This window comes from Momordica charantia (assembly GCF_013281855.1).
Source record: "Momordica charantia cultivar OHB3-1 chromosome 11 unlocalized genomic scaffold, Mcharantia_2.0 BLBB01000011.1, whole genome shotgun sequence".
Classification (NCBI taxonomy): domain Eukaryota; kingdom Viridiplantae; phylum Streptophyta; class Magnoliopsida; order Cucurbitales; family Cucurbitaceae; genus Momordica; species Momordica charantia.
The window spans coordinates 13,930,243-14,002,331 of record NW_028275159.1 but is presented as its reverse complement, the minus strand read 5'-3'; the positions used below and the strand labels follow the sequence as shown (position 1 = coordinate 14,002,331).

The 72,089-nt window shown below is 36.3% G+C and overlaps 1 protein-coding gene and 1 long non-coding RNA gene across 2 annotated transcripts; one reads left to right on the top strand and one right to left on the bottom strand.

Moving 5' to 3' along the window:
* Positions 1 to 44,592: 44,592 nt before the first annotated feature.
* On the bottom strand, positions 44,593 to 47,588 carry LOC148208147 (uncharacterized). Its single transcript, XM_088120124.1, has 4 exons — positions 47,460 to 47,588; positions 47,206 to 47,405; positions 47,014 to 47,099; positions 44,593 to 44,843 (listed from the first exon to the last, which is right to left on the bottom strand). Exons 1-4 carry the CDS (start codon positions 47,586 to 47,588, stop codon positions 44,593 to 44,595), a joined length of 666 nt encoding a protein of 221 aa, XP_087976250.1.
* Positions 47,589 to 50,961: 3,373 nt separating this feature from the next.
* LOC148208146 (uncharacterized) lies at positions 50,962 to 51,998 on the top strand. Its single transcript, XR_015789014.1, has 2 exons — positions 50,962 to 51,550; positions 51,683 to 51,998. It is a non-coding gene; the product is annotated as an uncharacterized LOC148208146 (long non-coding RNA).
* Positions 51,999 to 72,089: the final 20,091 nt, after the last annotated feature.

Sequence of the window (72,089 nt, the reverse complement as noted above, 5' to 3'; positions counted from 1 at the left end):
AGTTGTGGTTGCTGATCTTTGGGGATCCTTTTCTCTATCATCTTCCAATGAGTTCAAATTTTACGTAAGTTTTGTAAATGTCTACTCTAGGTTTACCTAGGTGTATTTGTTGAAATTAATTTAATAATTAATTAATATTTGGGTAACAAATTAAAAAGCAATTATATTTGGGCTATTTAATGAGCATATAAGTGATTTTGATTATAGGCCAATGACTTCCCATTTAGTGGTGTGGCTTACTGAGTAGAAACCAACCCATTAATCTTAGGGGATTATTGGAAACTTTAGGATTAACCTATAAATGTATGGTTATGGTCCCTAATACACTATGCTTCTTGTGCCTCCTGTTCCCCATATTGTCCATATTTGGTCCGGGTTGCATAGTTGAGGAAAACTACAAACCACAACTTTTTGCAGTTCATGGTTAATCTACTTAATGGTTCTAGGTAATTTTAATCTCTTTATAGATTTTGGTTTTCTTCCATGCTTAGATCCTTAGTCTTGATTGTTTTAGAATTTTATGGCTTTTATTCTAGAATAATTATGAATTAGGATTTCTTTAAATTTTCTAACAAGTAGTATCAGAGCAAGTTTTGCATGGATGATTACTGGATCATTTTTAATTACTTTTAAGCATGTTGTTTTTTTTAATAACCTATTTAAAAAGCATGCTATTAGAATTATTTAGATTGATAAAATGTTGAACAATTTTACATGAATTTAAAATTTATAATTACTAAAAGTTGTTCGACTCTTTATGAATTACTAATTTGATCAAATTAAGTACTTTTCTAGTTTATACATTTGTGATTATCAATTTTTGTAATTAAAAACTATTATAAATAGTGGTTTTGCAACACTGATTGCTGCCTACAATATTGTGACACTCCATCCATTATGAGTGCCCTTGATGGTTGAACGTGCTCATGTTGAGTGAATGTTGCAGTGGGCCATAAATAAATTGAGTAATATTATTATAATTATTAAATAATAATATTGTGTTTGTGCCTTTGTGGTCTGTTATATTTTAGTAATAAGTATAAAGTACGGTTTGTTTTTCATGTTGTGCTATCTAAAGTTTGATTATTATGGTGGCACAAATTTTTTATAATTTCTGTGAATGTTTTGATTTTGAAAATAATTGCCAATTGTTGAAAATAATTTAAGTATATTTTATTTTCATTCGGAAACGATTAACATTAATTAAGGAATTAATTGTGAGATTTTAGTATTGTTGTTTATGCGAATTGCGATGGGCCCAAAGGAAGGTCACAATCTGGCCAAATAACAAATACATTTACAATTATATTATTATTAATTTTGAAAATAATTTTGGTAATTTTATTTTCATAAATATAAAATTAATAATAATTAAAGTTACATATGTTGCATAATTGTCTGATTATTTTGGTTGGTGTTAATTTGATGAATCATGTTGCTAAAGTAGCCTCTGATTTCTGATATTGATATATTTCAAAATTATCAGATGTTTGTGGGTCTGTATATTTATGCCCTATATAGTCGGCCCAAAGGAAGACTTCAGTTTGGCCAAATAACAGGTTCACATATAGTTAGATGGTGATAAACATTGATAATATAAAGTTATGCCATGTGAGTGATTGTTGGCCTAAAGGAAGGCTTTCACTTGACAGGATTGGTTATCAATGTTTGATCACCACATTGAGAGTATCACTTGCAAGTTGATATTGTCGGCCCAAAAGAAGGCTATCAATGTTGTGCTAGGTATCTTATTGTCCTCGTTGAGTTTAAATATAATGTATTTTTATAAATACTTAAGGTTAATTTTGAGCATGTTTCATTATTGAATCGGTCATTGTTAAATATTAATTCATTGTTGCCTTATTATGAATTTAAGAAATATTTTATTCGATTTAAAGGAAATATTTCTACTTTTCACTAAGCAGTATTCCTCTAAGTTTACATGGAATCTTGAAAAGTGGGAGAAACCTGGGGATGAGGAGATAATTAAGAAGTTCCTTAAAGGGTAAAAATTGTTTTGAAAAGAACAAAAAGAATAGATTTAAAATTTTGATAAAGAATAAAGGAACACTAGTGAGTACAATGAAGGATCAAATGCACAAAATTTAAAACATTCAAGGATTTACTTGTGTTTTGATACTTATCTGAGACAGTATGTAGTAAGTTATGATAATTATACGTGTAGATATTGAACTCTTAATAACCTAATTTCTGACCACATGTTTTTTTAGGAAAACTAATTATTTCCTTAAAAAAAGAAATTAAAGTTGGCACTAAGGTTTATTTGGAACATATGTTTGCCTAAATGACAAAAGAATCAAGCTTAGGACTTCTCTTGATATTTTTAGGAAATTTGAACATATAAGGAAAAAAAATGTTCCAAATACATTGCGATATAAGATATGAAGAAAATTTGGCTTCTCACTTAGGGTATTTAACAAGCTAGACTTGCATATGAAAACTTATCTTATGTGTTGAATAGACTTTGATATTTCTATTAATTGCTTGTTGGTTCTCAAGATTAAACAGACATTCAAGTCTATATTAGGAATGATCAATGGGACATACTGGAATTGTTAAATTAGATGCTATTGAGAGTTTTAGTATTTTAGAACATTAATTTATAGCATATTCAATATGGCTTCTTTAAATGTTTAACAACATTGCATAAAGTTATAAGAAATTTTCTCTCGTCAATGGCATCGATATTTGATATAGGAGAGGCTTTTATTCATGGATATCTTAAAAGTCATCATATACAATTTGTAGTGGATGAAATCGTTATGAAATACGATGGATTGGGAAGATAAGGTCTATGATATTTCTTAACTCCTTTAAGGATTTATAAAGCTTAAGTAATATATATTTTCAGGCAAACTTGAGATGTGTGTTGCTTATAAAATGATATAAAACTCAAAAGATGTGGTAGGAAGTATGACAAATAATTTTTTCCTTAACCTCAGTCTATTTGGAAAAAGCACTCAAGATTGTTACAAAAGGTTTAAGTGGTGTACGAAATCAAGCAACAATTAAAATCACTTGCAATTCAAAGTTTTACGAGACTTAGACTTAAGGGTTTTAGTTGTCACTCTAGATTGACTAGTCTTTTCAATATATATAATTCCTAAAGTTAGTTCCCACCTAAAGTTGATGTGGATAATATCTTAAAGTTTCTTAAGGATGTTGAATTTGGGGGGGAAATACAGTAAGGAATGTTGTATTTAAAAGAAATTTAGTGATTTTCTCTTTATAACAATATTGGTAAAGAATAAAGATTCTCCTCATTTAGTAAAACAAGCTCAACCTTATTAAAAATGTCATTAAAGTAAGTAGAATAGATAGGAGAAATATGATTATAAATATTTAAGTTTGATAAAAAGAGTATATTCTCTACCGTCAAACAAAGTCTTATCTCTTAAAAGGAAAAATGAATGTCATAAAGAATGTGTTGAAACAACAAACAATGAAAATATTTTACATTTTGTTATATTGCTTTTAGAAGAAAATGTTAACAAATATAAAGCTCATCTTGTTGTTATGGTTTCAATTCTTAATGCTGACATCAATTTTTAGAGATCTTTTCTATGACTTCTCGAAAAGTTCTTTCAAGTAAATGACAATACTTATAACATTTTTGAGTTATATCATATGAATATAAATATTGGTTTCTTAATTGTATAATTTATGAAATCAATAAGCTCAATTTTGGAGACTTTTGATCTAGTAACACAAACTTTCAAAAGGTTTATATTCATCTGTGATCTCAATGAAGAATTTTTATCTGCAATTTCATAATTTTCATTACATATTGATATTATCATATGTAATATCGAAAGGTAATGAGAGTAATAATTATGAATTACAGGTTTACTGGGAGTAAATTTATAGTGTAATATGTCTGCAACATAATAAATGTTTAGTTAGAGGATGAAAACTTGCATGAACGTATCTCTTTTATATTGTGAAATGATATTGTAAGATCAATCTCAAATAAAATTGAGAATTCACAAAAAGAACTATGTTGAAAGGTATTGCAAGTTCTCTAGCATAAATATTTATGCACTAGGGGATATTAAAATCACTAGTGGTAATAAGCTCACTTTTAATAGAGATCCCTTGAATAATAAAGTAAAATAAAAAATTCATGCGTAAAGTTTATATGCTTCCGTTGCAGTATTCATATCAAGAATGAAAGACATTTTTTGATAACTCTTAATTGGATCTAAAGAGTTATAAGGTGTTTAACGAAAAGGTTACATGCTCACTCATCAAAATCATATTAATTAGAGATCATAAGGCTATTCAATTTTGATAATTTGAGTTGCCATCTTGATCCACTTTTGAGACTATATTCACTAATAGGTTAAAGGATACTACTATCTCATGGTAAAGAGTCACTTTAGTCCCTTTCACCATTAAAGTTTGTGTTCATAGAATTTTGTACATGGCAACAAACTTAAGAATATGATTATCAACTTTTGTCATTAGGTTGTTTTGACAAAGATTTGTATTTTTCCTTATTACAGCAACAAAAGCTTTTGTATGAATATTTAAGCTTTAGTTGATAAAGAAAATTTAGAGTATTTTTGTTTAAAAAAATGCAACTCCATCATTGCGGATCCGTTCATTAAGGATTTTCACAAAAGTTTTACGAGCATAATGCTCATATAGATGTGAAAATTATGGTATGCCAGTTGAGTGGGAGTTTGTGTTGTCTTAAATTAGACATGTGGTTTTTCCTTTTCTGCAGAATAAAGAAGATGATTTATTTTGTTACTATGAATGATTTTCTTTCTAAATGTAGTTTAACATAAAGCTAGAAAGCATAAATTTTAATCTTTTTAAAGAATAAAGCTGGACCAGTTGGGAATAGACATGTTTAGATCACATTACATGTAACTCCCATGCTGTTCTTCCACACTTGATCCATGTCATTGAGTATATTTGGTGTGGTGATCATTGAAGGCTAAGTCGCGACTATACATGTGACAAAAGTGGTTTTGGTTCCTCATCGATATGCAAGATGGACCGGGTTATGATTAAAGGGAAGTTTATAATAGCATTGAGTTGTGCACTAAATAATAAATTAATATAATTGCTAGTAAAGAACTTGTTATCCAAGTAGAAGATTGTTGGAATTAATTTAATAATTAATTAATATGTGGATAACAAATTAAAGAGCAATTATATTTGGGCTATTTAATGAGCATATAAGTGATCTTGATTATGAGCCCATGACTTCCCATTTAGTGGTGTGGCTTACCTAGTAGAAACTAACCCATATCTTAGGAGATTATGGAAAACCCTAGGATTAACCTATAAATATATGGTTATGGTCCCCAATACACTATGCTTCTTGTACCTCTTATTCCTCATATTGCCCATATTTGATCCGGGTTGCATAGTTGGGGAAGATTACAAACCACAACTTCTTGCAGTTCATGGTTAATCTACTTAATGGTTCCAGGTAATTCCAATCTCTTTATAGATTTTGATTTTCTTCCATGCTTAGATCCTTGGTCTTGATTGTTCTGTAATTTTATGACTTTTATTCTAGAATAATTATGAATTAGGATTTGTTTAAATTTTCCAACAGTATTTTCTTATTACAAAATATGAAGCTTGCAAAGTATTTACTTTATTCGTCAAAGAACAAGCTAAGAAATCTCCAAATTGCTCTATTCAATGACTTCAAATAGATGGAGTGCAATTTTGTTCCTTTATTAATTTTTTAAAAACTCATGGCATAGAACATCATATAACTTATCCTTATACATCTTCTCAAAATGATATTGTTGAAAGAAAGCATAGGCATATGACATGAGTCTCACTCTACTTTCTTAAGCTTCCATGTCTGTTGAGGTTTGGGATGATGCCTTCTCCGCAGCTGTATACCTCATTAATCATCTTCTCACTCTTGTTTTGAATAATATCTCTCCTCTAGAAAAACTATTCGGTTTCAGACCAAACTACTCCTTTCTTAAAACATTTGGCTGCCTATGTTTTGCATCCTTTCGACCTTATAGCAACCATAAAATTCAACCTTGCGATCTACTGCCTGCCTATTCCTTGGTTATAGTAACAAACGTCATGGCTATAAATGTCTACCTTTCTCAGGCCGACTCTATATCTCCTGTAATGTCCTTTTTGGTGAAATTTCTTTTCTTTTCCTAACCTTAATAAAGAAGGATTCTACTTCACCTTTCAAAAAATCTTCATATGCTCCTTTACTTATTATTCAAAATTCAAAACCCATGCCTGATACATCCTACCATCTAAATTCTAACACTGATCCTTCACAACTATCCTCACCTTATGCTATACCAACTCCTTCTCCATCTGATTTTAAACCAATGCCACAATCTCATCCTTCTCACATGTCTCCATACATTGCTAGCGTGGGGAGAAATCACTCTCAACATTTTTTGGGTCTTTTCCCGACGTTTTAAAATATTGGGAAAATCTCAAATACTTATAATGTTTCTCCTTTTCTTTTAATAGATTTATAGAAAAAGAATAAATATGTCATAATATATATTATGCAAACCCACTTAAGGTAGTCGTACTCGCATGTTTCCATACATTGCTAGCCAATCATTTAAGGTTATATATTTTTTTCCAATAACTGATATCATAGAGAGAATTCCCTCCTCGAAAGTTTTTGTAGTGTGTCGTTTTAGAGCATGGAGGGTTAAAACTCTAGAAATCTACGCATAGTTCAAATAGTTAAGACATATATCATCGATTAAAAGGTCGAAGTTTGAACCAATTGAATTATGCTGAAGTTGACAATGAATATGTTATAACTTGAGAATAAATAATTTGATGGTAGAAAGTCGTCTTAAGATAGTATTATAAAATGATTTTCAACATTATCCTTTAATTTTTAAGTTTATTTCATTTTTTTATTGAACTTTCATATAAAGTGTCTATTTAGTCTTTGAACGTAAGAATATATTTTTTTTTGTTTCTTGTCAACATTATGTCACCAGTTTATTTAGCTTGATAATGTGGTTCTTATACATGTGTCAAACATACCGACATAGAATATGTTTCAGTGATATAGTTAGAGAGTATTTGGTGGGTAGATATTATGTTCTAGAAGCTAATAGTGAGGACTAAAATTATTTTTTTTTAGTTCAACTGTTGAAATAGATATTTTAAAAATTTAAGACTAAAATGATTTTTTTATAAAATTTTAAAACTAAAATAAATAATTAAAAAATTCCAGAACTAAAATATAGTGAAAAGTTCAAAAACCAACCAAAGAAACGTTGAATTTCCTTTCTTTATGCCTTTATAGGCAAATTTAAAATGAGGACGTTATCACCATTTAATAGAAAAAAAAGCATCATTAGCATATTATATATCTTGTTTTAAGATTAAAAAAAAAAGACTAACATGTTAGATTTGGTTCTATAGACTTTATTTATTTATTTATTTATATTTTTTTTGAGGATGGTTCTAGAGGCTTTGACACTATAATAAGTAAATATAGGATTGATGGGTATAAGAGTAATTTACCAAAAATATATATTTAACATTAAACATGTAACGACCTGACTTCTTGAGACTTAAATTGTCGAGGGACGTTACTATAATGCTTTTAATATTTTTAAAATCTTCAGATAAAATATTAATAATAAAGAAAATAAAATACAATCTCATAACATAACTTTATAAAATAAAATTAAAATGCTTTATTTGGATCCATATAAAGTTTTACATAAAAAAATAATATTAAGATAAATAACAGATAAATAACTCTTAATACAATAAAAATAAAATATGAAACTAATGTATAAGTGAAAACCCATGGCACATCTTGCAAATATCTTCGTCACACGCCTTGTACATGTTTGCTATTCCCTAAAAAAAAATAAGGGAAAATGAGTGAGTATTAAAAATACACCCTAAGTAACCCAGCTAACGGGATCAGAAATGCATACACATACATAATGTAACATAAACATGTGAGACCTAAAAATTTATCATTAAAATTCTTTTCCTTTTCCTTTTCCTTTCATTTTGACCAATGTGAACAATTAACCAACCTTGCACAAACGATACTAACTCCATTATGGTACATAGGTGAGTTTCCTGGGAGACTCTACCCTAACTGATGGTGGTTGGTACCCAGTCAGTAGAGCCAAGTCTCACCCAATAACTAGGTCCTCAATTTCAATCTAGTATCTGCATTACAGAATGGCAGTTGCCACAAACTTTTTATATATATATATATAGAAAAAACATTTTCACATTCATGATCATGCATGAGGTTCCATAATTAAACACATTTTTGTAATGCAGCACAATAATTTCACATAACATTCAATTCACAAATAGCATTCATCATATAGCCATTCAAAAAATTATATGAAATTTCCAACCTAGCCCTAAGACATTATGAAAGTATAGTTACTTACCTTAATAGCGATCCAAAATAAATGTTGGCTCAATCTATGAAATTTACTAGCCCGGCCTAAATTAATATCCCAAAAAACAACTAAAATTAAAAACAATAAAATTTAATTGAAGAAATTTAACAGGTGGTATACAGATCACCAAACCAAAAATTTAATCGTGGCCTACCGCTGAGGAGTAATTGATTGACGTCAAATGCGTGTGCACGAGGGTGTAGAAAAGAAAACAGTTTTGCGAGAGGGAAAATTGAGAGGGAGAAAAGGGAAAAACCTATGACAGCTTAATTAACCATATAACCTAGAGTTTGTGATATATATATATATATATATATATATATTTTAACTAATTCTAAAACGTAGCTCATCTTTACTTTGTTTTTTTATTTCTTTGATCTTTCTTTCCTTTTATTTTTTCCTTTTATTTTGTTTTATTTCCAATTATATAATCTACTTTATCTAATCCAAACCTATCTAAAAAAATACTTTTTTTTAGGGAAGAGACGAACAAAGAACAAACAGACTAAATTAGAAAAATCTTTATTCTAAAGAAAAAAATTACCTAGTTTATGGATTTAAACTACTAAAATATCATTTAAAAAAATACGGCGCATTACAATCTATCCACCTTAAAGAACTTTCATCCTTGAAAGTTGCTAATTTACTAGATAGGCCAACATACTTTGTTGCTATATCACATTGATAAAACCTAACCCAACAATTACAACTCTAACCTAAACTTAATTTACCAACAAAGCATAAATAAAATAGTGAATCAAATCTAACTCAAACAAATATCAATACATGGTTTCAAAATAGGAAGTGTACCTATTATTATGAATCTAACTCCTTCACTCCATGTTAGGTAATGACTAAAGTTTGTCCTATTGTCGAATCTATTATCGTAAAGTTGACTAGTTCACATGAGATGGTTCTTTTGCATCAACTGGGGTGTTGTCCTCATGACAATTTATAGCAACGTGTCATTCCTTGTCACATTTAAAATAAACTCTAGTTCCTAACAAACGTTGCCCCCAATGACACTTATCGCAAGTACTGCATATTGGTTTTTCATAGTTTGGGCCTTGCTGCCAATTAGGCGGCTGTCTTTGACCTTGAGCTTGGTTCAGCGTGGCAAAATTATCCTGAAGTTGCTGTGGATTACAAGATGCTTGGTCAAACTTTCTTTTCTGTCCCGAGGAAGAACCTAGTCCCGAAGACACTTGGGGCTCACTTGCTGAACAATTATCAATCAATGTAGCTACTCGAAGTGCTGTAGCATAATCTAGTGGGGAGAGAGCTTCCACGAAGCTTTATGAATCGTTCGGTTTTCTTGGCCTCCGTGTCTACTAGCTTAGGGGCAAAACGAGACAATTTTGTGAATTCCCTTTCAAATTCCTCCACTGATCTGTTTCCTTGCTTTAGGTTTATAAACTCCGCTTGTTTCTTGAACTCGATAATCACTGGGTAATACTGTAGGAAGAAAGCCTCCTTAGACTGTGTAAACACTTGGATTTGAGAGAATCCAATTTAGTTTATTCTCATTATTAAAGTCTATATATATAGACTAATATATGAGGTTGAACTAATCTTATAAGAAGAAGGTAAAAGACAAATTAATACATATCAATACACAAATATAAAATTATACGAATATATATACTCTAACACTCCCCCTCAAGTTGGTGCATACATGTTAATCATGCCCCCAGCTTGATAGAGAGACAATCTATTCATGCTCCATTCAATGCTTTAACAAAGATATCTCCTAACTGCTCTCCAGTCTTCACTTATCCTGTAGCCACCAATCTTTGTTGTATTTTCTCACGTACATAATGACAATCAACTTCAATGTGTTTGGTTCGTTCATGAAATACTAGATTAGATGCAATATGGAGAGCTGCTTGATTATCACACTAAAGTTTCATTGTAGTGGTGATGCCAAATTCCAATTCAGTCTTCTCTGATATATCCAAAGTACTCAATCACCTGACTGAATTTTCCAAACCATGCTCGTGGACTTTGTTTCAACCCATATAAGGATTTACGAAGACGACATACCTTTCCATTCTCCCCTGAGCAACAAAACTTCGTGGTTGCTCCATATACACTTCTTCTTAAAGATCATTATAGAGGAAGACATTTTTAATATCAAGCTAGTGTAAGGTCCAATGGTGAATGGATGCCAAGGAAATGAATAACCTGACAGAAGCTAATTTAGCAACCGGAGAAAAAGTATCAGAATAATCAATTCCATAAGTTTGCACATATCCTTTAGCAACAAGACGAGCTTTCAAACGGGCAATTGATCCATCAGGATGAACTTTAACAGCAAACACCCATTTACAACCGATAAGTTTCTTTCCTGCAGGAAGAGACACTAAATCCTAAATATCATTGTCGTCTAAGGCAGTCATCTCCTCCAAAATAGCAACCTGCCAACCAGGATGAGACAAAGCTTCATGAACAGTTTTAGGAATAGATACAGATCCAAGGGATGCAAGAAACGAACAAGTAGGCGAGGATAAGAACACCTACACTTACCTTTTCGAAGGGCAATAGGAAGGTCATCACTTGTTCCTGGATCCACAGACGAAGAAGCTGCTGGTATAAGGCATGAGTCTCTAGGAAGTTGTCGACGAGAATAAACTTGAGTAATAGTGGGGAGAGAAGGATCAAGCACAGAGGGAGATATATTACTAGGAAGCACTTTAGTAGAAGTAAAGTCAATGAGATAGACAAGAAAGTCATCATCTTCTTGTGAACGCTCCCCCTGACTGGTACTCAAGGATGAGGAAAAAGGAGTATCTTCAAAGAATGTATCGTCAGAAGAGACAAGATATCTATTGAGATCAGGATAATAACATCGATATCCTTTTTGAACACGAGAATAACCAAGGAAAATATATTTCAATTACTTGGGGTCCAATTTGGTGAGCTAAGGGCAAAAATCCTAACAAAACAAGTGCAACAAAATATTTTAGGTTTAATAGAAAATAAAGGTTGTGTATGACATAAAGTACGATAAGGTATCTCACCCTTCAGAATTGATGAAGGCATGCGATTAATCAAGAAGCAAGCCGTCGAAACAACATCAGCCCAAAAGTATTTTGGAACATGCATTTGAAACATTAAGGTTATTGTTGTTTCGAGAAGATGTCTATTTTTCCTTTCTGCAACTCCATTTTGAGATGAAATATCGATACAAGAGGATTGGTGAAGAATACCATATTCACTCAAATAGGAGCCACCAAATTAAATTCGAACTTCAGCATGAAAGTTACAAAAATGAGAAAGCAATGCAGAACGATGCTTCATTAAATATAACCAAGTTACATGGGAAAAATCATCGACAAAGGTAATAAAATACCGAAACCTACATTTGGACTCAATAGGACAAGGACCCCAAACATCAGAATGAACTAATTCAAAAAGAGTAGTAGCTCGTTTATTGACTCTAGGATATGAACTGAGACGATGAAACTAGGGTTTTAAAAATCGCTCGACATGTTTATATGTCGACATTGACACGGGAGGGAAAAATCGTTTTTCCCTCCTTGTCGTCGACATGTCGAGGTGTCGATGATATGTCGACTATTCTTTTTTTTTTCATTTTTTTCATTTCTTGGTTATGATATGAAGAAAAAGTTTATTGAGATAGAGGTGACTGTAGTTATCCACGATCTGATCAGGTGGTTCCATCGTCTTCATAGTTTTTGAACACAAATCCTCCATTTTGGAGGGAGTAGAAAACAGAGGTCCAGTCAGACGAGAACCGAAGACCTAAAAATGCAAGAAGACAAGTATAACGATAAGAGGAAGCATAGATATTGGCAACTTCATCTCTGTTCTCTGTAAAAAAAAAAAATTGAATTGGAGAGAAAATTGGTCCCAGACTTTGACTTGCATATTAGGAAAGAAGAGAAAGCAGAGATAAATTTTGGTTTTATTATTATTATTATTATTTTTTATCAGATTGTTGTGAATCTGTGATGTGGCTATAAATAGTTATGCCAAGTGTCAACCTATTTTCACTTCTTAGTTCCCTCCATGCAAATTTTGCTTCTTCCCATTCTACCCCCATATTTCCATGTAATTACATCTCTCTTTATTCATTTTTCATTCAATTAAATAAGTTATTGTTCTATTTATGTATCATATATAATAAATTTTATTTATAAAACTTGATAATTCAAATAATTTCTATCAATTTCCATCGATGTCGACAGTTTCATAAGTAAAATGGCCATTTTCTTGCATTTAATGGTTAAAGGTGATCAATTGTAGGCTATTTAAGTTACAATTCATGTTTTATTTGCTAATTTTAAAAATTTCCATCAATTTCCATTATTTTTCCTGAAATATCCGGTGACATCGACATGTCCGTAAAATCGAGACCTTGATATTTCCATCAACATTGACATTTCGAACACTGGATGAAACTTAGCAAATTGACATGACTCACAATCTAAAGAATGCAAACTATGAAATTGAGGACGAAGACTCTTTAACACAAGAGAGATGGATGACCTAAATGACAATGTTCTTCGAGAGGAGATGATACTCAAGTGCAAATAGTATTTATAGGTATTTGTGTATCAAACGTGTAGAGGCCATTGGATTCACGCCCTTTACCAATAGTCTTTTTCGTCGTAAGATCCTGAAATAAGCAATAACCAGGGAAGAATAAGACACAACAATTGACATCACGAGTGAGTTTACTAACGGAGATCAAATTAAAAGAAAATTGTGGAAAATTTAAGACAAAGGTCAATGAAAGAGATTTGGACAGATGAACTGTGCTAGAGCCAAGAATAAGAGACGGTGCCATCTACTATGGGTAACATCAGGCAAAGATGCAGATGGGGAGAATTTAACAAATAAGTTAGGATTATCTGACATATGATTTATCACACCAGAGTCAATGACCCATTTTGACGCAGAGGAAATAAGACATTTACTGGTGTTACCTGACTCAGCGATGGTGGTAATCGGATTAAAGGATGATGTCGTCAATGACTGTTAATACTGTTGGAACTTAGCAAACTCTTCCACATGAATTGTAACTAACTTGCCAGCATCATCAAGATTGTGTTTTCTGACCTTTATTCAGCAGCTTCCTACATTCTCACTTTGTATGACTAGACTTATGACAATATCTCCTGAATTTGATTTTGGAGCACTAGAATTCCAATGTTGAGCGTTCGAAGTCGTAGAATTCCCTTGGTAGGTATTACCTCGGTATGCATTTGAACTACATCAAACCAAAGCACTGTTAGGTTGATATGACAAGATGGGTTGTGACTTCTCAACGCGAAGATTCGAGTGTATGCCTCCTCTAAAGCTGGAATTTCCGGACCAGAGAGTAATTGGTCTTTGGCCACACCAAATCTAGGTGGAAGACCAAAAAGAAAACTTATAACTGCTAGTTGTTCATGAGGAAGCCGAACTTTTGCATCATTACTATCTGGGAGTAATGCATTAAACTCTGCATAAATTCTTTTGTGTTCCATAAAGTAACTTGTAAGCGATTGGTCGCCAAACTCAGGTTGGTAGAAGCGCTTGCAGATATCAAATATTCGACTAACATTTCCTTTTTTAGAATAAAGGAATTCTAAGTATTTAAGCAACTATTTAACAGAATCACACTACTTGACCATGCTAATAATGTCACCCTCGATCGAATTCTTGATTTGTAGAATCAGTCGAGTATCATCCTACAACCAAGCTTTCTGACTCTCATCCTTAGGAGGATTTTCAGTTATGTGATCGTCCATATCAATACTTTGCAAAAAAAAGACGAATATTGATTTTCTATGAAGAATAGTTTGATCCATTCAACTTATGTTCTGTGATTTTCGATATCATTAAGATCATCCAAATGTTATGATTGATTTCTTCTCAGCCATAACAAACAAACTTATTTGAACAAAACAACAAAAACCAGACCAAACCAATCGAACAGAATCGAACTACTTGAACTGGACCGATTGAATCAGACCACTGAACTGTTGAAACCAGAAACCCTTAACAGCTGCTACCCACGATAACCAAGTTAAGCAGTAAAACGAAAGGCGACGGCCGGCGACCTGATGAACGGTGACGGTCAGAAACTGGATGAAAAGCGATGGGTGACAACCGACGGCGACTGATAGTGATGGAAGTGCGAATGACGCCGAGACAAAAAACCTGATTTACAAACCACGAACCAACACGCGAACAGAAATCCATGAACAGGGCAGTGATGGCGGCAACAAGCGGCGGCGATGGCGATAGCGATGGCAGCGAGCAGCTACGACGACGGTAGTGGTATTGTAGCGGGTTGGGTATAATGAACACTTTGTATTCCAAACTTCAAACACTAATGGACACAAAACCCTAATGTGCACACAACCCTAATGGGCATAAAATCCTAAAATTCAAAAAAGAAGAGAACATAGAGCTCTGATACCATGTAAACATTAGGGTTTGAGAGAATCCAATGTAGTCTATTCTCATTATTAAAGTATATATATATATATATATAGACTAATATACAAGGTTGACCTAATCCTATAAGAAGATGGTAAATGACAAATTAATACATATCAATACACGAATATAAAAATATACGAATATATATACTCTAGCAAACTGCAACCATGTGATCGAGTCTCCACTAACATCGATAGACCTCTCTACAGACTCCCACCATAAAAGAGCATCATTTTTTAGCATGAAGATAGTACACTACACTTTTTGTTCCACCGAACACATCATATAATGAAAGATAGTCTCTATCGAAGATAATCAAGCTTTTGTCAACATCGGATCTACAGATAGCCTGTTAAAAGAGCAAGGGTCGTACTTTTTAAAAATCTCTTAGACATTTAGCTTCTATTGACATGCTCCCTCGATCTTGAGTCAGTTGAGCCATTTGATTAGAGACAACAGTTTGAACAAGTGTCTGTAAGGTCTCCATCATTCAGAACGATATAGTAGGCTCTGACTATCCAAAAGTTTGACCCACTAGTGGATTCTTCGTCTGACCAGGGGTTTGAATCATTGAAGGATTCTTTGTTTATCTAGGAGTTTGTACCACTAAAGGATTCTTTGTCTGTCCAAGAGTTTGAACCACTAGATGATTCTCTGTTTGACCATTGGGTTGATTAATCACCATTGGCTCTATTGTCTCAGGGTTTGCTCCTCTACCTAGTCCATCCCGTCTCACTAAAATCATTTTATGTGGAGCCATAATCTAATCACCACAACGTAGTTCAGCTTAGTCTATCGTCACAACCATCAAATGTAAAACATATCGTTAATCACAATACAACATAATCTTGCCTATTATTTATGCATACTACAGTTTTTATTATTATTATTATTATTATTATTATTATTATTATTATTATTATTATATATATATATATATATATTTTTTTTTTTTATTTTTTTTTATTTTTTATTTTTTTTTAATTTATTGTTAAAACAAAAGGCATACCTGGTGGTGACAAGATATCTGTATGGCTGGTCATGGTGACATACTGCTTACAAGTCTACAAGACCATTAACTTGCTCTGATACCAATTGTAATGGTCAGACTTTTTGGGACTTAAATTGTATTAGGATGTTACTACATGCATCATTTCAATATTTTAAAAACCTTCAGAAAAAATACTAATAATAAACAAAACAAAATACAATCTCATAATATAACTTTAGAAAATAAAACTAAAAAGCTTTATTTGGATCCTCATATAAAGTTTCACATCAGAAAGGCAATATTCAGATAAATAACTGTTAATACAATAAAAATAAAACATGAAACTAATGCATAAGTAAAACCCATGGCACAGCTTGCAGATTTCTTCGTCATACACCTTGTACATATTTGTTATTCCCTAAAAAAGATAAGGGGAAAGGGATGAGTATTGAAAATACTCAAATAAGTAACCCAACTAACGAGATCAGACATGTATACACATAACATATGTTCCTTTTGATTTTCTTTTCCTTTTGGCCAATGTGAAAATTAACTGTTAGCTTTATGAGCTTCAATCACACTAAATATTTTGATAATAACAAACTCTATTAACTAATGATTTTAGTGTTTCAAAGTGTCTATTTCATAGAACTCAGAAAGACGAATCCAATGTCTTTTGATTCACTCGAGTCGGAGTTTAAATGAAGAAATTATGGTCAAAACAAGTCAAATGGACCAATTCTACGTGGTAGGGGACGTGACATTTGATAGTCAAATTATGACACCAGGGAAATGATGTGGCAGTAACGTGGTATCAACAATTTTGGTAACGTGACGGATGACGTGGACAGTTCATATGATGACATGTGACACTTTCAGTCTCAACAAATCAAATTTCCACAATTCTCTCAATTCCACAATCTTTTATCAATTTCACATAATTTCTCAATATCCACCAGTTTCTCCAAATCTCCATAATTCTCATTATTCTTTTCCTTATCTCTACTTCTAATCTCCATCATTCATCATTTGTTGCCCTAAATCCAACGACCAAATTTCATTTTCGAAACTCTATTTAAACCACCAAATTTCACCATTCTCTACACTAATTATCAAAGCAAACATCGTTCTCCCTTCAAGTTATTGTGCTCTCAAATTTTCGTTATCTCCACATAAAAAATTGTCCACATTTTTTTTTTGTGAAAGATACATTAGAGTGTAGCTTTTTAGCTATTGATTTAGTGCGGAATTTGTATATCTACCTTAGTGAGGTACTTTCTGTGTATTACTTATTTGGGTACACCTTGGGTTGTGAGAAAACACAATTGGTTAGATCCTGAACCAGTTAAAAGGATCGTGTGTTTTTCTTTAGTCTAGGACAAAAAGAGGGTCGATCGGTTTGGTTCTCACCCGCAATAGAACCGTTGCAGTAAAATACCCAAGAAGGAGTCTTGGAGAGTGGAGTAGGGATTTCAAAACCACTATAAAATTCCTGGTGTCATCTTTCTCTCTACTCTTTAATTAATTTATTTAAATTTCATTTGATTTTTTGTTATTCTTAAAATTATTTTTTTAAAATCTACAAGTTCGTAGACAACCTTATTCACCCCCCTCTAGTGTTGCCATATCGATCCTACATTAACCCAACTCTACATAGACGATACCAACTCCATTATGGTACATATGTGAGTTTCCTAGGAGACTCTATCCTAATTGATAGAAGTTGGAACCCACTAAGCAAAGCTATGTTCACCCAACTAGGTCCTCAATTTCAATCTAGTTTGTGCATTGTAGAAGGGAAGCTGCCACAAACTTTTTATAAAAAAATATATATATATTTACACATTCATGATCATGCATGAGGTCCCATAATTAAACATTTTGTAATGCAGCACAACAATTTCACAAACATTCAATTCACATATAGCATCCATCATATAGCCATTCAAAACAACATATGAAATTTCCAACCTAGCCCTAAAGCATTCCGAAAACAGAGTCACTTACCTTAATAGCGATCCAAAATAAATGTTGGCTCAATCTACGAAATTTACTAGCCTGACCTAAATTAATTTCCCAGAAAAAGTAACTAAAATTAAAAACAATAAAATTTAATTGAAGAAATTTAACAGTTGATATACGGATCACCAAACAAAAAATTTAATCGTGGCTTATTGCGGAGGACTAATTGATTGACGTTGAATGCGTGTGCACGACGGAAGAGAAAAGAAAACAATTTTGCAAGAGGGAAAATTTAAAGAAAAAAGGGAAAAACCTAATGAAGCTTAAATTAAGCATATAACCTAGAGTTTGTGATATATATATATATATATAACTAATTCTAAAGCACAACCCATTATATATATATATATAACTAATTCTAAAGCACAACCCATCTTTACTTTGTTTTTTTATATTTCTTTTATATATTTAACTAATTCTAAAGCCCAATCCATCTTTACTTTGTTTTCTTTTTTTATATTTCTTTTATCTTTCTTTCCATCCAAACCTACTTAATAATTTTTTTTTTTGGAAAGATGAGAACAAAGAACAAAAAGACTAAATTAGAAAAATCTCTATTGTAAAGAAAATTAAAAATAATTCTCTAGTTTATGGATTTAAACTGTAAAAAAATTCGGGGCCTTACAAAACATCCATGTATGCTGATCGATGAGAATTTTCTTTTCATATAATTAAATAAATATTTTAACAAGGAGAACATAACCAATATCCTAAATAGTACAATCACTTCATTTATTAAAATAAAAAGACTAAGATTATAGTTTAAAAAAGAAAAGAAAAGAAAAAAGACCGAACAAACTTTACCAAAGTCAACGATAAGTGGTGTGTGAACCACTCGGTAGGGTTCGAAGTTTCTATTGTACTTCTTTTTCATGAGAAAGATTAGTTTTTTTTTTTCCTTTCATGATATGAATATTTGAATCAAATATCAAAAAATATTGTCAAAGAGGGTTTTTCTTTTAAAAAATACATTATATATACAATATTATAAATTAGACATCGTTTCAATTAAAATTTTTTTAATTCTTGAAAAAAAAAGGGTCCATTTACTTGGATAAATAGATGTGTACATTAACTAGTATTTTAATTTATATGTAGTAAGTTAAGGGTTAAATTTCAAGCCAAATTCAAATTTGTGTTAAAAATAATTAATTAGTGTTTGGCCCTTAGGTTTTTGGGCACGTAACCACTCAATTTAATCAAAAGAAGGGACATGCAGAGAAGCCTACTTAAAAATAGTACCAGTTCGGATTAAGACCGAACTGGACGTCCGTTGAGTAGTTTCAGAAGTTTATCCACTGGCGTCAACCGTCTCCCCCACTAATAGCGTGGTTTCCTATGTATACGGAAAATGGGCCGCGTAATTCAAACAACAGGCCACCACTCTCTCCAACGGTTACTTTTCACCTACTATAAATACCCATTTAAACCAAGGTGGCTGGTATGTAAAAACTGACGGATTTTTGTTTGTTAAATTATAATTTTAACATTAAGACTAACCAGATCGTCGGAGTGCTAACTTGTTTTTCAAGTTACTTATCTTGGAGTGTTCTTGAAGATCTATTGGAACTATCAATAATTTTTTGGTACGAACAATTAGAAAAAGAAACGATACTAAAACAATTTTTTTTTCCAGTTTAAGAATTAGATAGAATAGTTTAAAGTTTAAAACAAATCTGAAAATTCGTATGCCAAAATTGAATTTAAACTTAAAACTAATAATATATATAAGACTTTCTCAAAAAAAATAAAATTAAATATATATATATAAACAACTTTTAGAAAGTAATTGCATTTTGCTGATGTCTGTTTACTTTTCAAAAAATTTCATTAATAACCAACTGATTTTAATAACGATAAAATGATTATCCCATCAATTCTTTTTCTTTTATTTATTCATTTTTTTAGGGTAGATTATCCCATCAAATTGAAACTCATGATTAATTACATCAAATAATGATCAGGGATGATTTATTTATATTTTTTAAGAAATGCCCATCTAATTTCTCTAAAATTTGAGACTTTGGAATTCTCATAGAATATTAGCATTTATTAAAACTTTGGTCAATAATAATATTTTTATACAAGGTATTCTACCAAAAGATGGAAGGTTCAAATCGCTAGTCCACTAATTAAAATTTCAATAAAATTTATTTTTTTAAAAAAGTGAAATTAATATATTTTCAAAATAAAATTAAAATTTACACCTGAATAAAACCAATAAATGAATCAAAATCCGCTATCAATAAATCAATCAAAATCAAGTAGTTAAAGAACTGCCTACACTTACCAAGAAAATTGTAACCCTTGCTAACATCCTACATCACCTGAAAAACTAAATGTGTACAAAAAGAAAAAAAAAAGGTTTGGCTCAAATATAAGAATGTTCATGAGTCACAAATATTAAAAAATAATTGAAACATAACTGAATGAGAGTATTAATTTCACCAATTATTTTAAGTTTAGAGTTGGAGTTTGACAAAATCGAAGTTAAAAAGTTAGAATTTATAAATATAATGATATTTTATCCCGAAAAATTGAGAAGATATTAATGTTGACAATATTTCTAAAAAAGTCATTAAAATAAAAAAAATTCATTAAGAGTATATAAATGAATAAATATGTATATTAATTTCAAACTTTCTTTTTCAAATAAACCAACAATTCTTATAATTAGTATTTATGGTGACATAAGTGATATTTCGTTAATATTTTATTTTTATATTTTGTCCATATTTTTACAATATAATAAAAGTAAAAAAGATATTTAATTTTTTTAGCAAGGTTTTAAATGTCGATGTCGATACAAATGTCGAGTTTCAACTTTATGAAAATATCGATGGAAATATCGATAAAATGTTGATGTCAATAAATATTTCTAGAAAGGTTATAAAAAATAAAAATTCGAAAAAGTTATGTAAACTAATAAATAAGCCTTTCATAATTCTTAAATAAGTTTAAAAATAATTAATATTAATATGAAGTTAATATTAGTAATATTTTGTTGATACTTTTCATATTTTGTTGATTTTTTTGCAATATTATGAAAATATCAATTTCGAATCTAGGGACGCAAAGAAATGTCAATTGGAATATCCACATGTTGATGAAAAATTTAACACATATTTTTTTTAGTATATGTATTTTTAACTCGTTGAGTTATGTTCAAGTTGGTAAATAAAAAAATATGGCAAAATATCTCATCAACATGAATATTAATGATGCGATAAGCATAGTTCAATATTAAGGTACAAATAATTTTCATAAAAAAGAATATATATTAAGATATTAATATTCTGTTTTTTTTAAGTTCAAGGTTCAAATCTCCATCCTCATATATTGAAAGTAGCATGTTTGATAGGATAAAAATGTTTACAAAGTTGAACCTTTTGAAACTTGACTGAAATAAAAATATTGACATGTCGCGAGATATTTGATTTCTTTTTCCTTCTACGTGTGTCTTCTCTCATGAAAACTAAATTTTATAGTTGTTAATTTTGTTTTTAGTTTCCTATATGTTATTCTTTGCACATATAATTAATGAGTTTCCAAAATAATATACCAAAACCATTTAAAATTTTAAGAAAAATGGAAAAGAGAGGACCCAAAAAATAGTCAAAAAGGGATTTGGTTTGGCTGTCGTTGATCTTTTGTTAATATTCAAAATAATTTATTTATTTTTCTTTGCTTTTCTTTTAAAAATTAAAATTCAAACTTTGAAAGTTTCTTCCCGGGAAAGGCAAGCTACTGACTGCCAAATTTGAAAATCTTTCCCATGTGGGAATCCGTTATGCAACTTTTTCAAACGTATTGAAAAAACAATGTGTAAGAGATTTATTTATTATTATTTTTTTGTTGTCTATATATAATTTAAATGGTAGTAATTCTAAGATTTGGATTTAATGCTAAGCTCACAATAGACTCTGATGCTTAAGTCAAATAATAGGTTAAATTGAACATAGAATATAATAGGGTTATGAAAATATATAGTACTTTGTGTACTAGGGTTCTCACCTTATTTATAGATGGAATCTTCTTTATTTTCAACGTTGAATATTGAAGATGTATCACATGTTGATTGCCGAGTCATAGGTGGTTTGCCACATTTGCTAATTAGCTCAGGTGGACCAGATTGACTGGGTCGGGTTGACTCGACCTAGTTGGTTCAATTCGAGTCTGGTCTACTCAGGGTGGTCAGACTTGATCAGCTTGACCCGAGCAATTTGGCTCACATCACTTCTTTCGCCTCACATTGGTAAACCCATACAATAAGTTGACTCATAACCAATTGTATTTTAGTATTTGGACCAAGATTTTGAATACATATTCGACACCTAATTGCCCCAACATTCCATTGATCCCACACCAAATTGACTTTGCACATGATTGCATGTGCTTTTATTCGACACCAACTCTTATATATAATAAATAAGAGTTGAGCTTTTAACCTGAACAATATGGAACAATCGCTCTTGTTGACCGTATGTTAATACACCCATCAAAATTCATTAATTAATCACGTTAGCAAATGTGGGATCCACCAAATAATGTCCCGTTAAATGTCCTCAAAATCATATTTTTCTAACACGATTATGGTATTTGAATTCAAAATTAAGACTAAATCAAATGAGTTTGATTCAATTTAGTTGTAATGAGAAGAATGATGGCTGAACTTTAAATTATACAAATCATCCATTCAACTATGTTTCATTCCAAACCATATTCTAATAATTTTTTCCTCTTTATTTTTTCCCACTCGTCACTCTTAATTATTATATTTTGTTTCATCTTTTCTTTAAGGATAAGGAATAGAACACGAGAGAGCAAACTTATCCACCAATTTTATGCACGTCTCTTTTAATTTCAGTCTTGAATTTTATATATCGATAGACTGCAGTACTTTTGTATTGTATTATGCTCAATCCTTTTAGTAAAAGATAGGACCGAGTTTAATTAAAAGTAAATAAAGGTTAGATGTACGGAATTAGCTAAACATGTTATGCGGACTCGAAAATTTTTGTAAAAGAAAAGAGGAATGAGTGCTAGAAAGCAAGATATTATTATGTGGATCTCAGGATCTTCAAAAAGTTCCGGAAAAATCTTTTCTAAGGATGAGTTATAGGTTGAGAAAGAGAATTGAATTCGATGAGATTTAATTTTCAAGTAGTGGTTCTGCAAAGAATCCGGAGTTTATGGACTATTGAAGAATGGACTTGATACAAATAATCGACTCAATCATGACACATAATTTATATATATATATATATAATATATATATATATATATATATATTTTGATATTCATTTCCTATAGAGCATTTACTCTACCTCCAAAGGAAAGGTAGAACTACAAGAAGCAAGAGAAGCAAGAGTGATATACGAATACTATCTTAGGGAAAATATTTGTATATTCTAAATATAACTCAACTAGTTAAAGACATTACATATCTATATCTATATTAAAAAAATCTTGGAAAAACATTTTTGGACTATTATACCCTTCCTTTAATTTATAAATTTATAAAACGTGTCATATAAAATTAATTGTAAATAAATAAATAAATTAATTATCAATAATAAATATTTATTTAATTATTAACCATAACAATAAAGTGGAATTCAAAAAATTGGAATATGGAAAAGGTTGTTATTAAATTTAGGAAAGCTTAATTACTTTCACTAATAATAATAAATAATAGAATTTCAAAAGTCGTAGAATTCCAAAAGATTGGTAACTTTTTCATCTTATACCTATATAAATAGACATTTTCTTCCACCATTTTTCACAAATACTCAAGCTACATTGTTTCATTTTTTTTTATTCTCCCTCATTTTCTTGCTTTCAAAATCTCTATAATCTTGAAAGCAATTGAAAACATACATTAAATTCTAACGAAATTTATATATTGATATATCTTGATTTGTGTTGATGCAGAAATTTGGTCTCTTGAGATCTCGCCAAATTTGCACCAATGTTCTAAGTATGAAAGGGATCGACGGGACCTGCAAAACAGAAAAGTACTAGGATCGGTATGGCTTTGGCCACACAGGCTTCAATGTTTAAGTTATTTATAGATGAGGAAAGTAGGGGGAGAGTAGGAGGTTTTATCATACCTCTAGGTTTTGGCTTACTTCCCTATTTATAGATGTTGAATCCTAATCTCCCTAGGGTTTACAGAAGTTGGATCCTAGTATCATTAGGAGATATGGACTTCTGGGCCCATGTGCTTCATCGTGGATCTAATGTCAAATCAAGGGTCGAGATCAAGCGGGGTTTTGGATTGGACTGCACGAGGATCGAGGGGAGTCGAGTTAGGGCTCTCGGCCTTTTGGCTGAGAACTCCTCGACGCTGACCACGGGTCGGTCAGGGTTGGCCCAGGTGATTCCCCTTTTGTCGCTTCATCCGTTCTGTATTTCTCTTCCCATAACAGTAGCCCCCACTCTCAAAATAGAAGCCAATAAGCATAAATAAAATGTTAAGACTTCTATATTAAGAGTACTTGTCGCTCGATTGTTCCATGGGTGGCCATTTTTGTAGAATAGCCCCCATACCCTTTCGTCGTGGTTGGCTGTAGTCAAATCTCTTGGTCTCTACCATACAATTAATTTTAACGTTTAGGTTTTTGTCTTGGGATCTAACTTTTAGTTGCGCTACCTGTATCACCCTTGAGTTTCTAACTTGTTTGGGTTTTGCCCATAGTTTTATACTTAAAGGTTTACTCTTGGGTTTCCAACCTATTTGGCTTTTGCCAATGATTTTATACCTTGAGTCCAGTCGATATCCTTTTGTTGTTATCGGTTGTCGTTTCATAGGTTGGCCTTCTTAGCCTCTATACCTTTTTGTCATAGTCGGCTGTGGTTAAGTCTCTTGGGCTCTGCCATACAGTTAATTTTAACTGTTTAGGTGATTTTTGTTGGCCTTGGGATACAACTTTTTAGCTGAGCCAGCGGTACCACCCTTGGGTTTCTAACTTATCTGCCTTTTGCCTATGGTTTTATACCTCAGGGTTTACTCTTGGGTTTCTAACCTATTTGGCTTTTTCCAATGGTTTTATACCATGAGTTTAGTTGGTACCCTTGGGTTTCTAACTTATTTGACTTCTGCCGGTTTTTTACCCTAAGTTTAATCAATACCCTTGGGTTTTTAACCTATTTTAATTTGGCTTTTGCCAAATGGTTTTATACCCCAGGTTTTGCTGATCGGTTTGGCATGCCTGCTTTTTATTTTAAACTTGTTGAGCCTGTATGCATGCCTTTCAGCACCTTCCGGATTCTCTTCCCCGGTTTCACTGATTGGCTTTTTAGCTTATTGACCTACTTCTAGGTCTATCCTAATTCGAGTTCCTTGACCGGCTGTTGATTAGCTTATCCATGCCCCCACTTAAGGAGTTTTTTGTTTAGAACAAAAATAAATGCTCAAGTAGTAAAAGCTAATTAAATCTCAGATGCGAGAACTAATTAGAAGTAAGTAATTGTTTTTGGAAACATAAAATCATATGTAATCTCAATCAAACAACATATATTACCTGATATGTAAGCAATAAAAACCTATTTAATCATTAAAAAGGGCATTATCTTGTGGTTTCTCAAGATGACGTAGTAGTATCCCCACAATACTCGTTGCTCTCCCCTGACTCTTGTTCGAGTGGGACTGTCATTGGGCTATACCTTTTTTTAGGGTCTCGTTGATATGATAGGTCTTGAGTTTTGTCGAGATCCCATTTTGAATAGAGTAGTTCTTTTGCGCCCATATACTTTTGGGTTTGAGTCAACATTTCTGAGAAAGTTGCTGGGACCCTTTTCCTAAAAGAGAACAATAACTCTTTTTCTCTTACCCCAGATATGAAAGCAAGTAGTGAAATTCCGTCGGTAAGATCTCTGACTAGTAATCTTTCCTCGTTGAAGCGAGCCACATATTCTCCAAGGCTCTCTGTCGACCTTTGTTTTATGGTAAGGAGGTAGGTCATAGGTCGACTCCTATCCTGCCCTCCAATGAATTACGTGATAAATGTCCTAGCCAGCTCTTTGAAGGAGAAGATCGATTTTCTTCTCAATTGTCAGAATCATATGTGAGCTGTGTCGGTTAACGTGAAAGAGAATACTCTGCACCTGATTGCCTCTGCTATTCCGTAGAGGTCCATCCATTCCCTATATGTGCATAGATGGTCGACAGGATCTGTTGAGCCGTCGTATTGCTTTATATTAGGGAGTCTGAATTTTGGAGGGATCTTTCCTCTCATTATCTCCTCCTCGAATGGCAAATCTGTATGATCTATAATCTCTTCGAGACCACATTACCTATTATTCCGTTTTCCATTATGCTTTTGTGATTCTCCTGCATGTTGGTTAAGTGATTATTCTCTGACGACCATGGTGTTCCCGATGCCTGGTCGGATTTTCTATGTCGTTAACTTCGGCGGTCGTGTAGTTTCTAGATCCTGTAGGTGAAGAGCTTTGCCTTTCTATGGATCTCGAACAAGTGTAGGTGACCTACTTCCTGGTTGCTGAAGCCTTTTGAGGATGAGGGATATGCTCTGGTCCATCCCTGCGACCTTCTGTACTAAAGCGGCAAATCTGTTCTGTTTTAGAATTTCCGTCAGTCGCTCTTCTTGTCCTGCAATATGTCGTCCTGTATCGCCTAGGACCTGCTCAGGAAGTTGTGTATATGCCTTACCCTCGGCCATCTTGGGCAAAGATAGCCTCCGAGCCGTATGGTATTCGTCGTCGGAATGTTGTGGTTTATCTTCAGATTCATGTTGACTTGTTTCTCCTCTGGATTATGTCTCATGCCCTGTTGATTTGCTTTTCCCTTAGACCTCCTCGGATCCGAGCAGTGCTCGGCCAATTTGATTGTCTTGGCTTGATCTTAGTCGTTCCCATAGACGGTATCAATTGTTGATGTAGAAATTTGATCTCCTAAGATCTCGCTAAATTTGCATCGATGTTCTAAGTATGAAAGGGATCGATGAGACCTGCAAAATAGAAAAGCACTAGGACCGGTGTGGTCCGATGCTTAAGTTAGTATCAAAGAAGTCGAGTGAAGAAAGTAGGGGGAGAGTACGGAGTTTTAGCATACCTCTAAGTTTGGCTTACTTCCCTATTTATAGAAGTTGAATCTTAATGTCCCTAGAGTTTACAGAAGTTGAACCCTAGTATCTTTAGGAAATCTGGACTTCTAGGTCCATGTGCTTCGTGGATCTAATGTCAAATCAAGGGTTGAGATCAAGCGGGGTTTCAAATTGGACTGCACAAGGATCGAAGGGAGTCGTGTTAGGGTTCTCGGCCAACACCTCGGAGTCGAGGCCTGACTATCGGTGTCGACCACGGGTCGGTCCGAGTTGGCCTGGGCCGACGGTCTTCAGGCGATTTCTCTTTTATCGCTTCGTCCATTCTGTATTTGTCTTCCCATAACAATTTGTAAGTTTTTATAGTTATAATTTTATTTTTATGAAGTTAAATAACGATGTTTGTCTAAAAGACCAATATATCTCCAACGATGTGTGTATTGATTTAGTATTTAACTTTTGTTGTTTTGTTACTTGTTTTGTTTTTTGTTTTGTTTTTTTGTTTTTGTGACCATTGTTTTTGTTATTTTATAATTGCTATATTATTATTATTTTTATATTTGTTAATATTTTTTTATAACTAGCATTATTATGTTATTTTATTTTAAATTCTTGTGCAAATTTTATTTTTAATTTGGTAACTCAAATGTCTTCTAGCTTCCAATTTTATAAGAAATTTAGAATGTTTATTAATATTAAAAAATATGTTTAAATTATTATAATATTTTTAATTTATAAATTTACAAAACATGCCATAGAGAAGTAATGGTAAATAGTAAATTAATTAATAAATTATAAATAATAAATATCTACCATAACAATTGGAATTCTAAAAAGTTTATATTTTTAGGATAGCATGTAATCTAAAAAATTAGGATAAGTAAAAGATTGTTTAATTCATGAAGAACTTAATTATTTCATTAATAATAACTAATAATAAAATTTCAAAAGTTTAGTAAATTTTCATCTTTTATTAATACAAATAGGTATTTTCTTCTAAATTGATGTTAAACGGTAAATTGATTAATAAATTATAAATAGTATATATCTACTCCTAACAATGGCATGATGTCTAAAAAAATTTATTTTTTTAGGACAACCTGAAATCTAAAAAGTTAGAATATGTAAAAGATTGTGTTTATGCAGGAATTTGCACAAAGGTTCTTCAGGAATCGAGCTCGAACCCGGTCTTCGGTCCCAACCTGAACACTAGAGTGGACCTGCACAAGAGGGTAAGCACTCCGACGCTCAAGTCAGTATAGATCGGGCTCCGTATTTAGTTCGAGGTGAGATTCGATACCTGAGCGTGAAATGAAGCCCTCTATTTATAGGTGACAGATCCAACAGCACACACGACCGGCGGTTACATGTCTTTTCTCATGTCGGACCTGTCAGGTTCCGAGCAGGTCGGTCCCCAGTCAAGTCGAACCTTGGTGCCCATACTTCATCTTTTATAACGGGCAAACCCGGTCTCCTCGGCGGGGCCAAGGTAGACCTAAGCAATCATTTTTATTTAATTTCTTCAAACACTAATAAGGGTCCTCCACGTGTCTTGGGTATGTTTACCCCCAAACATTGGCCCCCTCTCTGTCAGGTTCGATCTCGACCTGCCAGAGAAGTTTATTCGAATCTATTTTGGACACGTGGCGACTTTTCATTTGTAGAGGGAATATGACCGTTGCGGAAGATGTTTCGACCTGCTAGGTTGTCGGAGCACTTCAAGTGTTTCGCCGTTGCGTATCTCGAGAAGATCCCAGCCGCTCGTTGATTACACGTGTACGGCGTAGAGGTTTTTCCGATCAGCTATAAATAGTCCCGAAACTTCAGGTCAAACCTTACGTTTCCTGAATTTCTAGAGTTCGATCTGAAACCAGCTCGAACCCTTTCTCTAGGTCAGTCACTTTTCCTTGCTCTTACTCTTCTTTCAAACATGGTAGTTTTCTTATCTTCCCCCTCCAGTAGTGATAGCCTGGGTAGTGTAGGTCGGACAATAAGTAGTTCGCCCCCCAAACCAAGTGACTCTGGGGAGGTCTTAGCTCGTAGGTTAGAGTCCGAGCTGGAAGAAATAGAGAACTTTAGGTTCTCAGATGACGAAGAGGATAGCGATACCTCCACCTCGAGCCAGGGTCTAGAGTACCCTTCTAGGATGCCCGAGCACTATCTTGGACCCCTTCGTAGAGGGTTTAAAATTTTGAATGACATCCTCCTTAGGATTCCGGAGGAAGGGGAAAGAGCTGACAATCCTCCAGAGGGATGGGTCACTCTTTATTTGAAGATGTTTGAGTACGGCCTCAGACTTCCCCTTCATCCCTTTGCTCAGGAGTTCTTAAACCGAACTGGACTGGCTCCTACTCAAGTGGCCCCCAATGGGTGGGGTGTCATTTTTGCTTTAGCCATTCTTTTTTGGTTGCGAGCTCGGGATGAGGATGAGGCCGAACTGCTAAGTGTTGACCAGCTTCTTGAGTGTTTTGAGGCCAAGAGGATAGCCAAAAAACCAGGTCGGTACTATATGTGCGCAAGGAAGGGCGCGGGTGATTTAGTCAAGGGGCCGACTTCCATCAAAGGATGGGTAGGCAAGTGGTTCTTTGTCTTTGGAGAGTGGTTGGCAAAGGACGAATCAGGTCGTGCCTTTTTTATGTTCCCACTAGGTTCGGGAACTTAGGTATGAAGTCTTTCTCGTTTTCTTTTCTTTTAATTTCTTGATATTCACTTTTAACTTTGAACTTTTGTTTGTTTTGTGCTGTATCAATCAAGCCGATTCCCGAGCTCGCTCAAGCCACCTTTGACACCCTCAAATACTACAAGGACAACTTCCCCAAGGGCAGGAAGATCGGAACCTTGGTCACCGACAAGTTACTCTTGGAGTCGGGGCTACTTGACTACAACCCTCTGGTTCGACCAATTGAAGCTTTGAGGCCAAACTCTGAGCTCGGTAAGCCGTGTTCGATCTTGTCTTCAATTTAATCTTTCCTTTGATTTCTAACTTTATGCTTGTTTATTTTGCAGCAATGATGTGTGGATTCACGAGCAGCGTGAAACGCAAGTCCAAGGGCCGTGCTCACGCCCTCAAAACCGTGGTGGGTACTGAACTGGTGACGCCTACGGTGCCACGGACTGAGGCTCAGGGTAACTCTGGGCCATCTTCTGCAGTCCCCACCCCCGTGATCGAACTAGACTTGTCTGGGGTCGATCTGAAGAGAAGCGTCCGAGGGAAGAGTTCGAGGCGCTTGACGTATCTCCCCTGAACGAGGTGAGGGAAGAGTCGCCTTTGAGGAGGAGAAGAAAGAAGAAGAAGACCTCCTCCTCCTCGGAAGCTGGGGCTCGTGGGACTCTGCCTACGAGCCATGCTGATTTGGTAGATGACCCCGAAGCTCGGATGGGGGGGACATCCGATGTGCGAATGCAGTTCAGGATGGAACCGTCAAGTTCCGGGTGAAAGACTAGGTGTCCCGCATCTCGGCCACGTGCTTGGACCGCTGCCTAAGGAGAGCATCCAAGTTCGTGAGTGATCCTCGGTCCGTACTGCAGAGGACCATTGACAACGCTGCCGAGGTAAGATCTACTTTGCACCTACCTTTTATTGTTTATTTATATATATATATTTTTTTCAGTTCGATCTAACCATCGTGTCTTTTGACTTTCGCAGGCGTTTGTCGCTTCCATTCATTCAGCGATTATGATCAAAGCTGAATTGGATGGAAGGGAGGCTTTGGCGGCAAAAGAGAAGGCGAACTCCTCCGCTGCCTTGGAGGCTGCCACCATGCTGAAGGGCGAACTGCTAAAGGCCCAAGGCGAGGTGGATGTTTTAAGGGCCGAGGTGGATGCCAAGGCCGAACTTTTGAAGAAGGAGGGTGAGAAGCACAAGGCCCACCTCCGAGCAACCCATGCGATCACCAAGGAGCTGGAGAAGGAGAAATTCCACTTCTTGAAGGAGAAGGACGATCTCGCCCAAGTCCTTCAGAAGAAGGATGCCTTTATCGGGCGCCTCACAGCCGAGCTTAAAGACTTGAAGGAGCGCCTTACCACTGGATCGCTGTTGGAGGAGTCGTTCAGGCAACACCCAACTTTGATGGGTTTGCCAAGGATTTCAGCAACGCCGGCTTCAAGTTCCTGATGAAGGGCATTGCTGCCGACATGCCTCACCTTCAGATTGATCTCAGCGATCTCAAGAAGAAATACTCTGAGAAGTGGGCTTCTGGGCCTAATGGGACTTCTGGCCCCCAATCTCTGGTGGACAAGTACGTCAGGGAGCTGGACTCTGACTACTCCGACGTGGAGGATGAGGATGCTCCTAGCCAGGAGCCTAATGAGATCGGCACGACGCAAGAGGAGGTTCCTTCACAGCATGATGGATCTCAGGAGGTTAACCTTCTGGGGTCCCAGGGCGAGCTGTCCTCCCACCTCGGAAGTAGCTGAGGCTATTTCCTTTTCTCTTTTGTTATTAATTTTTGTAAGTTTCAGGGCAGAGCTGCAAGGTACATAAGCCTTGGCTCTGTCTTTTTAATCAATGAAATTTTCATTCCTTCACTTTTGCGCATCTAGCTCTGACATTTGCTCTCATTACTTTTCCCTTAAACTTTTAAACTTATAACTTCCATCTCACGCCTCTTAACTTGTAAATTTAAAGGTTTGAGCGTAAGATAACTCTTTCCACATCGCACCTTTTTACTTAAGGTTTGAATTTGAGAGTTTCTTTAAGTGGTTTTTAATATTTCTCCTCGAACTCGGAAGTCCGAAGATAATATCAACAAACTTTCGGAAGCCATAATTAAAATTCACATCGCACCTCGAACCCGTAGGTTTAGAGGATTGAATTTCTTGAACCTTCAACATCGCACCTTTAATTTAAGCGTTCAAAGGATTGAATTTTGGCTCGTAACTGATTCTGACATCGCACCTCGAACCCATGGGTTTTGAGGTTGCCGATTTTAAGTCTTATGGGAGTCCGTGGCCCCCATTTAATTTCTAATCGATCTCGAAGTTATGAAATTAAATAACCCCATTTATTGAAAGTTCCGCCCCTTGAAAATTTTTACAAGCCCATTTTGGGACTATTTTGACATTTCAAGGGTAATATCGCTTCAAGTGCTCCGCGTTCCATGGATGCGCAAGCACTTTTCCCTCCAGATCGGCCAGCATATAAGTTCCAGGTCGGACTATGCCTTTGACTTCGAATGGTCCATCCCAACTTGGTTCGAGGGTGCCAACATGACTCTGAATTCTTCTTAAGACCAAATGTCCAACCTGGAAGCTTCGAGGTCGAACCCGGGCATTGTAATGTCTGGCCATTCTGTTCTGATACTCTGCCAAGCGCAGCTGGGCCATTTCCCTTTTCCCTTCCAATAAGTCCAGGTTAAGGAGTAGCTCCTCCTCGTTCCTTGTAGGCTCGTACTGCTCTACCCTGTCTGTTGGTATGCCGATCTCGACTGGTACAACAGCTTCGGAGCCAAAGGCTAGCGAGAACGGAGTTTCGCAAGTTGACTCTCTTGGGGTGGTTCGATATGACCACAAAACTTCAGGTAGCTCCTCGGCCCATCTTCCCTTTCTGGAGTCCAACCTTAGCTTGAGTCCTCGCTTTATGATCTTGTTTACTGCTTCAACCTGCCCATTTGCTTTTGGATGCGTAGGGGACGAACTGAGGTGGCTTATATCCAGTTTTTTGCAAAAGTCCTTGAACTTTGCATTGTCAAACTGTTTTCCGTTGTCCGTCACAATAGCATTGGGTATGACAAAGCGGCACACGATGTTTGTCCATATGAACGACGTGACCCTGGACTCTGTGATGTGGGATAGTACCACGGCTTCGGCCCACTTAGTGAAGTAGTCCACAGCGACAACGGCGAACTTTGTTTGTCCTTTGCCTAGAGGAAAAGGACCTATGATGTCTACCCCCCATTGCGCAAATGGCCATGGGGCCGAGATGGGGGTGAGCAGTTCGGGAGGTTGATGGATAATGTTTGCGAAACGCTGACAGTTGTCAGAAGCTTTCAGATGTCGTACTCGCTCAACTCTAATGCCCACTTCATCAGACGCCCTGATGTTTCAGGCTTAAGAAAGATATTCTTCAGGGGCAGGTTTGTGAGTACTACGACCGTGTGCGCTTGGAAGTACGGCCTAAGTCTTCGAGCCGAGGTGACTAAAGCGAGGGCCAGCTTCTCCATTTGGGGGTATCTGGTCTCGGCTTCAGTCATGGCCTTACTGGTGTAATAAACGGGGCTTTGGCTTACACCCTCCTGCTTGATCAGTGCCGAGCTGACGGCACTATCAGATACTGCCAGGTATAAGTGGAGCTTTTCTCCTGGCAATGGCTTTGCGAATAGAGGTGCCGAGCAGAGATAGTTTTTTAACTGCTCAAGTGCTTGCTCACACTCTACCGTCCATTCGAATGGTCCTTTCTTCCTAAGAACCTTGAAGAAAAGAAGGCATTTGTCCATTGATCTTGACACGAACCTATTCAGGGCTGCAATCCTGCCATTTAGGCACTGAAGCTGCTTTAGAGTCTTGGGTGCCTCCATCTCGAGCACGGCCTTTATCTTTTCTAGGTTAGCCTCGATCCCACAGTTGTTTACTATAAAACCAAGGAATTTCCCCGAAGAGACTCCAAAGGCACACTTGGTCGGATTGAGCTTCATTTGGTACCTGCGCAGTACTCCAAAGGCTTCGGTCAGATCGGAAAGATGCGACTTTGACTGCTTGCTCTTGACAAGCATGTCGTCCACATACACTTCCATATTTCGACCGATTTGCTTGGCGAACATTTTGTTCACCATCCTTTGGTAGGTCGTGCCCGCATTCTTTAGGCCAAAAGGCATCACCTTGTAGCAGTACAGACCTTGGTCTGTAATAAACGCGGTATGATCTTGGTCTGGCAAATGCCTTTTAATTTGGTTGTATCTAGAGTAGGCATCCATGAAGGTGAGCAGCTCGTGCCCGGCCGTTGCATCCACGAGCTGGTCGATCCTCGGAAGGGGGAAGCAATCTTTTGGGCATGCCTTATTTAAATTAGTGAAGTCCACGCACATCCTCCACTTCCCGTTGGACTTTTTAACTAATACGACATTAGAGAGCCACTCGGGATACAGAATTTCTCGTATATATTCAGCTTTTAAAAGTTTGTTTACTTCCTCAAAAATTACATCACTCCTCTCCTTATTTACATGTCTTCTTTTTTGCTTTACAGGTCGGAATGATGGGTCTATGTTGAGGCGATGCACCATGATCTTTGGGTCAATGCCAGGCATGTCCTCGTGAGACCATGCGAAGACGTCCGAGTTAGACCTGAGGAAGTTGATCAGTTCTTCCCTGTCAGTGGCCCCCAGCTTGGTTCCTATGCTTACTTGTTTTCCAGGGCTAAGTAAAGGAACAAGCTCGAGCTCTTCTGTTGGCGGGGAGAACTGCCTTTTGCCTTCCTTGGGTAGGTCTGCCTCGGACCCTTGCAGCTTGCCACGATTGGTCTGCTCTTCCAGGGCGCATACGGCCGACCCTTTAAGCGCGGATGCATAGCATTCTCGTGAGGTCTTTTGCTCACCTCGGACCGTGCCCACTCCATTAGGGGTTGAGTACTTCAGGACTTGATGCAGTGTGGAGGGGACGACCCGGAATGGGTCTCCCGAAGATGGCGTTGTAGGTCGACTTGCCGTCGATTACCACGAACTCAGCCATCTGCGTTACTTGGGTAGCATCTTGTCCAATCGTGACTGGTAGATCGATACACCCTTCAGGGGAGACCGATTCTCTAGAGAATCCAACCAAAGGTGTTGAACTTTTCTTCAACTGAGACCTGGTCCACCCCAAGGCAAGATATGTTGGGAGGGACAAGATGTTGGCAGACGCGCCTCCATCTATCAACACTCTTCTGACCAGGACATGATCGATCAGAGGGGCAATCACCAGTGCATCGTTGTGGGGCAAGTGGACCCCCTCCAGGTCGGCATCGCCAAAAGTGATGGAGCAAGTGGGCTTCTGCTCCCTGATGATGCATACCTCGCGCCTGGCCTCGCGAGCTAGCTCCTTCCTCTTGTTTCCGGACTGACCCTCGCTCGGACCTCCGAAAATAGTGTTGATGACCACAGGTCGGTCATCCCGGCGAGGCGGCGTTCTTGAACGCTTCCTCTCTTCTTTCTTTTCGACCGAGTTAGACCTTGGTTTGCCCACAAATTTTTTGAAGTAGCCGTCTTGAATGAGGTCTTCAATCTGGCGCTTCAATTCCCAGCAACTAGTCGTATTGTGGCCGTGATCGCGATGAAAACGGCAATACTTGTCTTTGTTCCGTTTTTCTGGGTCTCCTCGGAGCTTCTCAGGTCGCTTGAGGAGCTTTTCCATCCCGCTCTCCTCGATGTTCGTGAGTATCTCGGAGATGGGGATGGTGGTTGGAGTATACCGTTCATAAGGTCGGCTCCGGCTGGGGCCGCTCTCCGACTTACGATACTCTGTTCTGCTGGCGGAAGAGGACGATCCCTTATCTCTAGACTTGGAATCAGCCTTCCTCTTTTCTTGGCTCAACTTCTTCTGGTCGTTCTGCTTCTCAAGTCCGCCAGTTTTGGTTCGGAGGAGCTCTTGCCCATCAATGACCTTTTTCGCCTTTTGCAGGACTTCGACGAAGATGGCTAGAGCCTCCTCTCCAAGTTTTACTGTTAAGGTCTCATCGGCCAGGCCGGTAAGGAAGTAGCACATGGCCGAATCATCGGAGCAGTGCGCGACCTTCAACTGCTCCTCCTGGAACCTCGTGACATACTCTCTCAGCGCCTCTCCTTCCTTCTGCCTGATAGTGGCGAGATGAGTCGCTGTCTTTCTGTCATAATGCCGAGAAGAGAACTGACTGATGAACTCCTTTCTCAGCTGAGAGTAGGTCGAGATCGACCTAGCCGGCAGTCTTCGATACCACAGGCGCGCGCTACCGGTGAGCCCGATCTGGAAGGCGCGGCACTTGATTGCATCTCTGTTGCCGCTTGAAAGTCCATGAGGCCTTCGAAGACCACAACATAGTCTTTAGGGTCCTTAGACCCATCATAAGGCTTCATCGTGGGAGTTTTGAACTTCGGAGGGATTGGAGCCTCCAGGATGTCCGGGGTGAATGGCGATTCTCCCAAGTCGCCATCGTCGAACGAACATTCTTTCTTCTCGCACCTGGCCTTAAGCGCCTCGACCTGCTCATCGAACTTATGCTTCATCAGGTCAAACTCTTCTCTAGTTATCACAGCTTCTGGCGTCAGAGGCTTGTATTTTGACTGAGCCTTTAGGTTCGAGTTCGAGAACTCTCGAGAGTAGGAAGGAGAGTCTTCCGGCTCCCGAGATGCTATCTTCTTCTTTTCAGTGAGATGCTTTCTCAGATCGTTGTCCCGCAAACTGTAATCCACTCCTTCAACGTTGGGAATGGGCTCGCGGTCGCCAGGTTGGATGGATGGGGCTCCCTTTTCACCAGGTGCGCCCGGGACCCTAGAGGGAGACGCAGTTCGGTTAGCACGCGTTGCCTCGGCGTACATTTCTTCCATTGTGCGCAACCGATGGCGCATATCATCCAACTCGCGCTGGAGAGTGGACAAAGCTTCAGGGTCTGCTGCCTGGTTGGCCCTTTGGGAGGTTTTTCTCGAGGTCCCTCCTCGGCCTCTGTTGGCTTTTGAGGGTTTCGGGTGAGCAGGTGGTAGCTCTTGGTTCGCATGGCGGGCAGATCTGCGCGGCAGATCTCCCTCTTGTCCTGCTCGGACCTGGTCCTCGACTATTCTTGCGTCGAGGTCTCGCTAAGTGCCATTATCAGCGTTCACACCCCTCCGTTCTGTCGTATTGGCAGAGTTTGCTGGATGCACCATCCTTGCGTATATTTTCTAGATCGGGATGACTTAAGATGTCCTTTCCCCACAGACGGCGCCAAATGTTTATGCAGGAATTTGCACAATGGTTCTTCAGGAATCGAGCTCGAACCCGGTCTCCGGTCCCGACCTGAACACTAGAGTGGACCTGCACAAGAGGGTAAGCACTCCGACGCTCAAGTCAGTATAGATCAGACTCCGTATTTAGTTCGAGGTGAGATTCGATACCTGAGCGTGAAATGAAGCCCTCTATTTATAGGTGACGGATCCGACAGCTCACACGACCGGCGGTTACATGTCTTTTCTCATGTCGGACCTGTCGGGTTCCGAGCAGGTCGGTCCCCAGTCAGGTCGAACCTTGGTGCCCATACTTCATCTTTTATAACGGGCAAACCCGGTCTCTTAGGCGGGGCCGAGGTGGACCTAAGCAATCCTTTTTATTTAATTTCTTCAAACACTAATAAGGGTCCTCCACGTGTTTGGGTATGTTTACCCCCAAACAGATTGTTATATTTAATTTATGAAGAGCTTTCTTATTTTCACTAATAATAACTGATAATAGATTTTAAAAGTTTTAGAATTCTAAGAGATTTGTAACTTTTCATCATCTACTAATATAAATAGACATTTTCTTCTATAATTTTTATCAATACTTTGAACTACACTTTTTCTTTATTTTTAGTTCTCTATCATTTTTTGCTTTAAAGAAACTCAAGATTCAAGATATATATGTTAAGTTCAAGTCGGTACAAAATTTATATATTAAAGCTATATTCTAATTTCTAAGTATATGTAGTTATAATTTTACTTTGATAAAATTAAATAATTATTTCTGTCTAGCAAGATAAATCTATCTTCAAGAATGTGTGTATTGATAGTTTCTTTTCTTTTTCTTCTTCTTTATGTTTGTTACTATTGTTTTTATTTTTGTTATAATTATTACATAATTGATATATTGTTGTGTTTTTTTTTATCTATTGATAATTTTTTATAATTTGGTTGATAATGTTTTTTATTTAAAATTTGTGCATGTTTTAATTTTAATTTGGTAACTCAAATGTTTAAATTTTATAAAAATAATTTAGTATCTTTGTTTAAGTATTTTCTCATATTTTTTAAAGTATTTCTCATAAAATAATTTTCAATATAATAATTTTCCTTTTCCTAAAAAAGTTAAGAATATATATATATATAACCCTAAAATATAAGTGTGATTTTTTAAATAAGATGTATGCTAATATAAAAAATTTACAATTTTATGAATGAAAATAAGAATGAATTAACTTTAATTATTAATAAAATTATAAATTGTATCGACACATAAATGCATAAACTAGTATATTCTATTGTCTAAAAAAAAACTAGTATATTCTAAATTTCAATTGTTCGAATCTTAACCCTATCTCGTCCAACTAAAAAGATTCTCTCAAATTTATAAAATTACTGCAGGGATTTTTTTAATATTACTAAAAGTAAAGTTATTTTTTTTAAAATATTCTAAACTCCAAATTAGTTTTAAAATAATGTTGTTTCAAAATTCGGAACATTTGTGGGCTTCAAGAGACCTGGACCACTTCAACAGAACGTCGTTGCTCTAGATTACAAAATAAAAGCCACACATGGATGTGTTTAAACTTTCTTATAATATCATACGGTAAACTTTCTTCCCCATACACGACGTGTTTAATTATTAATTTTTCATAAATTCGTCCCCTTTTCTTTTTAATAAAATAAAAAAACACAGCTTACTTTTAGTCTTCAAATTAGGCAAAAAAATGCGATAAAAAACCATATTGAAAAATGGTGCTTCATCTATCAAAATTTTCTTCTTCAACTACCAAAAGAAAAACCGTAAAATAGTTGGAATTTCTTAAAATAAAAAGCTAAAATCTCTTCAAAATGCATATGCAAGGAATCGATTAGCCATATTTAGGTAAGAAATTTGCTCGAAAATCAAATCCACTATGAATTTCTTCAATTAAAATTTCTGAAAATGTATTCATGAAGAACAAATTGAACAAAAGAAAAACAATGCATCTTGGAGAGATGCCACAGATTTAGGAAAAATAACATGCCACTTGTTAGCTCCGGAAGAAACATGTACTAGGTCCATGTAAGGAGCTATATTTCGTGAACAATTGTTTTCTTTGTTAGCTTTTTATTATTTATGACAAATTTAAATACATAAGACATATTTTACGGAAATGATTTATCGGAGGAAATGAACAAAATTAGGTCAAATTGAGAGAAAAAATTGGAGTCAAAGTGCAAAACAAGGAATTAAGCCGAGGACCGAAGAAGATAGTGTTGAGATGTTGTTTATAGAGTCTCAACTCCGTGCAGCGTCGCAACCTTGTTTATAGTGTCTCAATGCTATCGCGATTTTATTATAAAAAGAAGGATTTGTTTGCGCCGCCGAGAGAGGTTTTTTGATAGTTTGCATTTTTGGCCAATTTGGAGAGTTAGATTATCCTATTATTTTATTGGTAAATTTTTTTTTGCCAATGTGATTGAGAGTAGGGAGGGTATTAGTATCCTACAACATTCATTCGAAAACAGTTACCAAATTTTATCCTAAATTATTCTATTATTTTATTGGTAAATTTTTTTTTGTTTTGTTTTAAATGTCCTTATTCTGTTAATTCACACTTTGTTATAAAAACGAAGGTCGTTAGTAAATTTTATCATTCCAATATGTAGTTTTCGAAATAATTATTAAGTTTGAAAATGTTTATTTTAAAACAGCAAGATAGATTTAAAAAACTTTGTTTTATTTTAAAAATAAATTCTTTTCTTTTTTAAAAAACTTTATTTTAAGACTTTATTTAAACAAATTTTTCTTTTTTAAAACTCAACTTCTACTTAATTTGCAATTTAAAGAAACTCATTTCACTTTAGAACAAAATTTATTTACAAAATCGTTCTCTCTCTCTTTTTTTTAAACACTTATTAAAAGAAACCTTGCTTTAAACAAACCTTCAAAACTCATCCCCTTTACTTCTTTATTTTTATTTTTACATTTTTAAAGAAATACAATTTAAATCTAACACAAAACTTGTTTACCAGTGATTTCACTCATTTTAATTAAAAACAAAAACAAAAAAGGCTCCCAATTTCTTCTAATTAATTTTTAGTAACTAGTAGAATGAACATAAAATAGTCCCAACCAACTTTTAATTTCAACACAAGAAAATTACGTAAAAAGAACCTCAAAAGAAACCTCCAAAACTCAGGAAAATGAACCCAAGAGAACGCCACAAAAGAACAATTTTCAGCCAAAAAAAAAAAAGTAAAAATAGCCCCAAAAGATGTGTAAAACGCCCCGAAACAGAAAATAATGACGTAAAACATCCTAAAAATTTTGTAAAAAAACAGTCCTGAAAAGCTTAAATTTTCAGCAGCAACAACGTAAAACGTACCAGAAAAACGGTGTAACAACAGCCCCGAAAAGCTTTAAACATATCATAAACAAATATAGGAAACTCAAATGTCAGTAAAAACAACCTAAAAACTCCTTAAATTTCAGCCAAAAACAGCCACAAAATTTAGCGTAAAAAGGTCCCAAAGTTTCTGCACATAAACGAATCCTAAAGTCTAAAATATCAGCACAATAAAACTTAAATCCCAAAAAAAACTTGTGTAAAATAAGCCCAAAATAGTCCCGAAAAGCTTTGAATTTAAGCACCATAAACAGACTCAAAACTTAACAAAATGCAGTAAATAAAAACCATCCGAACGGTCCCAAAAAGTCATCAAAACATTCCCCAAAGCATAAAAAATCAAAACCAAAGAGAACACGAAAACAATCCCAAGAGGGGTGAAAACCAGCACAAGATAAACACGAAAAAAAATTACCCACCCTACCCACCTATATAGGAAATAATTGTGGGTTTACTCGTCGGAGGAGGGATTCGTTGGTTCTATTGTTGGAGGAAGAAAACAGAGAATAGCTTAGTACTGGTTTGGGTGTTGTTCGAGCCAAGTAATAACCCGTTGTCGTCAATATGTCACCGATATGGGTGTCATCGGAGAAGAACCTGCTGTGTCGGTATTTTCTGCATATTTGAATGTGGGTGATTTTCCTTGTTTACAGGGTAAAAAGAAACTAATCTGGTGCTGTTTTCTATCGTTTTACACTAAGAAATCGTATTTTAAATTTATTTTAGTGTCCAAAAGCTTTCATTGAGAGTTGTCTTAGGTTATACATGCATATAAGACATTTTTACATCATTTAGAGTTGATTTCTAACGGAAATTACGATTTTGTGCAGAAAAAATTCGAGCTAGGCACCTGGCGCCTTGCCTAGTTCCGAAAATACCCTTAATGTGAAACGCGAGTTTTGGTGTGTTTAGAAGTCTCTCCCAGCCCCTCCACGTGTCTTCCATGCACTGGCTAATTCAATGACGAACCAAACTAAAGAAGTTTTAAAAGAATGGCTCCCATGAAAGGTTCAACTTCCTAACCGATTTGAAGTTCCATTATAAATACACCATCTCCCTCACTTCATTCATCATCATCCTCAAGTGATCATTTTCAGCTTTAGATACTTTACTCTCAGCTTAAGACGTTTTCCCTTTAGTTCTTAGTTGTTGTTTACTTTAAAACTAGTTTATTTCAAGTTCATTCTTTATTTTTCAGCTTGTTACTCTTCAATTGTAAGCTTTTAATCTTATTAAATTAAAATTCCAGCAAGTTTATTGATATTCATCTCTTTCTCTCCCTCCCTATACGTAGTTGTAATCACACAATCTTGTGGGATTGACCGAGAAATCTTGAAAGAGAACGAGTAAGGATCATTCGGGTTACAACTCCATCATTTTTAGCTTGTTTCAATTATATTCATCTTTTAATCATGTCGTCTATTTACATCAATGTTCAATTATGTTTTTCTTTTAACGTTATCAGTTAAAATTTATTTCCCCAAGTCCGGTTATGGATGATTAGCTAAAGTTTTTAAAATCCAATAAGACAAATGTGTTTTTCTCTTCTTTTTGTTGGGACAGACAATAGAACTATGCAAAAGATAAATACATAGGAAAACTAATATGAAGAGAATACCAAAAAGGCATTAGTTTCATTGATTGAAAATGGATGATGTTGTGCCTTTATATAGGCTTACAATGATAACATAAATAACACGTACATGACCACAAACTAGACCCCCAAATCATGGATGAAATGAAAATGAATATCAATGTGCTGCGTTATGCTATAAAACATTGGATTCTTCGTCATTGAGATTGTTGCCTTGTTGTTGCAGAATATCTCTGTTGCTCCCTCTTGCTCCTGTTGAAGCTCGACTAATATTCTTCTTAGCCAAATTGCTTGACACGCGGCTGAAGTTACTACGACGTAGTCTACTTCCGAAGATGACAATGTTGCTGTGGCTTGTTTCTTCGAACTCCAAGTGATTACTCCCGACCCTAAAGTAAACACATTTGCTAAGATGCTTCACCTCTCATCCAACGAACTCGCCCACTCGCTGTCCATGAATCCGCATAGCTTGAAATTTGATACTTTAGAGTACCAAATTTCATACTCCATTGTTACAGCAATGTATTGAAGAACCAGCTTCACTTCTCCAAAGTGAACCTTTGATGGGTGTTGCATAAACCTAGAAATAATACCAACAAAAAATGCAATATCGGGTCAATTATGGGTAAGATAACTTAAGCCTCCAATGGGACTCCTGAATTTTGTAGCATCTGTCATCTCAGGTCCATTTTCCTATTGCAATTTCTCATTCATATTCATCGGTGTAGTTGCAGGCTTGCAATTAAGCATCTTGGCATACTTTCTGTGCGAGATGAAAAATTCTCCTTCAACTTGATGAACTTCAAGACCAAGAACAAAAATGCAATAAACCCATATTTGACATCTCGAACTCATTCTTCATATGTGACTTAAACTTAACGATAAGGGGTTAAGAGGAACTAGTATAAATTATATCATCAACGTAAAGACAAACAATGATGAAATCATTTTTACCTCCATTTTTCACACACAACGTGGGCTTGTTTGCACTTCTTTGAATCAATTTTGCTGAAAATAGCCAATCAATCTTGTTATACCACGCCCAAGGAGCTTGCTTCAACCCGTACAATGCCTTCTTCAACTTGTACACCTTCTCTTCTTTGCCTTCTTCTATGAAACCTTTCGATTGCGCTAGGTAGACCTCTTATTGTGAATCTCCATTGAGGAATGCTGACTTCACATCAAATTGATAAACTAGCCACTGCAATTGTGCCGCTAATGCTAAAACTATTCTCACAGTTTCAAAACGAGCTACCGTAGAAAAAGTTTTTCGAAATAAATACTGTGTTTCTGTGCATATCCTTTCGCCACAAGTCGTGCTTTGTGCTTCTGGATGCTACCATATGCGATGAACTTTGTCTTGAACACCCACTTCAAGCCAATTGCACTTTTGCCTTCGGGTAAGTCCACCATCTCCCAAGTTGCATTCTTCTCGATCGATGCCAATTCTTCCTCTATCGCTCTCTGCCATTCTTTCTTTTCTGCCACTTCTTCATAACACATTGGATATGAAATCATTAAGGAAACTGACAAGGATGTAAACTTTCTTGACGATGATTCGTTCGATGATCCTGCAGAGTTCAAACTTTGAGGCGACGATGGGCGCCTTGTTGAAGATATCGAAGTTGATGAACTGGTAGAGGATCCATCAGAGCTCGATGAGATTGGTCGTGGACCTTCATTTGTCGATTCTTCATTCACCAAAGGAATTTATTGCTGCAACCTTTCTTCACTATTCTACCAATCCCAGCTTGCATTCTCATCAAATACTACATCCCTTCTTATTAGAATTTTGTCATTAAGAAGGTTATCAAATCTATATACTTTGGACTGAGTACAATAACCAATAAAAATGCACTTTTCAAACTTTTCATCAAGTTTTCAACGGATTTGAGAATGTACTAAAGCATAAGAAATACAACAAAAAACTCTTAAATGATTACAAATGGTTTCCTTCCATGCCAAGCATCATATGAGGTTTGATTCACGACCGCCCTTGTTGGAGATGTGTTCAATAAATAGACAGATGTCGCTACCGGCTCTGCCCAAAATTGATTTGGAAGCCCCTTTGCGTGCAACATGCTGCTCGCCATCTCTACAACGATCCGATTCTTCCTCTCGACAACACGTTTTGCTCTGGAGTGTAAAGAGTTGTCAACTCCCGATGAATGCCACTTTAGTCACAAAAAAAACTTGAAGTCCTTGGACAAGAATTCTCTACCTCTGTCGTTACGAAGAGATTTGATGAATCTTCCACTTTGCTTTTCTACCTTAGCATTTTAGTGCCTGAACTTCTCAAAAGTCTCTGACTTGTTTTCCAAAAAATACACCCAACTCACACGACTATAATCTTCAGTAAAAAGCAAGAAATAACGACTCCCACCAAGAGACTTAGTTTGCAGAGGCTCACATAAATCAGCATGAACCAATTTAAGACACTTAGAGGCTCCCCAAGCCTTCCTACTAGGAAAAGATTTCTAGGTTTGTTTTCCATCACCATTCGCATAAATCAATAGAGACAATTTTCGGTAGCCCAAGAACCATACCTTATGATTTAGCAATAACAAACCCTTGATGTTGAGATGCCCATATCACAAGTGCCACAACTTTGAGTCAACTTTTCCTTCCGTAGCAATTCCGACCTAGAGACAATTTTCGCAAGTGCCACAACTTTGAGTCATCTTTTCCTTCAACAGCAAGAACAAAACTTCCCACATTTGAGACTTCAACGGGAACATTTTGCTTTGGGCCATCTGAACCCAGACCATCTCTTGACCTCTCTACTTATCTTTGATCACACAGGCATCATCATCAAATATCATGGAATATCCACTAGCCACTAATTGTCCAACACTCAATAAATTGTATCCTAAATCGAGTATAAATTGAACATTATGAAGGAGCTTGAGTGTACCATGACTAGTTTCAATACCCACCGTACCTTTGCCTTCAACTTGTAGATCCTTGTCGTTTCCGAGTTGCATCTTCATCCTTTCTGCCTCATCAAGTTCTCTGAAGATAGATTTTGTGCCTGTCATGTGATTTGAGCAACCACTATCTACAAACTAGACATTACTTGGCTTAGGTTAGTTTCTACATGAGCCATAAAATGTTGGGTGTGTTACTCTAAACTCGTAGTTTGTATTTATGTAAAAACAAATTTATATTCAATCAATTTGTTCTTGAATTCATAACATTGCAATTATCTAATCCAATAAACTAAACATCCAAGATTATTGTCATGTAACTGGGATAGTATATATACTGGGTATATATTTGATATACTCTCGATATACAGGTGGATAATGTCTCGGGAATAACCTAAAGGGTCTATAGTATATGGATAAGCCTGGATACCTTATCTGGCAACACTATGGATACGACCCACTTTGTAAATGTTACAGACGACTCAATCCAAGTCGTTTGTGTGGAGACATGCGAGTGGGGGTATCCTATACAATGAGTTTGTATAAAACCGGACTGCAAAATAACCAATCTTTAGATGTAATACCGTTGGCTAACAGATTGCTATTTCCTAAAATGACCAGGCTACTCATTCTGAATCATGAGTGAGTTATGGACTCCTGCCCGTGGGTCCTTTGATCTATATGAGTGAGAATGGCCCGAGTTGCCGACTCAACATTCCTACCATTTTGGGGACGAGGTCGAGTGGGGAGCTGAGAACATAACTACACAAAATGGAAATCACTCCTCCCTGACTTTAGGGGAGTAGCTGAATGTTCTCTTAAATGCTGACTCTAGGATTTGAACAAGGGGTCCCACCTCTTATTGGCCCGAGAGGGACTTCCGGTTATTGGTCGGACTATAACTGGGTTGTTCATTAGAGAAGCAGTAGTATTTAAGGAGTAAGATGTAACTCAGGGATAAAACGGTAATTTGACCTAGCTTGAGTTACGAGCACTCGTGAAGGATTGACTTGCCATTAATGGTTGTATATCCGTGGACACGAAAATATTCTGCAGTAAGAAAGTGTAGCTGCAGGTCTTTAGTGGAGTGACTCGTACTTAACGAATGTTGATTGACTCGGTTAATGAGTTTGATCAATCGATCTCGTATCGTTGGAGCTTCTAATCTGTAGCTCCATTAGGTCTCCTTGCTAGCTCACAACGAGTAAACGAGGATTAAGTTTTTTGGAAGAATTTGAAATGTTCAAATTGCTCAAAGGATTATATGTATGTATATTGATACATTATAATATATAGTTACTTCTAATTAAAACTATATATTATGAGAGAAATTATTTGAATAAAATTTAAATAAAATTACTATGAATATGATTCATATTAAAACTATAGGTTAAAAATAATGTGCATAAGATGTACATTACAACTATATGTTATAGGAAAGAAATACTTTAGAATATAATTCTATTTTCGCAATAAATAATTAAGTGTTAATTATTTATTTATTTAATATATATATATAATTAATTAATTAATTAGTTAATAAGATTAATTAATTATATATATATGTATATCATTTATTATTATTATTATTAATATAATTAATATTAATATTAATATAACACACCCCCCTGCTTAATTGCAGGGGAATGGGAGGAGTGGGAGGTTAGTGATGACGTGTGGTAACTCCTAACGTCATCGTTGTTGCAGTTTATAAAATGGTTTTGTAAAATAGAACACATCTCTCCCTGCATTTCTGCTGGTTAAAAAAAAAAGAAATCTCTCTCTAATCCCCTTTTAGCTTCCAATCTTTGCTCCCACAAGCAAGATCTTCGTTCCTAAAGGATAGTGGGAAGACCGGTGTTGCTGAAACAGATTGGTGTTCGTTGGTGACTCCTTGAAGAACAGTTCTTCAAAAGTGAGTTTTTATGTTCCCCTGTATTTCTCTTTTTCTCTTGTGGTTTTATTCCTAAAACAATTCAAAAACAAGATCGACGTTTCCACTGCGGGATTAATGTCTCATCATAAAAAGCTTACTATCTCCAGCATTCGTCGATACTTCATTCCCTATAGTTAAATTGGCTCTCTCATCATTATATCAATAGTCTGCCTTTATGTGACCATATCTTTTGCAGTGGTAACATTGAACTCCATTATTGTTGCTTGTTTGCTCGTAGGACTGCCTTTGTCCTTCAAATCTTCCTCTGCCTCTTCCGAAACTACAACCCCGACCACGAAATCCTCCTCTTCTGTGGCCTCGATTCGCCGAACAATCACCTTCTCCAGATTTGGGGGCTGCCTCTTTCACCTGAAATGTTTTTTCTTCGGTCTTCTCGAGCGATCGTTTAGTTCTCGACTCATGGCTTGAAGAGATCCCATTAGTTTATCAAATGAAAAAACAGACAAATCCTTTGATTATTCTATGGCAGCTACTACATGATTAAATTTTAGAGTCAAGTTTATAAGTACCTTTCAACAATGGTCTGGTTGGTAATCTTCTCGCCGTAGGACCACATTTGATTTACTAGTGCCGTTGCTCTTGACAAAAAATCAGTTACCCATTCTCCATTCTTCATCATCAAGGTCTCAAAGTCACGCTCGAGTGATTGCAATCTCACCACGAGGACCTTCGAATTACCTTGAAACTCCTTGTGCAAAATAGACCACACCTACTTCAATGTTGTTGCCGTTGCGATATGAGAGAAGATGCTGTCGTGGACTACCTGTTGAATGATCACCAACGCCCTTGCATCCTTCTTCCCGTTCTCCCGCAACCTGCCTTCGTTGTCAGGATCTGCATAGCCTTGTTCCACCAACTCCCATAAGTCTTGAGATTTGAGTAAAGTCCTCATACGAATGCTCTAGAATTCGTAGCCTTCTTCTTTGAAGACGAGGATAAGTGGTTGTGCCGCACTCATCGCATTGTTGTTGCTACCCATCGATCTCTCTTTGTGTTTACACTCTAAGTCACGTATTTCACTTAACGCACTCTCAAACTTGGCTTTGACACCAAATTTGTTAGGAACATACAATGGAACTATGAAAAAGATAAATACAGAGGCAAACTAATACGAAGAGAATACCAAAATGCATTAGTTTGATTGATCGAAAATAGATGATGTTATGCCTTTATATAGGCCTACAATGATAACATATATAACGCCTCCAAATTTCTAACAACTCAAGATGGGCACGTTACTAAAACCACCTAAAAAGTCCCACTCGTACTAGCGAATTACACCACTAGTAATACAAACTATAACCAAATCTCACCATGCTTCTACTGCACTACTTTGATTAATAACACTTACAAAAGTTTAAACAAACTAGCCAAAACATGAAATTCATGAAAGTTACAATCTTTTATAAGCAACAAATTAAGGGACAAATCTAGCCTAAAACAAGTTCACAAATTAAACAAACTACCTAACTTTAACAAGCTAATCTAGTGAGTAAAAGAACTAAAATATCTGAACTCCGCATAAACGTTATCTAAACAAGGTACATTAATTGGAACAGGATAAACTCCTAACAACCTATCCTAAACTTAATAAAAACTAAACAGAAGCTTGTCATGATCTTTCTTCTCGAGTCTCCCCTTTGCCATCACTATTCCAAGAGTTAACTCGTTACCCTGGAAAACTAGAGGGGGAAAAATAGGGATGAGTACAACCACGGTACTCAGTAAGCAGCCCTTATCTGAAGGGTCACGCACAAACAGCATGCTTATCACATAGACAACACATCATGTTTATCATTAACGTCATGCTTTACATAAAAGGAAATAGTTTATGCATATGCTTGACTAAACATGCACCCTACGTGCAAAACCCATGTCTCCCTTCACAACTCACTAGTTCTCGTTCCTGTTCCTTCATGACTTACTCCTCCGAGTCGTACCCTTGACCACGCATAGCCAAGGCATCGACACTTCTCTATGGTGCTCCGAATTCGACCCTTGACCACGCATAGCCAAGGCCATGAACTATGCATCGATCCTTGGCATTTATCCTCAATGCCTCGACGACTACTCAACGTATTGGTCCTTGACCGCCACTACATTCAGGCCCAGTCTCATCGTGCCGACCCCCGACCTTTGTACCCAAAGCCTCGACACTCATCTCTACCAAGTTGGGGAATCGATCCCCGACCTTTGCACCTGGAGCCTCGATACCAAACTGGTGACGTGCCAACCCTCTGGCCATGTTACTCATCCACACAGTTCATTACATCCCGGAACTCTCACTAGAGTCCTACATGCTTTTAAGCCACGACCCATGCAGAAATTATCTCACAACAATGCAACATGCATTATACACGAAACATATGCAACTATCATCCAAACATGATCATCCAACATCACAAAAACACCTTTCTCTCAGCATTCAGTATGCTTTACAAACCATAGTGTATATAATTCACAAAAGAGACCTAGCCAACATATAGAAACGCATCCAACACTCTATAAAATTTTCATAGTAATCAGAACACAACCAATATGTATAAAGTAGTACCAACCGCAAGCAATCATGCAAGAACACTCATAGGCACATAAACAAACATTCCGTTCATAACAACACACAACAAACAATCCCCTCAGTAAGAAACTACTTACAACCAAGGTCCTAACGCGCTACTAAGCTCGCCGAAGGGTTCCTAAATCCAAAAAAAGTAAAAATCAAATTTCCCAAAAACCTTGGATTTAAGATTTAATTAAAAATCTCCTACAAAACTCGAAAACTTAATTTATCTTAATCCAACAAAATTAAACTTGAATTCTTATTTAAATTCTTACTTAATCAAAATTAGAGCTCTAAATTCATAAATCCAAGAACTTAAATTATCAGCTTAGGGAAAAAATCCAAAGGTACTCTTTATCTCTTAAAATAAACGAGCCAGAGAATGTGGGGCGTTACAACATAAATAGCACGTACATGACCACTAACTAGACCCACTACTCCGTTAAGGTAGAGCTCCCATAAATTTAGAAGTCATTATCCCACTTCCTTAGTGCCACTAAGTTACCATGAACTTCTTTTTAATTTGAATCATTCCTTCAATACTTATATCACTTATGGTTGGTTTTATAAGTTAAAACCTGATTTGGCCAATTAATTTTTTAACCAAACATCAATATTGAAAGTGTTGATATATTTTACAACTTAAAGGATTTAACTTTGGAGAGCAATACTTTAGACAAAAAGATTTTGCTCGAGTAACCTCGACATAGGACCTCGACCTAAGGTTACAATTGGTTTTATTAAATTAAGTTCGATTTTCTGATAGACATATTAGGTATGAACTTATACCTTCAATCACTAGACATAAGAAGATGACGAAGCAAAACCGATGAAAAATATTGAGAGGCACCTAGCACCTAATTGGAAAAATTTGTTGTGTTTTTAGCTAATTTGAAGTAACTGGGCGGGATTTATTGCATTGAGTCTTAAAATACCAAAACCGACATTATCCTTGATATTTGTTACCCCAAAATCATTTACAAAGTCACCGATCAGCATCATTTCATTAAAATAAGGCTTCATTTGTCCCTGATGATCGATACTCGGAATACTCATTCCGTTTTACTACTTGTGACGAGTGTACACTTGCGCTCTATCATTAATTTCATTCCAAAATCTCAAACAAGTTTTTGGTGTCGTTGCTAGGGACCAATTTGATTTAGCCTTTTATTAATTTTTGTGATCGATTTTTGTAATTGTCGTTTCTTTCTCAAACATTTTGATTTATATCCAACCACGAAGGTCATTATTTAGTGCATGAGCACAGATTTATTTATGTTGCTATTTGATCCTAAAATTGAAAGAACCTATCGTAGGTTGAGAAAAGAATAGAGACTTCGAAAACTGAGAGAAAAGCAAATAAAGAAAGAGAAAGAAAGAGATTTCGAAAACGAGAGTGAAAGTACCATCACCATTATGGACAGACCCACCAGTTTTTAACGAAAATATGGCAGGTCGACAATAAAACAATGAGTTTAAGCATATCCAAATGGCAGATAATGAAGACGTGGCCATGCGAGAATATGCTACGCAACATTTCAAAATTTAGATTCTGTCATCCTAAATCCCATTCCAGAAGCACCAACTTCGAACTCAAGCCGCTTATGTTTTAAATGCTTCAGACATTAGGACAGTTCGGGAGGCGTGAACATGAAGATCCTCATGACCATCTCAAAACTTGTCTTCAAATAGCGAGTGCATTTAGATTGCCAGATATAACTGATTATGTATTGAGATTACTTATTTTCTCATTTTCTCTCAAGGATAAGGCAGAAACATGGCTCAACTCGTTCCTGCCATGATCAATTACAACATGGGGGTCACTAGTAGAGAAGTTCCTTACAAAGTATTTCCCTCCTACTAGCCACGCTGACATAAGGGAGGAGATTGTCACCTTTAGCCAATACAGATCATGAACTAGTGTGTGAGGCACGATAGAGATTCAAGAAGTTGCTGCAAAAGTGTCCAAACCATGGACTACCAACATGTATCCAGATAGAACACTTCTTTCGAGGTTGGACTATCTCACTAAGATGATACTCAAGAACAATACAAATACGACCTTCATGAAAAAGACCTTCAATGAAATAGTTGATATCTTGGAAGACCTAGCTTCCCATAATGAGTTATGGTACTCCCAAAGGTCAAAACTTGCGCCTAAGAAGCAGGACGCAGCGGGAATGTTGGCATTGGACATCGCAACTTCAATGCAGAAGGAAATGGTGACAATGAACCAAATGCTCAAGGAGATGGCTTTGGAAAGGAAGAATACACCGGCCGCACCAATGCAACATGTGCAACCTATGCAACCTGAATATACTGCCCTTTTCTTGTTTGCTAAATTAATAAAATTGTTTGTTCTTATTGTAATGATAATCGTCTTTATGAAAGTTGTCCACATAATCCAGTTTCTGTTTATTATGTAGGTCACGAGAACAATTGGAACTCGCACAGGTCAGTCTTTGGAGGTTGTGAAGAAGCACCAGAACCTGCTGCTATTGCCACCGTCACTGTTGCTGCTACTGTTGGGTTCAGCTACCGTCGCCACCAGCTGTTTTTTCGTCGGAGTGGTGCTAGAGATCGTGAAGGAAAGTAAAAAGAGGCAAGGGATGGAGGAAGATGGTGGCTGAAATATAGGGAGAGAAAGAAAAGGAAAAAATAAAAAATAAGCTAGGTTTGTATTGGATGTTTTAATAAGAGAAGTGAGCTTTCCATAATAAGAGAAACGTAGGGTTTTTTTTTTCAATCTACCGCTTTCACCATTTTGTTTTTGTTTGTTTTTTTTTTCCGAAATACAGAAACCTTCCTCTATTATATAAGGTAGAAGGGCAACAATAATATTGTGAAAGTCTAATGACTAAGATAAAAGAGCAAGAATAGCAGAAAAAACCAAGACCAAGGAGATAACCTTTTCAAAACTACTTTTTTTATTTATTATTTTTTTTGTGCAATTAATTTCTTTTCATTTAAAGGCTTTACTTCAAATAAACAATTAATTACAATTTTGTTTTAAATAAAACTCAAATTAATTAACCTTTCAAATTAAACCCTTGTCTAATTTCAAATTAATGTCTGCATTACATTGTATATTGTAGAAGATTCGTAATAGATAACTGATTGATTGATGTTATTCTCTTTAATACCTTGTCATATATTTATATTAAAAAAAATCTTATCATACATTTTGTTTGTTTACACTAATCCCTTGATTATTTTGGTCTATATACAATATATTTTTTCCTATTCACTTACGTATATTGGTTTGGATACAATGTATTTATTTATAACTAGTACAAAAATTGGCATTTACGTGACATTAAAAAAAAGTCTCGAAACCCTTCCGTGACGCTTAAGAAACATCATGAAACCCTTTCGTGATGTTTAAAAAACACAACGAAACCCTTTCAAGACGTTTTTTATGACATCACCTACTCCCCCATCATGAAAGGTATTCATGACATTTATTTTAAACGTCATGAAAGGTAAAATTCGTGATGATTAAAAAACATCACGAAAAAGGAGGCTTTTCTGAATGTTAAAAAATGTCATGAAAAACGATTTCATGTCAGTTCAAAAATGTATCAAAAAAGGATTCCGCGACGCTTAAAAAATGTCACAAAAAATGAGATTTCATGATGGTTAAAAAACGTTATGAAAAATAATTTCGTGGTTAAAAACGTCACAAAAGACTGGTTTTATGACGCTTAAAACACGACATAAAAAAGGATTTTGTGACATGTAAAAATGTTATGTAAAACGAATTTCATGACAATGAAAAATGTCACGAAAAATGGATATAATGATGTTGATAAAATGTCACTGAAGATGGATATATTTAATGATATTTTAAAAACGTCACGAAAGAACAAGAAGAAGCAATATATTTTACTATTCATCAACATCATGAAAATACGAAATTATAGAACAAAGTTGTATATAATAAAATCAAAGCATTTATATATATACAAAGAAAGCATGATACAATTTGCTAAGACAATATTTTTTACACAATAGAATTACATTTAAGAATGAACAAAGTAACCTATAAAGCAATTAGTTGCATTCATAGTTCTCGACTTTCTTAAGTTTGTGCAAGACCTAACGAAGAAAACAATATCTAATTAGGTAAATTAATAAGCAAGAAATACATTAAAAAAAACTCACTTCTAAATGCATCCCATAAAGTATTGTAGGTCGAGAGGATACCTAATGTGCATGAGATAAAGAAGAGTGTTTAAGTATTATCAAAACAATGACAGACACAAGTGAAATCATATCCCCACCCATAAAAGTGCCTACTTAACTTGGTTTCTTCGACCTACAATTATTTAGTAACTAAGGGGGCACTATCACAAATATGGGCTTCAATGACAGTTTAAAATTGTCATTAATTAAATTCGTGACAGTTATATAACTATCATGGATTAAGGCATGAAGGAAAGAGAGATCATGACAGTTTTAAAAAATTGTCATTAATGCATTAACTATGACAAGGTGAGCCCAGTACAATGCGCACCAAAGAAAGGCAGGATGACAGTGGTGGTAAACGAGGAGGATGAATTTATATCAACCCGGACTGTGAGAGGGTGGAGAGTTTGCATCGACTATCGCAAACTAAACAAGGTAAGAAAAAAAATATAATTTTCCACTCCCGTTTGTTAACCAAATGTTGGATCGTCTTGCAGGTAAGGAGTTTTACTGCTTCTTAGACGGATATTCGGGATACAACCAGATTACCATCGCTCCGGAGGATCAGGCGAAGACAACGTTCACGTGTCAGTATGGAATGTTTGCTTTAGGCGCATGCCCTTCGGTCTATGCAATGCACCAGCGACATTTTAAAAAGGTATATGACGGCCATCTTTTCAAACATGGTAGAAAACATTCTTTAGGTTTTTATGGATGACTTTTCGATTTTTGGAAATTCTTTTGATGCCTGCTTATTGATTTAGAAAAGGTTTTACAAAGATGCAAGCAAACCAATCTTGTTTTAAACTGGGAGAAGTGTCATTTTATGGTACGAGAAGGGATAGTCCTAGGCCATAAGATTTCGAAATGATTGAGGTGAATCGTGCTAAAATTGATGTTTTTTCAAAATTACCACCTCCCACGAATGTGAAAGGAATTAGAAGTTTTTTTGGCCATAAGGGTTTTTATAAACATTTTATAAAAGATTTTGCAAAGATTTCAAAACCTCTCAACCAACTTTTGGAAAATGATAGACCGTTTGTGCTTGATGATGCTTGCATGACAGCATTTGAAACTTTGAAAGCTGCTTTGAGCTTAGGTCCAATAATTATAGAACCTAACTGGGAGTTACCCTTTAAACTCATACGCGAAGCTAATGATTATGCTTTAGGGTAATGTTAGGACAAAGAAGGAATAAGATTTTACATCCAGTATATTATGGAAGTAAGACTTTAACTGGAACACAACTAAATTACACCACTACTGAAAAAGAATTGTTAGTAGTTATGTTTGCTTTCGATAAGTTTAGGTCTTATTTGATAGGAAGTAATTGTTTATACTGAGCACTCTGCTTTGAAGTATTTTTTTGCAAAGAAGGATGCAAAACCACGTTTGATACGCTGGATCTTGCTACTTCAAGAATTTGATATAGAAGTAAGGGACTGAAAGGGAACGGAGAACTAGGTGGTCAACCACTTGTTTAGGCTCGAGTCCCCACTTCAGGAAGGTCAAGTAGAGATTTAGAAACAATTCATAGATGAGCAGTTACTTCGTATCGAAGATGTCCCTTGGTATCCCGACATTGCAAATTATTTGGTAAGTCATATTATTCTCCATGAATTCAGCCGGCAACAGGTAAAAAAATTTCTTCACGACATTAGATATTATAGCTGGGATGAGCCTTTTTTGTACAAACTTGGTTCTTATGGAATCATTCGCAGGTGTGTAGCCGAGGAAGAGCAAAAAGCAATCCTGGAGGCTTGTCATACGTTTCCATATGGAGGTCATTTCGCAGGACAAAAGACCGTGGCGAAGGTACTCAAAGTGGGTTCTTCTGGCCCACTCTATTCTTTGATGCACATAACCTTTGAATCCCATTTCGAAAGTAGAAATTTTTTATGTATGAGGTATTGATTTCATAGGCTCATTCCCTCCTTCATATGGTAAGAATTATATTTTATTAGCTATTGATTATGTGTCCATGTGAATTGAAGCTGTTGCTACCCCCACAAATGTTGCTAGGGTAATTGTTTAGTTTTTATAAAAATATATCTTCACTCGTTACGTAACCCCACGATGTTTGATAAGTGACGAGGGGACTCATTTTTTTAATAGAGCACTAAAAAGTTTGTTGTCTAAGTATAATATCCGTCACATGATAGCCACAACTCATCACCCTTAATCCAATGGGTTAGTTGAGGAGTCAAATAGAGAGATCAAGTCGATTTTAGAAAAAACTGTCAATATCGAAACATATTTATGCTTGGTAAGATGATCAAAGATCAAGAATAAAAGAAAACTTGTTCCTATCTTCAAGATTTCGAACTCTCCACAACCTAATTGATCAAACTAAGTTGAAAGTTCTAAACATGCATTCTAAACACAAGAATACAAAGAAAGCTTAAACCTTGAGAGAGATTAAACTCAATCTGAAATTTTCATTCATCAAATGTTGTGTTTGAAAAGCAAATGTACATCCCTATTTATAGTAATTGAAAAGACACAATGAAAAGACACAACTCTTGGATGAAAAGACACAACCCTTGAAAAATACATAATAAATTAAATATGTGGATGAATCTGGATTTTTAGATTCATGAAGTTTCTTGGAGGACAAGATGTCTTTTCAAGCTTGAAAAGATGCAACTTTTCACCAAGTGTGAACACCTTAGCTTGGAAGTGACCATTCAACCCTTCTTGTAGTCTTTAAGCTCTAGCTCTTGTGATTGGACCTTGTGGCATAATGATTGGCTCGTGATTGAGTTGACTTTGAGCATAAGCTTCGTTTGAGCTGATTTGAGCTTGCTCCTCTTGTAGGCTTTCCGAAGTGCACTCCGTGATCACTCATTTCTATATCAAAAGTCCAGGTGGTTTGGACCATTTAATGTAACGCCCCAGGATTTTCAACATCCCAACGGGGACCATTACTAAAAGCCACCTAAAAGTCACACTCGTACTAGAGGATTTAACTCACTAGACATATGAACTATGACAAACTCTCACCACGCTTCCGCTACGCTACTCTAAATAATAACACTTATAAACACTTGCACTAAACAAACAAACAATGTTAAAGTTCTAGCGCAACTCAAATCCTTCACAGTTAATAATTTAATAACAATCTAACCTTATAAAACTTCTCAATGAAACCTTCACTAATCATAAACCATCCACTACGCGAATCCAACTTTCACAAATAGCAGCGAAGTATAAGCTAACTCAAGTTCAACTTGAACAAATGCATTATACTGATAAATATCCTCAACATATTACATCACCACAGTCTAGGTAGCTAAACAAAATTAAGGTTCTCAAGAAAACGAGCTGTCAAACCTAGGACATTCCCTAAATAAGTGACTTAACAAAACAATTTATCCCATTATGTTAGTCTCCAAGTCTAACTCCTCGAATCGTAACGGCCCTTGCCATTTATCCCCAAGGGCCGACACTCATCTACAGAAGCTTGGCGTTCGGTCTTGCCATTTATCCCTAAGGCTTTGAATTGTGCATCGACCTTGACATTTATCCCCAAGGTATCGACGACTAACTCAACGTATTGGTCCTTGCCTCTAAACAACTTCTAACCAATCACATTATGTTAGTTTCCAAGTCTAACTCCTTGAATTGTAATGGCCCTTGCCATTTATCCCCAAGGGCCGACACTCATCTACAGAAGCTTGGCGTTCGGCCTTGCCATTTATCCCCAAGGCTTTGAACTGTGCATCGACCTTGACATTTATCCCCAAGGTATCGACGACTACTCAACGTATTGGTCCTTGACTACCACCACATCAAGACCCAATACTAATTCAACAAAATAGAATCACCGTGCTGACACCCGACCCTTTGTACCCGGAGCCTCGACACTCATTTCTACCAAGTTGGGGTATCGATCCCCGACCTTTGCACCTAGAGCCTCGATACCCAACTAGTGACGTGCCAGAGTTCTACTACATACTTTCTAGGCTATGACCCATGCAGCACTCAACTCACAATAAAACCAGCATGCTTCCAGAACCAAAAACAGTAAGCTAAAAATGAAATGACAGGTCCACATACATGCGCAACACAACAGATTTCTCCCACATTATTTCAGTATGCTTTTATGAACACAACCATTTATAATCCATAATGCTTCCAGAAATACCACTAAGCATCAAATCCAACAACGAAAAGCAAATCAATTATAAACAACCAGAACCAACATGATTTCATTCAAACTACTTATAATCATTAGCCAATATTCACAAAGACACAATCAACTTACATATTAATAAATAATAAACACATCGAAAGAACCAAACAATTTATACATATTCATAACAACAAACATCCCCCAAGTAAGAACTACTTACAAACAAAGTCCCAAAGCGCTACTAAGCTCGTCAAAGGGTTCCTAAATCCAGAAGCAAACCAAACTTGATTAGAGTTCATGTTAGAAACACTTAATTTGAATCGAAACTAAGTTTAGGTGATCCATTACCTATTATCTCACCCTAAAACCCCGTGGATTAGGAGTGGGTCGACGTTGAGGATGTCTGGGCTCCAAACTTCGACATTGAATGGCCTTAGGCTTGCTGATCCGATGTCAAACAGTTATGGGTAATGCTGATCTGAGTCAAATTAGAGGTGGATTAACGCCGAACCAATGCCGAATAGGGTGGGTATCATGAATAGAGCTTCAAATAGGAGTGGGTAAGCGTCGAAACTTGCCGAAATCCTATTGAAGTGCTGCTGGCTATGGGTTTCTGTAAAACTCGCTGAAAAACACACTGAAGCCAGGGTTTGCTACACGCCGCTGCTGCTATCCAACACACCGTCGCCGCCGTTCGTGGCTGCAGTAGCTGCGCGGAGTGCCGGAGATGACGACAAAGCTGTAGATCTCTCCGAAATCGCATGGATAGCCGTCGAAAACGCTACAGTCGCGTGCTTGTCACCTCGAGATCGCCAGAACCGACGCAAGCTGTGTAGAAATGCCACTGGAGGAATGTGCCGCCACTAAAACGCCGTGGGAGTGTCGAGTCTGCTCGAGTCTTGCCACTGTAGCCTGATGCCAAAGAAGGGAAAACCAGGGGAGGCCGACGGCTGGGGTGGGGGTGAAGAGGAAGAAGAAGAAGATAGGGAGACCTAGGGTTTGTTTTGTTTTCATTTCCTTTTCTTTTGTTTGTTCTCACTAAAATCTCAAATCCCTAATTTTTTAAAAGGAAGCCCAACAAAAACCACAATGGCCCAAACAAGAAGCCCCAAAATTACACTTAAGTTCAACAAATAAAACCCACCACAACCCGAAATAAAATAGTTAACTTAAACTCTAAAACCCAAGAATTTAAATCCAAAAAGTGAAAATCGAATTTCCCAAAAACCTTTGATTTAAGATTTAATTAAAAATCTCCTTCAAAACTCAATAATTTAATTTATCTTAATCCAACGAAATTAAACTTAAATTATAGTTTACCCAAAATTAGAATTCTAATATAGAAGTCCAAAAATTTAATTACCAGCTTAGGAAAAAATCCAAAGGCACTATTTTTTCCCAAAAAAAAAAATAAACGAGCCAGAGAACGCGGGGTGTTGCATTTAAAGTTTCAAAAATTTTCCCTCACGGTGCCATTGAACTTGAAGATTCAAAAGGAAATATTTTAAAAGTTAATGACTAGCATGTAAAAAAATATTTTGGAGAAAAATTAGATAGAGAGAAAGCCTCTATCCATCTTTGAGAAAATTAAGACATTGAATTTTTTTTTCCCTTCATTGTTTAATTGAAAATTTCTTTTGAAGGATTTTTGTGTAAATTAGTTAGGATTAGTTTTCTTTTATTTTCATTTTCGAATTTCACTTGTTTTTAATCGTAGTTAGGTTATTTGGGCTAAGATTAAGGTTTTAATAAATTGATTGGGCAAAATTTGGGAAATTTCAATTTTTTTTATTAGAGGCGCCTGTGCCTCGGCCTATTCGAAAAATTCGAGATTTTAATTTTGGAAGTTAGTTTTGACTTCAAATGGGGGGGTGCGATAATTTTTCATTTTTAATCAAATTTGGAGGTTGTTTTTTTTTTTTAAAAAAAAATATATATGTTTTTTGAGCTTTATTAAAAGATAAAGGAAGTGGGATTTTAATTGTTTGAATATTTTCAATTGTTGATTTGCTCCTCTTTGACGCAAAACACAGCCCTTATTTTCCTCTCCTTTTGCGTTTTGTGGCAGTGAGACCTCTATCCCTCTTTATTTGAGGTTTTTTTCTTGGTCAACTATGGCTTCATCCTCTCGAAGCACCTTCTTCCCGTCATCATCCTCCATAATGCCTGTAAGTTCTCATCTCTCAAACACCAAAGATTATAATTTTCAAGCTCCAATACCCATATTTTTCGCCCAACAGAAGTCAATGGGAGTTTCTGGCCGTTTTTTGCTAACACGACATTGCCACAAGCCCCGATAAGCAACCAATATAGTGGGTCATTGGTCCGAGCTCAAAACCCACCTACTTTGGGCACGTTTCAACAGCATTTGAACCCATTTTCGACCAATTTTTAGCAGCAGTTCGGGAATACTCCATCTCGTATGTATCCTCAATTTTTTCCATCCTATCCTGCTTATAGTTCATATCCATCAAATTACCCAACCTTCCTATTAGGATTCCACCATGTTTATCACCAAAATCAGCCTTTTCCCCTCCAAAACAATGTTGTCCACCTGCAACACTCAACTGAATTGGGCCAAAATTTGTTATCATTTTATTATGACCAAATTCCCCCACCTTTAATTAGTACCCCTCCACCTTCATCTCAATTTATGTTTTAGGGGCGATGCCAATGAGTGGGTATGAATTCGGTTCCATGGGTATCAATCGGGTTCCATGTATGCTCAAAGTCGTAGGTTTGGAATGACATTGGGGGCTCATCAATTGCCTACTACTATATCTACTACCTGACCACCTTTACCCATTGAAAAATTCATTCCTAAGCCTCCTCCTTGTAGTGGTCCTAGTAACCCTCATCTTCCCTTAGAGACTTTAGTTCAAAAGAAAGTTGATGTGAGTGCTGAACATAAAGGAGGAGAGCTCTCAAACATAGTTGGCAAATGTATATTTGATTATTTGAGGCATCAACAAGAGAGGCGATAGAGGGAACATAAAGAGGGAAGTTCAGGGATACGTACCATGGAAATTGATGAAAGTTTGAATGCGGATATTGAGAAAAGGCACCTGGCGCCTCCCTCTAGGACAGTGGGAGAAAACTAGAAAACACTGCTCGGTTCAGTAGATTTATCTAGTGAAATAGTAAAGAAAAATAGGGAGGATGATTTTCGGAGGTATACATCTGAAGAATGGGAAATGATGTTTGAAGATGCTAGAAAGTTGGCCAATCAAATCACTTGGAGAGCTTGTTATATGCAGCTCGTAGGAATGGTAAGCTCTTTTTCCCTAGATGAATCACAACACTCTACTTTCGCCAAGGTATAAGGATTCCACAAAGCCAGATTGAAAGGAAGTTCCTGATGATAGAAGAAGGAAACATAAAAAGGCTTTTGGGAGATGTACTTACTAGAGAAGTAGTTCGATCTGGCTCACCGAGTTACGAAATTCGAGCCTTGAGGGAAACAGTTGGGCGGTTGGAGCGAAAATCGGAAGCAACAGACGCGAAGTTGGAGGCAGCAGAACAAAAGTTAGAAGCGATAACAGAGTGATACGCAACAACCCAAGCGTATTGAGCTACTCGAGTCACAAGCCACTTGAATCCAATCGTAGAGATGGTTCAACCCGAAAGGTCAAGGTTAGAGGGATTACCTTTGCAGTCGTTACCTTGAGTAGATAGATTACTCACTATGTTCGAGGCCAGAAACACTCCATGAGTTTGATGACCAATCAAACAAGCATGCTCCGAGGAGTTCAAATACGAAGGCCTAAGTTCAACCACACAAGGGATTCAAAATTTGAGAAGGGGTTTGCACAAGGCAATGAGAGAAGTACTCACTCAATTTGATTCAATTCGAAAATTCTAAGGTTCTAAGCGTGTGTTACAAGGACGGGGGTACATGCCTTTATATTGGCCAAGGTCGTTGGCCTTTTAAGGAAAATAACAAAATTTAAAAAAAAAAATTGGTAAATTCTTAAAATTTCTAAAACATGCCTAAAGATGAAATTTAAATTTGATAAATAAAACAATAAATCAAAAATAAATCCTAAATCAAATCTCCCAAGAATAAACCAAATCATAAGGAAATATATTCCTTATTTGGGAGGAGTGGGCGGCAACGTATGCTGGGCGCGTGCAGGGGTTGGGTGGACACGATGGGCACGCTCGCATGAGCGTTGAGGCAGGGGCACTGGGGCAGGCGCTGGCACGTGGGCGCACGTGTGGACACTGGGCACGTGGACGCCCACTCCTCCTAGCATACCTTCCATGCTGGTGGGCAATAAGGGCGCTGGGGCATGTTGGGTGTGTTGCCCTAAACTCGTAATTTGTATTTATGTAAAAACAAATGTATATTCAATAAAGTTTTATTCAATCAATTTGTTGTTGAATTCATAGCATTGCATTGTCCAAAATCCAATAAACTAAACATCCAAGATTATTATCATGTAATCGGGACAATATATCTATTGGATGTATATTTGATATACTGGGTATTTATTTGATATACTAGGTATATATTTGATATACCTCTTATATACAAGTGGATAATGTTCCGGGAATAACCTAAACGGTCTATAGTATATGGATAAGGATGGGTACCTTACCTGACAACACTATGGATACGACCCACTTTGTAAATGTTACACATGACTCGATCCAGATCATTCGTGTTGAGACATGTGAGTGGGGGTATCTATACAATGAGTTTGTATAAGACCGGACCACGAAATAGTCAATCTTTAGATGTAACACCGTTAACAATCGGATTGCTATTTCTTAGGATGACCAGACAATTCATTACCCGTGAGGCTCGTCATTTGATCTGTATGGGTGAGAGGAGCCTGAGTCGTCGACTCAATATTCCTACCATTTTGGGGACGAGACCGAGTGTGGAGTTGAGAACATAACTTCATAAGATGGAATTCACTCCTCCCTGACCTTAGGGGAGTAGATGAGTGTTCTCTTAAATGCTGACTCTAGGACTTAACAAAGGACCCCACCCTCTCATTGGCCCGAGAGGGACTTCCGATTATTGGTCAGACCATAACCGGGTTGTTCATTAGAGGAGCAGTGGTATTTAAGGAGCAAGATGTAGGATTGACTTGTCATTAATGGTTGTATATCCGTGGACACGAAAATATTCTGCAGTGAGAAGAGTGCAACTGCGGGTCTTTAGTGGAGTGACCCGTAGTTAATGTATGTTGATTAACTCGGTCAATGAGTTTGACCAATTAATCTCGTATCGTTGGAGCTTCTGATCTGTAGGTCTATTAGGTCCCCTTCCTAGCTCATAACGGGTAAAACGATGATCAAGTTTTTGGAAGAATTTGAACTGTTCAAATTGCTCAAGGGAATATATATATATATTGATAGATTACAATATATAGTTAATTCTAAATTAAAACTATATATTATGAGAGAAATTATTTGAATAAGATTCAAATAAAATTAATAGGAATAAGATTCATATTATAACTATAGGTTAAAAATAATGTGCATAAGATGTACATTACAACTATAGGTTATAGAATATGATTCTATTTTTGTAATAAATAATTAAGTGTTAATTATTTATTTGATATATATATATATATTAATTGTTAACTTGATTAATAATTATTTATTATTTATTAATTAATATGATTAATTAAATATATATTATATATATTAATTATTATTATTTATTAATAATATTAATATAATTATAATTAATAACTCCCCTGCAAAAATGCACGGGAGTGGAGAGTTAAGTGACGTCGGGTAACTCCCCACATTACAAGTTTTTTGTTATGCTTTTACAGAAAGGTTCTGTTAAGCTAAGTATAGAACAAAAGAACTCCCAGTGATTCTCTCATTTTGGCTTTCTCTTAATTCTCCCTAGTGTTCGAAACAACAGCTCCCACAAGCACGATCTCGTAGCCAGATGATAGCACGGAAGATCATTTAGTGGTGTTCGGGAGATTGAATCGTTGGAGAAGAGTTCTTCAAAGGTAAAAGAAATGTTCTTTCCCCTGTATTTTCATTGTTGTATGTTTGATTTTTTTTCTCAAAAATTCATGAACGATAATCCGCTTCCGCTCAGGGATTCACATCCCATCAGGGCAGGCGTTGGCATGAGGCGCTGGGTAGGGGCGTGCTAGTGCTTGGTGGGTGGCATGGCGCGGGCGGTGTGGGCACTGAGTGACAGGATGCTGGCGGACGTGTGCGGACGCTGGGCGAGCGGTATGGGTGACAAGGACGCTGATGAGCATGCGGTGTGCGCGGGTATGGGAGCTGGTGGCGGCATGGCACGCGGGCGCTTGTTCTGCAGGGGGCGTTGGTGCGCGGGCGAAGACGACTGGCACAAATGTGGGGGGACGACAGTGCACGCATGGCATGGGCACTGTGAGGTTAGCGCCACGTTGGCGTGCGCGACAGGGGCGCACACGCGGTGGAGCGTGCGCCTCGTGAGTCTGGTTGTGCTTGCATGGGCACGAATGCGCGCGGTAGAGCGTAGGCGGTGCGCGGAAGGCATATCCATGTGAGGTTGGCATGCACTTGTTGCGTTTGAGCATGCGGTGATGCTATCATCTTGGCTTGACTCGATTCCAAGGGCTTGGGGCCAATTATGATCACATCACAAAGATTACAAGAAGGATGCATGGGGAGTTGAAGGATGCCATTGACCTTGGGGTTTGACGATTTGATCCATGATTCTGATTCTTCTTTTGAAGGAGGTTTCATTCTTTTTCTTATGCTTGGTATACTATTTTTGGAATTTAGTTGCGTGTTAGGTTTTGATGGGATAGTATTCTGAATCTTTTCTAGATGTTTATGAGTATAAAATGTGGAAAGAAGATCATCTAGTTTCTTCATGTTTTGATTATGTTCTCATTCTAGGTCTTAGCAAAGTATCTTTTTTTAAAAAAAGCATGTTACAACTTTAATTTCGTTTAGCATTTTGGCGCGTCTTTTCTTATTTTTCATGTTGATGATGATTCCTATGGATTAGATAGACTTTGTTTTCTTTTAGTCTGAAAAAGTCATGAGCCATTTATGAATAAGTTCTTTTCAATAAAATGTTTTCTTTGCTTTTATTCTTTTAAACTTTAAACTTTTTCAACGTTTTATGAATTTCTTGTCCTCTTTTACCTTGATTTTTGTGTTATCTCTTCAAAAATCTTTTCCCAGTGAGGACACTATCTCTCTTAAGTTTGGGGGGACAGTCTTTTACTTTTTAGAAAGAAAATACTATTTTCCATTCTTCAAAGAACATTTCATTTATTTTTTGCGAAAAAGAGTCATTTGAAATAAAATGCATATAAAAATAGTCTTTTGCAAGAAAAAATAGTACTAGAAAAAAGAGTAGAAAAAAAGTTTGCAAATAAAAGAGTCTTCGTTCCTTGTGAGAGAATAAGAGTGGGGAAAATATTTAAATTGTGAGAGAAAAAGACGAGAGATAAAAAACAAGAGTGGTAAGAAAATGTCTTTATTTTTGCAAATATAGGTACACACTCGTTGGAGCTTAGGTTGAGTGGCATAAGCAGCTTTGAGGGTAGCAACTGGGTCTAGTGTAACATCGTGCAACCTACCATAGATATGTTATGACCTGTCGTTACCTGAAAGGCCTCTACAAAACTGTGGAGGAAATCCCCCAGAGATCCTAGTAGCCATTCCCTTTAATGTTAAAGTATTAGGTGAAAAATGAAGCATGCATATTCTTTAATGTTGTTAAAAAGTTTTCATGCTTTGAAATAAGAAAAAATTTTAAGAAACTTTTTATTGTTTTAAACTTTGTTGGCTTATGGTAATTTGGCTTTTGAAGATAGAAAGACGATAAGGATTTGATGATCTTTCCTGACACACCATATGAAAAACAAGTCTAGTCTACCCTTATGTTTGATGTTACTTATGGTTGTTGCATGTGATTTAAGAAGATATAAATTGTTAAGTTTGCTTGGGGACAAACAAAAAGTCAAGTTTGGGGGTATGATTTCCCTTGTTTACAAGGGTAAAAAGAAACTAATGTGGTGCTGTTTTCTATTGTTTTACACTCAGAAATCGTATTTTAAGCTTACTTTAGTGTCCAAAACCTTTCATTTAGAGTTACCTTAGATTATACATGCATATAGGATATTTTTACATCATTTCGAGTTGATTTCTAATGGAAATTAGGATTTTGTGCAGAAAAAATTCGAGCTCCGCGCCTGGTGCCTTGCCCAATTCCGAAAATACCCTTAATGTGAAACGCGAGTTTTGGTCTGTTTAGAAGTCTCTCCCAGTCCCTCCACGTGTCTTCCATGTACTGATGAAGGCTAATTCAATAACCAACCAAGCTAAAGAAGTTTTAAAAGGATGGCTCCCCACGAAAGGCTCAATTCTCTAACCGACTTGAAGTTCCCTATAAATACACCATCTCCCTACTTCATTCGTCATTCTCAAGTGAACATTTTTAGCTTTAGACACTTTACCCTCAGCTTAAGACGTTTCTCCTTTAGTTCTTAGTTGTTGTTACTTTAAAACTAGTTTATTTGAAGTTCATTCTTTATTTTCAGCTTGTTTTACTCTTCAATTGTAATCTTTTGATCTTATCAAATTAAAATTCCAGCAAGTTCATTGATATTCTTCTCTCTCTCCCTCTCTCTACGAAGTTGTAATTACACAATCTTATGGGATTAACCGAGTATTGCTCCCCAATCTTGAAAGGAATGGGTAAGGGTCATTCCGATTACAACTCCACCATTTTAAGCTTGTTTTAATTATATTCATCTTTTAATCATGTTGTCTATTTACATCAATGTTCAATTTTGTTTTTACTTTAAAGTTATGAGCTAAAGTTTTTCCCCAAGCCTTATTATGGATGAAGCTAAAGTTTTTAAAATCCAACAAGGCAAAAGGTGTTTTTCTGTTCTTTTATCACTTAAGGTTGTTTTTATTAAGTTAAAACTTTATTCGACCAATTAATGTTTTAACCAAACATCAATACTTAAAATGTTAATATATTTTACAACTTCAAAGATTTAACTTTGGAGAGAAATACTTTAGACATAAAGATTTCGCTCAGGTAGCCTAGAGTTAGGACCTCAACCTAAGGTTATGGTTGGTTTTTATTAAATTAAGTTCAATTTTCTAGTTAGATATATTAGGGATGAATTTATACCTTCAAAACCACATAGACATAAGAAGATGGTGAAGCAAAACCAATGAAAAATATTGAGAAGCGTCTGGCGCCTAGTTGGAAAAATTTTTATTGCATTGAGTCTTAAAATACCAAAACCAACATTAGTCTTAATATTTGTTAACCTAAAATCAATGACAAAGTCAACAATCAACATCATTTGATTAAAAAAAGGCTTCATTTGTCCCCAAGGATCGATACTCGAAATACTTATTCCGTTTTACTACTTGTGACGGGTGTACACTTGCGCTCTATCATTAATTTTATTCCAAAATCCCAAACAAGTTTTTGGCGTCGTTGCCGGGGACCAATTTGATTTAGTCTTTTATTAATTTTTGTGATCGATTTTTGTAATTTTCATTTCTATCTCAAACGTTTTGATTTATATCCAACCTTGAAGGTGTCATTGTTTAGTATATGAGCACAGATTCATTTCTGTTGCCATTTGATCCTGAAGTTGAAAGAACTTGTCGTAGGTTGAGAAAAGAAGAGAGCCTTAGAAGATAGAGAGAAGCAAAAAAAAAAGGAAAGAGAAAGAACGAGATTTCGAAAGCGAGAATTAAAGTGCCATCACCGTTATGTACGAAATTCCACCTCGAAATCCTGCAGACCCACCAATTATTAATGAAAATATGGCAAGTCGATAACAAAACAATGAGTTCAACCATATTCAAATGGCAGATAATAGAGACGTGGCATGCGAGAATACGCTGCTACAGTATTCTAGAATTTGGATTCTGTCGTCCTGAATCCCATTCCAGAAGCCACCAACTTTGAACTCAAGCCGCTTATGTTTCAAATGCTTCAGACATTAGGACAGTTCGGAGGGCATGAACATGAAGATCCTTGTGACCATCTCAAAACTTTTCTTCAAATAGAGAGTGCATTTAGATTGTCAGATATAATTGATGATGCATTGAGATTAACTCTTTTCCCATTTTATCTCAAGGATAAGGCAAGAACTGTTTGGTTTGATGCCCTTAGCTAGTGTATTTGTAATTTATGAAAAATTATTTATTCAATAAAGAGTTATCTTATTATTTCTTTGCATTACTCGTATTCCAATAAACTAAGATCCAAGGTTATTTAATGTAACTGAAACAATATATATTTGATATACATTATATTTAATATACAATGTTTATATTTGATATACAATATATATTAAATATACAATGTATATATTTGATATACATTATATATTTAATAAATAATGTACATATTTGATATACAATATATATTCGATATAAAAATGGATAATGTCTATTGTACACGGATGAGATTGGGTATCTTATCCTGGTTACGGTCCACTTTGTAATAGTTACAAAACACTTTACCCAGGTCGTTCATGTAGAGACATGCGAGTGGGGGTATCCTATACAATGAGTTTGTATAAAACTGGATTGCGAAATACATAATCATTGGCTCTAACTGTTAGTCAATGGATTGTTATCTCATAAGATGATAAGGTAATTCGTTCTTAATCTTGAGTGAGTTATGGACTCCTACCTATAATATATATAGGGCAACTGCATAAATGGCCAAAATAAATAAGGCGTTCTAAAAAATAGCCAAACATAATAAATATTGTGTAAATGGCTAAATGACGTTTTTTTAGAATCTTAAATATTATTTTAGACAAATATACCTCTATAACTATATGTGCTTAATTTTAGGGATTTTATTTGGTACAACAACTTGCAAAAACAACGCATCTAATTGTAGGAATCAATTTTAAATAATTAAATTTAAACCACTAAAATCTAATTTAAAAATTGAAAGTATATTTTGAAAGTAGATAAATAAAAATTTATTCAAAATTGACTAACGTTTAAAATTTATAAATTTATAAGTTAAAATCTAAAATCTAAAATTTAAAATTTCTAAGTGGTACGGGTAAACATATTTAATGGGTCCATACATAGTAGTTTGCACTTCCATTTATGGGGTCAATGTCAGTATCTATAGTAGTCTACGCTTCCATTTCAAGGGTCAATGTCGACATCTACAGTGGTCTGCATTGGTGTCGCAGGTCAATGTCAATATATATAGTGGTATGTACTAGTGTGTTGCATTTTCATTTTGGGATAAATGTTGGTATCTACAAAGACAATACCTATAATGTCTTCCACAACTAATTTGCTCCTATGATTTGTGAGCACAATCATGACATATAATAAAGAACTTGAGGGGAAAAGAGGGGGAAAGTAACTTCATGGGCTAAGTTGCAAACTCCAACAAGAATGGAAAAGGGAGAGAGAAGCAAACAGAAATAAAATTGAATAAGACTAAGAGAAAAGCAAACAGAAAGAAAATTGAATAAGACTAACCTCCGTCCATGCCAAGCTAAGGGTAGTAGGTACCATAGAGCTTTTGGAATCATGACAAGGGCCTACTATGTAGGAACTACAGATAATAAAACAGATTTCCATGCTTTCACATCATTGATCTCAAACACTTAAAAAGTCATGGTTTGAGTGATATGTTTTGGTCTCAACTACCATCATATAGAAATGTGATTAGTATATAATTTACTATTGCCAAACCTTAATCGCTTTTAGTAACATATGAACACTATATATATCGATAGATACTCGTATAATTACTAGTGAGTTGATGGTAAGTTGGGGTCTACACTTCATTTATGAGATCAATGTCAATATTTACAGTGGTTTGTGTCACACTTTCTTTTATGTGTTGATGATGAATTGTGGTCTATATTGTAGTCGTACTTCCATTTATTTAGTAAATGACAGTATCTGTTGATGCATGGATTTTGACCCTCCGGCTCTTCTTCTCGCACACACCTAACTCGATGATACGGGAACCGATACCTGCAAAATCAAACCGATCTAAACCGGTGTGACCTTAGTCACACGGGCTCCGATGCTTAAGTTAGTGAGGGAGAGTTGAGAAAATAATTAGCTAAGGTTTAGTCACCTCCCGTTCAGGGTTAGATCTCACTGCTACTTATAGCCGTGAAGATGATTCCAGAACCTTCGTAGCCAAACACTAATTCAGCTTTGCAGGGCCTGAGGGATTGTAGATCGTAGTTGGGAGATTCATGGGTCGGGCCGTGGGCCGAGTAGTGGTCGGGACCGAGAAGTGGTCGGGACCGAGAAGGGGTAGGGACCGAGCCCTCTCGGCCCGGTTAGTTCTCTGCCAGTCGCTTTCCTCGTTCTCTGCCCCGACGTTAGGTCGTTCTTTGGGCCGGCCCGTTACGTCACGGGCCGGTCTCCCCAATCAATGATCTCAGACTTCAACTCCTTGTCCCGTTTCGGGTCGTTTTTGTTCTCCATAACAATGACCCCCACTCTCAAAACAGAAGACGAATAATTGTGTAAAGATCTTTGTTTTGAGAGTACTTGTCGCTTGTCGTTACCACGAGATCATTGTATATCAGTGGCTAAAAATGAGAAGGTTGCTAACGCACAGGGCTTCTACCAAAAGCTTTTGATCCAATTTTGGATTTTAGTGCTTGGTCCTGCCACTGGTTTTGTGCCTTGAACTTGTCGATACTATTCATGAATTTGAAGTTTTTTCCAATTTTCGTTGACCATAATCAAGTCTCCTGAGCCTGGTTTTATTCTCATTTGAGTTTAAATCATTTACTTTTAGCCTTGGGATCTAACTTTAACAGAACTAACGTCGATACCTTTGGGTTTCTAACCTATTTGGCTTTTGCCCATGTTTTATACCTCGAGGTTTACTCTCGGGTTTCTAACCCACTTGGCTTTTGCCAATGGCTTTTATACCCTAAGTTTAGTCGGCACCCTTAGGTTTCTAACACATTTGGCTTCTGCCAGTTTTTTATCCCAAGTTAAATCAACACCCTCGGGTTTTTAACCTATTTTGGCTTTTGCCATATGATTTTCTACCCGTGGGTTTCGTTGATCGGTTAGGCTTGCCTGTTTTCTGTTTTAACCTTGCTGGGCCTGTACGCATGCCTTTTTCAGCACCTCGGGATTCTTTTCCCTGGTTTCACTGATTGGCTTTTAGCTTATCGGCCTGCTTCTAGGTCTGTCCCAATTCTGAGTTTCTTGATTGGCTGTAGATATGTAGATATTCAGGTCGTAGATATGTAGATATTCATATGATGCTCCCTGCTTGAGAATTTTATTTCAGAATGAACATAAAAACTCAAGTATCACGTTGAATGTCGAATACTTTATTAGTAGGAAGATCGTCCTGTCGAAGATTTAGTTACAATAACCTTCGAGTTGTAGTATCGAGCTATTCGATTTTTGTATTCAGCCGTTCGTAGCCGTGCTGTTTCTCGATGTTCTTCTAATAGGTCGAGGTTGAGCTGTACGAATTCGTTGCTGTCAAGTAGACTGAACTGCTCTACCCTTGGGGAGGGGAGTCCAATTTCGACTGGCATTACTGCTTCAGAGCCATATGATAGTGAAAATGACGTTTCTCTTGTCGGAGTACAAGGTATTGTTGTGTAGGCCCATAATGCATTGGGAAGTTCCTCTGCCCACAACCCTTGGAGCTTTTCAAATCTGGTCTTCAGAGTTCTTTTGATGATTTTGTTGATTGCTTCAACCTGCCCATTAGCCTGCGGATGTGCTGGCGAGGAACAGATGTGCTTAATGCCCAACTCCCTGCAAAATTCTCGAAAGGCAACATTGTCGAACTGCTTCCCATTATCACTGATAATGGTGTAGGGTATTCCGAAGCGGCAAATTATGTTCTTCCAAATGAAGTTGGTGACCTTTTTCTCAGCAATTGTCGCTAGGGCTTTGGCTTCAGCCGATTTAGTAAAATAGTCAACTGCCACTACTGCAAATTTGGTCTGGCCCTTTCCTAGTGGGAGAGGCCCTATAAGGTCTATTCCCCACTGAGCAAAGGGCCAAGGACTCATTATGCTTGTTAGAGGCTCTAGTGGTTGTCTAGGTACTACTGCAAATCGTTGGCATTTGTTGCATTTTTTGGTGAATCACTTCGTGTCGTTCAGCATGGTCGCCCAGTAGTACCCTTGTCGAACTATTTTTGTGACTTAGGGATCGCGCTCCAGAATGACTCCCACAAACACCCTCATGTATCTCTCTCATGACGTAGTCAGCTTCGTTGGGCGTTAGACATTTTAAAAGCGGCAACGAGTAGCCTCTTTTGTACAGATTGTCGTCTTTAAGCACATATCTGGATGCTCGTCGTTGTAGCTGTTGGGCCTCTATCTTTTCAGTATGCAGGATCTCGTCTCTCAAATATTTGATCAAAGGGCTCTTCCAGTTTTCTTCTGGTTGCCCTTGCTCGTCGATATCCATTGCTTCCTAAGCTAATAATTAATTATATTAATTAATTAATATTAATATAATTAATATATTAAATAATTATTAATCAAATTAATAAA

Bases quoted from the DNA above. Each gene is read 5' to 3' on its own strand.
- LOC148208147 (XM_088120124.1), bottom strand. From the start codon at position 47,588: ATGAGGACTTTACTCAAATCTCAAGACTTATGGGAGTTGGTGGAACAA. The intron at 47,406-47,459 runs GTAGTCCACGAC...ACATTGAAGTAG, and splicing joins CGTTGGTGATCATTCAACAG to GTGTGGTCTATTTTGCACAA. The intron at 44,844-47,013 runs GTGATTGTTCGG...ATCACATGACAG, and splicing joins AGCCCCCAAATCTGGAGAAG to GCACAAAATCTATCTTCAGA.